This window comes from Emys orbicularis, chromosome 13, assembly GCF_028017835.1.
Source record: "Emys orbicularis isolate rEmyOrb1 chromosome 13, rEmyOrb1.hap1, whole genome shotgun sequence".
NCBI lineage: Eukaryota > Metazoa > Chordata > Testudines > Emydidae > Emys > Emys orbicularis.
This window is the reverse complement of record NC_088695.1, coordinates 4,893,737-4,962,890: the sequence shown is the minus strand read 5'-3', so window position 1 is coordinate 4,962,890 and position 69,154 is coordinate 4,893,737. Positions and strand designations below refer to the sequence as shown.

At 54.7% G+C, this 69,154-nt stretch overlaps 3 protein-coding genes across 3 annotated transcripts; 1 reads left to right on the top strand and 2 right to left on the bottom strand.

The window, feature by feature from the left end:
• Positions 1 to 3,257: 3,257 nt before the first annotated feature.
• Positions 3,258 to 11,932, bottom strand: LOC135888401 (E3 ubiquitin-protein ligase TRIM39-like). Its single transcript, XM_065416209.1, has 6 exons — positions 11,534 to 11,932; positions 10,990 to 11,085; positions 8,721 to 8,951; positions 8,376 to 8,398; positions 7,420 to 7,538; positions 3,258 to 4,253 (listed from the first exon to the last, which is right to left on the bottom strand). The coding sequence occupies exons 1-6, from the start codon at positions 11,930 to 11,932 to the stop codon at positions 3,742 to 3,744; spliced, it is 1,380 nt and encodes a 459-aa protein (XP_065272281.1). The 3' UTR covers positions 3,258 to 3,741.
• Positions 11,933 to 15,510: 3,578 nt separating this feature from the next.
• Positions 15,511 to 29,881, bottom strand: VARS2 (valyl-tRNA synthetase 2, mitochondrial). Its single transcript, XM_065416039.1, has 29 exons — positions 29,642 to 29,881; positions 29,218 to 29,299; positions 28,921 to 29,021; positions 28,567 to 28,688; positions 28,387 to 28,453; positions 27,836 to 27,933; positions 27,422 to 27,503; positions 27,010 to 27,129; positions 26,762 to 26,873; positions 26,183 to 26,271; positions 25,571 to 25,661; positions 25,316 to 25,443; positions 25,062 to 25,165; positions 24,791 to 24,872; positions 24,357 to 24,433; positions 23,854 to 23,941; positions 23,554 to 23,659; positions 22,968 to 23,038; positions 22,757 to 22,882; positions 22,520 to 22,624; positions 21,859 to 21,927; positions 21,683 to 21,761; positions 21,355 to 21,482; positions 20,858 to 21,010; positions 19,009 to 19,218; positions 18,042 to 18,153; positions 17,285 to 17,466; positions 16,476 to 16,625; positions 15,511 to 15,612 (listed from the first exon to the last, which is right to left on the bottom strand). Exons 1-29 carry the CDS (start codon positions 29,879 to 29,881, stop codon positions 15,511 to 15,513), a joined length of 3,276 nt encoding a protein of 1,091 aa, XP_065272111.1.
• On the top strand, positions 28,274 to 44,685 carry GTF2H4 (general transcription factor IIH subunit 4). Its single transcript, XM_065416040.1, has 14 exons — positions 28,274 to 28,303; positions 34,706 to 34,812; positions 35,939 to 36,043; positions 36,644 to 36,775; positions 37,539 to 37,635; positions 38,816 to 38,904; positions 39,177 to 39,288; positions 39,475 to 39,543; positions 40,323 to 40,406; positions 41,138 to 41,270; positions 41,887 to 42,017; positions 42,509 to 42,556; positions 42,970 to 43,048; positions 43,618 to 44,685. The coding sequence occupies exons 1-14, from the start codon at positions 28,274 to 28,276 to the stop codon at positions 43,788 to 43,790; spliced, it is 1,389 nt and encodes a 462-aa protein (XP_065272112.1). The 3' UTR covers positions 43,791 to 44,685.
• Positions 44,686 to 69,154: the final 24,469 nt, after the last annotated feature.

Genomic DNA, 69,154 nt, shown 5'->3' with positions numbered 1-69,154 from the left:
GCGCTGGGGGACATCTGCATCTTAAGGTGCCTAAATAGCTTTGGAAATCCGGCCCTTATTATATGCCTCTGGCTCAAGCAATAGAAGAGTGTGCTAAAGGTCGAAGGTTCGAATCCTGCTGGTGAACATACTGCATGTGTGCAGACATGGTCCCAAGTGCATTAACATAATGCTGTCGTGTCCTACCCTAGAAGCAGCTGCACTTTGTTACCAAGACTACAATCCATGCTGCTGTGTGGCCGTTATCCAGCTGCCACACCCCAGAGGTGGCTGCATCTCAGTGCTGGGTAAGTGATCCCCATGCAGTGTTGCTGTGTGGCTGTTGTCCGCCTGCCCCATTCCAGAGGTGGTTCCATATCAGGGCTGGCTGACTGCGCTGTGTTGCTGTGTGACTCTTTCCCCAGAGGTGGCTGCATTTCAGCCCTGCCTGAGCGATCCCTCAGCAGCATCGCTATGCGGCTGTTACCCAGGTAAGCCACCCCCAGGGGCGGCTGCATTTCATTGCCAGAACAGCGCGCTCTGTGCAGCTGTTACCCAGTTGCCCCAGCCCAGAGGTGGCTGCATCTCAGCGCTGGGCAAATGAGTCCTGTAAAGCTCTACTCAGCCCATCCCGCTCTGGGTCAGGGCCTCTTTGGCAACAAGCTGTAATACAGGAAAGCCGTGAGTTCCTTGCCACGGGATCTTCCCCTTGCCCAGGGATCATTTAACCCAGATCAAGCTGCCTTTGATATTAATGGACTTTGCAGCGTGGAATAACCGTTCCCAGTTCCCTGCTGCCACCCAGCAAACTGGCCCAGTCCCTGTCCATACATAAGGGGCTAAATTCCCTGTCATACGTCCATCTGCCCTCTAGAGGGCATTACCACCTCCTAATGCTGGCACCGCAGGATTTCCATTGACGTTCCAGCCCCAAGATAGTTGAAACACTTTGCTTAGTGCTGCCACCTGCAGGATAGAATGGGAAATGTACGCAGCTGTTTGTCATAGGCTCTATACTGCAAACAGCAGAGGTGGGGCTTCCCGCTTAATGCAAATGTCTTTGGAAAATGAAGGCTGGGAGACAGAATTCCTGGGTTCTGTTGTAGGCTCAGGAAGGGGAGGGGGGTCTCCAGGTTACAGCAGGGTGAGGAGGGGCTGGGAGTCAGGACTCCTGGGTTCTCTCCCCAGAGCTGGGTGTGGAGAGTTATCTCACAGCTCTAGGACTCAGGATCCCTGAAATCCAATCCCAAATTTGCCACAGACTCCCTCTGTGACCATGGGCAAGTCACTGGATCTCTCCGGGCCTCAGTTTCCCCACCTAAAAATGGTGGTGTTAATCCATCATTTGTCTATTTACACTGTGAGTAGTTTGGAGAAGGGACTGCCTCTCATTGTGTGTCTGTGCAGCGCCCGGCACAACGGGGCCCTGATCTCAGCTGGGGCAGGGACTGTCTCTCGCTGGGTGTCTGTGCAGCGCCCGGCACAACGGGGCCCTGATCTCAGCTGGGGCAGGGACTGTCTCTCGCTGTGTGTCTGTGCAGCGCCCGGCACAACGGGGCCCTGATCTCAGCTGGGGCAGGGACTGTCTCTCGCTGGGTGTCTGTGCAGCGCCCGGCACAACGGGGCCCTGATCTCAGCTGGGGCAGGGACTGTCTCTCGCTGTGTGTCTGTGCAGCGCCCGGCACAACGGGGCCCTGATCTCAGCTGGGGCAGGGACTGTCTCTCGCTGTGTGTCTGTGCAGCGCCCGGCACAACGGGGCCCTGAACTCAGCTGGGGCTGGGACTGTCTCTCCCTGTGTGTCTGTGCAGCGCCTGGCACAACGGGGCCCTGACCTCAGCTGGGGCTGGGACTGTCTCTCCCTGTGTGTCTGTGCAGCGCCCGGCCCAACGGGGCACTGATTACTGATAGGTCATCTAGGTGCCATGGTAACGTAAACAGTAATAATAAAGAGGTGATCAATTACTACAGTGACAGGCATCGAGGTGGAAGAACTAGGATATCTCTAGGGACTTGTTGACACACAGATTTCTGCGGCTGCACCACTGCAGTGCTTAGCGAAGACTCTACCTACCCCGATGGGAGGGCTTCTCCCGCCGCCACCGTGCGAGGCACCTCTCCCCAAGAGAAGCCCTTCCCTCAACATAGCGCTGTCTACACCAGGGGTTAGGTCCATAGAAGTGTTGAGCTTGGTCACAGTGGAAGCAAGGTGTATTGAAGACCGAGGGGAGGTTCGAAGGGGGAAATAGCGGACGGAAAGGGGTCCATATAAAACCAAGCCAGACCCCACCACCTGAAGCCTAGACTTCAACTGCGTTAGCCAGGAGGGTCTCTTGTGGGTCGTCTCCCCCCAAGTTCTCCCAGCGTTTAACAGCCAGGCCGGCTGGGACCCTCCCTTGGGCGGTGAGGACGCAGTGTGTCTCTCTGTCCCCCTTGCGTCTGTCTTTCTTCCCATCCGGTCCCTCTCGCTGGGAGCCACATGCAGTTTACACATAGACAGACCGACAGCCAAACCAATTTCTCTCAGGCGGGCGGCGTTTGTCAGCTTCTGGTGGCCACCCGCCCCACCTCATAGCCCTAGAGAATGGGGCGCATGAACCTCCTGTTTGGGGAGGCTAGCCCCCGGCCCCGCCCCTTCTGCCTGAGGCCTCCCCCCTCCCGGAGCCCCTCCCCACCCATTGCGGCCGGAGGAGCCTTGCGCCAGCCGCCCAGAGTCCCGGACGGCCCCAGCCACCAGCCTCCCCGCCCCAGCTGGGCCGCCCGACCACACCCAGCCCTGGAGCGCCGGGCGGCCTCAGCACTGGGCAGCCCAATCACTAGCCCCAGCCGCTCCAAGTCCCAGGCGGCTAGCCGGCCCACCCTAGCCCCAGCCCCCGCCTGCTTTGGGAAAGAGAAACACCCTGGGCTGGGGCGACAGGGGAAGAGCGGGAAGCAGGAGCGGGGCGGAGTGTGGGTAGGGCATCCCCTGGCCTGCGACACCCGCTGCCCATGGGGGATGTCCAGGTCGCACCCACTGCTCCTGCCGCGTCAGCCGTCCAGGCATCTCGCAGTGCTTACGAGGAGCAGTGTGACGCTGGCTTTCTGTAGAGACATAACACGGCCCCTTCTGGTGAGCTAGGATGCAGAGAACAGACCCACAGCGTCCCGGGAACTCCTACCCGCTCCTGCCCTCTGCCACACATGGGTCACAGATAGGGCTGGGGTTATGGGCTGTGTCCCTGTTACCGGGTGGGGTCAGGTATGGAGGGTTTGTAGCCCATTAGTTCCTTTTATTATCCATTTATTGTGCTGGGTGATGTTATGATTCATACACTGTTACATATAATTGATGTATGCTAAGTAGATTTAAGTTGTAGGGTCACAGAAATAAAAGTTTGATTCGGATTTAGGAGTGATAAATATGCATATGTACATCACAGAAGAATGAGGGGTCATCCCATGAAATGAACAGGCAGCAGCAGTTTTAAAAACAAACAAAAGGCAGTATTTCTTCACACAACGCCCAGTCAACCTGTGGAACTCTTTGTCAGAGGATGTTGTGAAGGCCAAGACTACCACAGGGTTCAATTAAGAACTAGATAAGTTCATGGAGGACAGGTCCATCGATGGCTATGAGCCAGGATGGGCAAGGATACAAAACCATGCTCTGAAGAGTCCCTAGCCCATCGCCTAGCAACCAGACTTGTGGGGCCGGGTGTATGGGATGCATCCCTGTTACCTAGCAATCAGGCCGTGGTCCTGGCAGGATGGGTTTTCTGTCTCCCTCAGGGGCACAGCGTGATGCGGGCGCTGGGGGCCCAGAGCCAGAAGAAAGGGAAGAGTGTCTCGGTGAAGGAGGCCGTGAAAGTGAACAGTGGGGTCAGGTTCTTGGCGTCGTAGAACGACACCCGTCCCCCTTCGTAGTCCAGACAAACCTGGATCCTGTGGGGCCTTCGGCTCGGGACTGCCGCTGGTAACCATCGGTACATGGAAAGGAGCTGGAACTGTCCCAGCTCCACAGCCCACACCCCGTGCTGGGGCTGCAGCTGCGTGGGGTCCCTCCTCCTCACGGACTCCCTCGCCACCCCCACCGCCCAGCCGTCCTTGTCCCCCACCTCCACCTCCCAGCGGTGCCGGCCCGAGGAGAAGCCCTCAGAGCCCAGGATGCAGGAGGCCGGGAAGAATCTGCGGTGGTCGCTGGGCGGGCAGCCCCCGCTGTTCCCATGCCACACGCTGTGCCGGTCTGGGGACACCACCAGGCCAGGGTGAGCAGAGGCGGCATCCAGGGTCAGGATCTCTGGAAGGGCAGGAGAGAATTGGAGTAAGTCCATATATAACACAACAGCTCCCTTTCCTTTCAGGGCCAGTCCATTCACAGCATAACAGCCCCCTTTCCTTTCGGAGCCAGTCTATACAGAACAGTCCCCTTCCCTTCAGAGCCAGTCCTTATACAGCATAACAGCCCCCTTTCCCTTCAGACCTAGTCCATATACAGCATAACAGCCCCTCCTCCTTCAGAGCTAGTCCATATAGAGCATAGCAGCCCTCGTGCCATTCAGAAACAGTCCATATACAACACAACACCCCCCCTTTCCTTTCAGGGCCAGTGCTGTTGTCATCATGAACAGGTCTGACTACCAGAAGGAGGCTGCCAGACAACTCTCCAATACCAAATTCTACAGGCCACTTTCCTCAGATCCCACTGAGGAATATACTAAGAAACTGCACCATCTACTCAGGACACTCCCTACACTAACACAGGAACAAATCAACATACCCTTAGAGCCCCGACCGGGGTTATTCTATCTACTACCCAATATCCACAAAACTGGAAATCCTGGACGCCTCATCATCTCTGGAATTGGCACACTCACTAAAGGACTATCCGGATACGTGGACTCTCTGCTCAGACCCTACGCCACCAGCACGCCCAGCTATCTCCGTGACACCACAGATTTCCTGAGAAAACTACAATGCATTGGTGACCTCCCAGAAAACACCATCCTAGCCACCATGGATGTAGAGGCTCTCTACACAAACATCCCACACACAGATGGAATACAAGCTGTCAGGAACAGTATCCCTGATGATGACACAGCACAACTTGTTGCTGAGCTCTGTGACTTTATCCTCACGCACAATTATTTCAAATTTGGTGACAATATATACCTCCAGACCAGTGGCACCGCCATGGGCACCCGCATGGCCCCACAATATGCCAACATTTTTATGGCTGACCTGGAACAACGCTTCTTCAGCTCTCGTCCACTCATGCCCCTTCTCTACTTACGCTACATTGATGACATCTTCATTATCTGGACCCATGGGAAGGAGACCCTGGAAGAATTCCACCATGATTTCAACAGCTTCCACCCCACCATCAACCTCAGCCTGGACCAATCTACATGGGAGGTCCACTTCCTAGACACCACAGTACAAATAAGCAACGGTCACGTTAACACCACCCTATACTGAAAACCCACCGACCACTACACCTACCTTCATGCCTCCAGCTTCCACCCCGGACACACCACACGATCCATCGTCTACAGCCAAGCGCTGAGGTACAACCGCATCTGCTCCAACCCCTCAGACAGAGACCAACACCTACAGGATCTTCACCAAGCATTCTCAAAACTACGATACCCACACAAGGAAATAAGGAAACAAATCAACAGAGCCAGACGTGTACCCAGAAACCTCCTGTTACAAGACAAGCCCAAGAAAGAAACCAACAGAACTCCACTGGCCATCACCTACAGTCCTCAGCTTAAACCAGATCAGCTACAACATCACCAGTTCATTCACCTGCACGTCCACCAATGTTATATATGCCATCATGTGCCGGCAATGCCCCTCTGCTATATACATTGGCCAAACTGGACAGTCACTACGTAAGAGGATAAATGGACAAGAGTCAGATATCAGGAATGGCAATATACAAAAACCTGTAGGAGAACACTTCAACCTCCCTGGCCACACAATAGCAGATGTAAAGGTAGCCATCTTACAGCAAAAAAACTTCAGGACCAGACTCCAAAGAGAAACAGCTGAGCTTCAGTTCATTTGCAAATTTGACAGCATCAGATCAGGATTAAACAAAGACTGTGAATGGCTAGCCAACTACAAAAGCAGTTTCTCCTCCCTTGGTGTTCACACCTCAACTGCTAGCAGAGGACCTCACCCTCCCTGATTGAACTAACCTCGTTATCTCCAGACTGATTCTTGCCTGCATATTTATACCTGCCTCTGGAAATTTCCATTACATGCGTCTGACGAAGTGGGCATTCACCCACGAAAGCTTATGCTCCAATACATCTGTTAGTCTTAAAGGTGCCACAGGACCCTCTGTTGCTTTTTAGTTTGAGTCAGTGGCTCTCAGCACCCCCCACTGTACAAATTGTTCCAGCACCCCTGGGCACAGAGACACGGGGGGGACAGGGACACATGGGGACAGGGGCAGATGTGCCTGACTCAATGGCAGAGGCTATGGGTCAGCCAGGGTTTGCTTGGGGGCAGCTCCCCAACAATCCCTCCCTGCCCCTCCCAAAAAACCTATTCCATACTTTTCCCACCCACACCTCCAAACTCTCCAAGTTCACACCCAGGCTCCTTCCCAGCAATTTACTTCCCTCTCCCTCAGCTCCTCCGTTACCCCTGACTCCCCCAAGCCTTTGCACTGGATCTGAGGGGTGCGGGAAATACGGTTCTCTATTGTAGTGTAAATGAATTATTACTCCGAGTTCTGTATTAATACGCCTAGTAAGGAATCTATTGGTCAAAAAAACATTTTCTGAATCTTTTTGTTCTCTGTATTGTTACAGACATACCTGCAGACTGGTATTTTGAAATAGATGAGCACAAATGATTGAAACTGGCATGATTATATTGTGTTATTTTGACAAACAAAATATGCAGAATTTTAAAATACTGTGCGCAGAATTTGTAATTTTTTGGCGCAGAGTTCCCCCAGGAGTACAATCAGCTGTTCAACATCTGGCCCTGCACCCCCATCAGCTCTTCAGCAGCTGCACCGCCAATCAGCTGTTGAGTGGGGCTGCCCCACCCCGTGCTCCTCTCTGCCTCTCCCCCCTTCACTGCCCTTAAGGCAGGAGGGAGCAGAAAGGAGCCAGCAGCGGGCATGAGGTGCTCAGGGGAAGGAGTCTGGGGGGAGGGGGTGGAGCAAGGGCAGGAAGAGGTGGAGTGGGGGCGGGGCCCTGTGTTGGAGTGGGGGCAGGGCCTTGGGGGAGGGGGCAGAGCTGGTGTGAGGCACCCACTGGCAGAACCAATGTGCCTATGACAGGAAGCTCCCCAAATCTCCTACCGCTCAGCAGAGACTCAATTACACTACAAATAATTAATCATTTAGATTGGAAGCACCTTGGGGCAGGGACTTCCTTACACGTCCTACCCCAGAGTGACCCTACATAAATAAAAGTAACAACAACAGTGCCACTGCTTACCCTGGCTCTCCCACATCTTGTCCTGGAGAGCTCTCCTCTTGCGGGAGTGATACCTGATGCTCTCCTCCAGTTCAGCCATGGGCACAGACGCCAATTCGGGCAGCGTCATCTTTTTATACCTAAGGGAAACAAACAGGCACGCGCCGGAGGGACTCTGTATTAAGGGCACCGTGTGCATGTTAAGTGTGCCAGGGGGAGCATCTCTCAGCAACGCTGGATCCAGCGGGCACAGCTGACTTGCAGTAGGACGCTGCGTCTATTTGCCAACCCCCAAAACTCCCCCTGAGATCTGAGAGTCAAGCTGGGTCCTTGGCATCTAGCCACTGACCAAGGAGAAAAGTTTGGCAGGGACAAACAGGCACCTGTGCAGCCCCTGTCCCTCCTCTCCCTGCCCCTCGGTTACACCTGTGCAGCTCCCCACGTGGCCCCCGTCCCCTCCCTGCTCTGCCCCTCGGTGACCCCCACGCAGCCACCCCCCATACCCCATGCAGCCCTCCCATCCCTTTCCTGCCCCTCGGTGACCCCCATGTGACCCTGTTCCCACTCTTCAGTGACCCCAGCACAGCTCCCCCCATTTCTGCCCCACACCTGGCAGCCCCCATATGCCCCCCATTCCCACTGTGGCCCCCTGTCCCCTTCCTGCTTTGCCCTGGGTGATCCCCGTGTGGCCCGCCCATCCCCTTCCTCCCCACCCCTCAATGCCTCCTTGCATGCCTCTCCTTTCCCTCGGTGAGCCCCCCAGGCACCCCAAACACAACCCCCATCCCCTTCCGCTACTGCCACCGGTGCAGCCCCCACCCATGCCCTTCTATAGGCGGGTGCACAAGCTAAAACCAAATGGGGCTTCTAGGCCACTCTGCTGCTGATGCAGAAGCAGGAATATTCTGCAGCTGGGATGGGGAGGCCTCTCCCCCAGCCCCCTCCCCGATAAGAGAGGGCACGAAGGAGGCTCCTACTTGTTCAAGGTGCTTTCGGCGTCCTAGGTGGGAGAGAAAGAAGAGACCATCAGCTCTCCAGCCACGAACTGGGGCTTGGTGGCCCAGGGGCTGGAAGGGAAGGCAGGGGGTGTATTTCTGGAGTGGGAGCAGGAGTATTGTGGACTATGGTTAGGAAGAAGTCAGTGATTCCCGGGCCACCCCCTGTCAGATGTAAACTGGCACTGCTCGGCCGCGTGTCAGAGTCCCTTCACTGCTGGGAGCAGAGGGCGATTCTCTGATAAGTCCAGCGAGCAAGGGGAGCGCTGGCAGCATGGGATGGTGGAGAGGGGTGGCAAGTTGGGGGCCTCTCTCTCTCCCCCTCACCTTGAGGAGCTCAGCATCTGGCAGCCGGCACTTCCCCTCTAGCTCGGCTACCAGTCCATGCAGCAGAGTCGCCCTCTGGTGGAGCCGGCTGATGTTCTCCTGCCGCAGCTGCTTCACACCCTGGGCCACGTTACCCAGCCCCTTCAGTAGGAAGCGCTCCTTTTCCTGCAGCCGCCGATACAGATGCTGGAAGGCGGACACCACTTGCTGCTTCTCAGCCTTGGTGTGAGCCTGTGGCGGGCAGGGAGAGAGGGGGGCAGGTTGGGACGTGGGACGCGCAGCTGCGGGCACCTCAGAGAGGGAGGGCGTGGTATTCCCATGTGAAGGGGCAGCATGGGATGTGTGGGAGCAGGACATGGAAATATACAAGGGAGGGAGGAGCAGATGGGCAGAGAGGTGCAAGCATCCAACGTGCTTTTTGATAGAAAACTGGGTTAACTGGCAGCAGTAGTAGAGCTGTTCTCCTCTACAAAGGACCAGCCACTAGAGGGTGGGACCCATTGAGATATCCAGTCTTTATAATGACCTATCTTCAAAACTGGGATCCCACTGCGCGGATCACATGAGCAAAGGGAGTAACTCCATTACCTAGCAGCAGTAGTAGAGCTGTTATCCTTTAGCAGGACCAGCCCCTAGAGTAGAGCTGCTCAGAAATTTTTCGACAACCCTGTTTTTCCATCAGAAAATACTGATTTGTCACACCCGAAATGTTCTGTGGGAACTTATCTGTTTTGACTAAACTTCCGCAGGTGCAGGAACTTCTGGTCCAAGTGAGAGCTCTACACTCCCAGAAGAACCAGTAGCCCAGATGTTAAATGGGACATTTCGTTAGGATGTGGAAGACAGAGGTTCAAATCCCCATGCGGCCTGATTGGATCCAAAACTTGAACCTAAGTCACCCACCTTTGAGGAAAGTGCTCTAACCAGGGAGCTCTGGGACACTCTTCTAAGGTCAGGCGCCCTCCATCTCTTCTGTTGAAGCTGCTCCACTTTGCATAAATCAGTGGTTCTCAAACTTTTTTTTTCATGGACCACTTGAAAGTTGCTGAGGGTCTTGGCAGACCACTTAATGATCTTTCCAAATGTTGTTTGTACCATTAGCTAACTATTGTAAAGCACTTTGGAGAAAAGCGCTATATATAAAAAACTTAATAATAAACTTTTTTTGTTCTACAAATAAAAGTACACAACTCATATTTTAATATCAGTAGTCTTAACCTTTCTAATGCGATGGATGTGCTCTCTCTCTCCCGCCATGGCAGTCCCTGAGCTGGGGCTGGGAAGGGGGGGTGGTGTCTCCCTCTCTCCCCCACTGCAGCAACCCCCAAGCTGGGGCTGGGAAGAAGGGGGTGTCTCTCCCTCTCTCCAGCAGCCCCCGAGCTGGGGCTGGGAAGAAGGGGGTGTCTCTCCCTCTCTCCCCCGCTGCAGCAACCCCCAAGCTGGGGCTGGGAAGAAGGGGGTGTCTCTCCCTCTCTCCCCCGCTGCAGCAGCCCCCGAGCTGGGGCTGGGAAGAAGGGGGAGGGTCTCTCCCTCTCTCCCACACTGCAGCAGCCCCTGAGCTGGGGCTGGGAAGAAGGGGGTGTCTCTCCCTCTCTCCCCCACTGCAGCAGCCCCTGAGCTGGGGCTGGGAAGAAGGGGGTGTCTCTCCCTCTCTCCCCCACTGCAGCAGCCCCCGAGCTGGGGCTGGGAAGAAGGGGGTGTCTCTCCCTCTCTCCCCCACTGCAGCAGCCCCCGAGCTGGGGCTGGGAAGGAGCGGGGTCTCTCCCCGGCAGCCGCAGCCCTGGAGCTGGGGAAAGTTGCCTCTTTCTCTAGCCGCCGCAGCCCAGCACGTCCCAAATTCCCCCCACCCCCTCTTCTCAACCCACTGTCCCCTCCAACCTATCCCCTATTCCGCCCAAGGAAACCACTTCACCTTACATGTACGTCTTCTCCAGGGTCCAGGCACCTAATTAGTGGAGCCACCACGCCTGCACGGCTATACTAATTAGGTGGGTGGCCCTTCATTCACTTGTGTGCGGCCGCCCAGGCACGCACCTTAGAGGGAACTATCTGCGGACCACCTGAATGGCGCTCGTGAACCACAGTTTGAGAACCTCTGTCATAAATAGTTATTGGGCCAGAGAGAGAGACTGACTCTGTAGCTCTGGCAGTAGTAGGCTATTGCCTTCTATGGGGACCAGCCACTAGAGGGGGACGTGAGACACACTCTGCAAGGGTGTTGCATTGGCAAAGTGCAGGGGAATCCCAAGGATGGGGAAAGAGAATTTACCAGCAGCGTCTCCAGCCTCCTCCCTTCGCTGACGGTGAAGGCCTCCTGGCTGGCGCTCTCCTTTTTCAGAATCTGCAGGTGCCTTTGAAATTGGCCCTGTCAACAAAGGTGGAAGGATGGCTTGTGGGGAAGGCTGAACTGGGAGTAGGAAATCAGGGTTTGGCTCATGGAGAGAGGATTCAGGACTCCTGGGTTCTGTGCCCAGCTCTGGGAGGGGAGGGGGATCTAGCGGGTTAGAGCAGGTGGGCTGGGAGTCAGGACTCCTGGGTTCTAACCCCAGCTCTGGGAGGGGAGTGGGGCCCAGTGGTTAGTGCAGGGGTGCTGGGAGTCAGGACTCCTGGGTTCTAGCCCCAGCTCCCGGACAGGAGGGTATGTGCTTAGAGAACGACTAGGACAGCTCCTTGGTTCTATTACTGGTTCCAGGCTGTGGGAGCCAGGACTCCTGGGTTCTACCCCCGCACTGCCCCTCCTTGCCATCCATGGAGGCCTCTCCCCTCCCAGCCCCACTGCTCTGCTCCAAGTGCCCTGCATTAGAGCCAGTTACCTTGTAATCCTGGGCTGCCTCCTCGATGGGAACCACCCTGTGAGCTCTGTGCTCTTTGGATCTGTCACACACCACGCAGATCAGGGCCTGATCCTCCTCGCAGAACAGCTTGAGCCTCTCCTTGTGCTTCTGGCACATGCTGCCCTCTGCCCCCCACCCCAGCTGCCTGGCTCTCTCCACCACCTTCCCCAGCAGGGGGTTTGGGTGCAAATGCCTCTCCCGGAATCTCTTCCCGCACTTGGGACAGGAAAAGTTTTCTTCCAGTCCGTCCCAGACCCGGGTGATGCAGGCCTGGCAGAAATTGTGCCCACAGTTCAGGAGGACGGGGTCTTGGAAGGAATCCAAGCAGATGGGACAGGCCAGGTCATCTTCCAGAGCTTTCCCATGAACAGCGGCCATGGCTGGCAAGAGAAACAGAAACTTACAAGAGGGCTGAGCTCCTTCAGGCCCACCCACTTCCTGGAATCTGGCAAAGGGAGGTGTCTGCAAATCAGCCTGTTTAGATTAATAGGGATAAACCAAGAGCAGGGTGGGGGGAGAGGTGTCCAGCTCTGGGAGGGGAGTGGTTAGAGCAACCCACAGCCCAATTAGCACACAGCTGCAGCCCAGCTGTGTGCTAAAGGCTGCCAGCCAGCCTGGTGGGGTCGGGGGTCTGGGGCTGCCCTGGGTCGGGGGTCAGGGCTGCTGCTCGGCCCCACACAGCAGGTTCCGGGATCCCTGCCGCCCAATCCCCCGCCCAGGGCTCTGCTCCTGGCCCCACGCTGTGGAGGGGTCTCTGGGCGGGAGGCGCTGGGCATAGGGGTCTGTGAGGGAGGTTGAGGGGGGCGCACTGTGGTTCTCAACCTGTGGCCCAGGTAACACATGCGGCCCACAATGATAAATAGGTTGAGAACCACTGGGTTAGAGCATCAGGTGTGTGTGTGTGTGGGTGGGGGGGGTATTCTAATGGTTGGATTAGTAGGAGTTTGAGCACTGTAATTATTCCAGTATAAAGCGATTTTTGTTCCAGATTACTGTTGATTCAGGGAGCTGCTCCACAATAGATATCCAGGTCAATTTCTCCAGTCTACTGATCAGAGTTTCAAACACGATCATTAGCAACTCTGCTTCCCGCCATGTCATAAGCCAGTGGCCGGATCTCATAGCCCTCAAATCCCCTGCCCTAACCCAGTAGATCCCCACTCCCCTCCCAGAGCGGAGCCCAGAACCCAGGAGTCCTGAATCCTCTCTCGTGAATCTGGCTGTTGCATTTCTAATTAACTCATTGCCTTTCTGTAAGTGCCAAGAGCCGACCCCCCAATGAGCACCCCCGAGTATATTCCCAGAGCTGAGTCAGCCTGGGCATTGCCCCCACAACACTCCCTGCCAAGGGGCCTTGGAGCTGGTCTGGAAAGACCATCGCCAGGAGGATATACTGTGTCGAAAGAGGGATCAGTTTCATCCAATATTCTTATGTGTATTACGGTAGCACCCAGAGGCCCCAGCTGAGATCAGGGCCCCATTGTGCCGGGCGCTGCACAGACACACAGCGAGAGACAGTCCCTGCCACAAAGAGGCAGGGTGGGAGGGGAAATTGAGGCCAGAGCAATGCAGTGACTTGCAGTGACAGACACACAGTGTCAGAGGTAGGAATTGAACCTAGATCTCCTGAATCCCACTCCAGTGCCTTAACGCCAAACCCATCCCTGTCCTATTAGCCCACTAACACTTAATATTACTTCTCCAGCTCACACCTATTTACCCAGTGCAATTCAATTCCCCTGCTAGGCTGAGACTCTAGAGATGCAGGTTCAAGCCCCAGCTCTTCCACCGACTCCCTGTGTGACCGTGGGCACATCCCTTAGCAGCTCTGTGCCTTACTTTCCCCATCTGTAACAACCTTGGACTGGGGAGCCAGGATTAGAATCCTGATTCTTCCAAGCCCGAACTCCCACGTCTCTGTTTGACCTAATGGGGATCCTCTCCTAGTGGTAGGTCTAGTATACTGTACACAGGGGCAGTTGCTAGGTGGCAACACATAAAGAGACACCCCCCCGTTCACACACTACAATAGTTATATCATGCTGTCTGAAGAGGTAGCCCCCCGCTCCATGCACACTGTAGCCTGCAGGTCTAGGCATAAGAACGTCCACAATGGGTCAGACCAAAGGTCCATCTAGCCCAGTGTCCTGTCTTCTGACAATGGTGCCCCAGAGGGAATGAACAGAACAGGGAATCATCAAGTGATCCATCGCCTGTCGTCCATTCCCAGCTTCTGGCAAACAAAGGCTAGGGACACCATCCCTGCCCATCCTGGCTAACAGCCATTGATGAACCTATCCTCTATGAATTTATCTAGTTCTTTTTTGAACCCTGTGATAGTCTTGGCCTTCACAACATCCTCTGCAAAGGAGTTCCACAGGTTGAGTGGGCGTTGTGTGAAGAAATACTGCCTTTTGTTTGTTTTAAACCTGCTGCCTATTAATTTCATTGGGTGACCCCTGGTTCCTGTGTTCTGTGAAGGAGTAAATAACACGTCCTTATTTACTTTCTCCACACCAGTCCTGATTTTATAGACCTCTATCATATCCCCCCTTAGTCGTCTCTTTTCCAAGCTGAAAAGTCCCAGTCTTATCAATTTCGCCTCATATGGAAGCTGTTCCATACCCCCAATCATTTTTGTTGCCCTTTTCTGAACCTTTTCCAATTCCAAGATACCTTTTTTGAAATGGGGCGACTACATGTGCCCGCAGTATTCAAGCTGTGGGAGCACCATGGATTTAGATAGGGGCAATATGATAGAGGCATTTGCTAGTCAGGCATCCGTGTAAGTTAAGGTAGAACAGCCATGAACCAATGCACCTCAAGGCCTGTCAGACAATAGCTTAGCTCAACTAATGAAGGCATAAGACCCAAAACACCTTATCATAAGCAGCGGGTGGGAGATGCCGGCATGATGACCGCTGATGATGATGATGATGAGGAAGATAATGACTAACATTTCAGGTTGTTCTGCCAGATTGGTGAGAGTAGATAGATGCTCAGCCGCACATTCTGTCTTATCTCTGTCGCCCTTGCTGGGCTGGAATGTTTGTAGCGTGTTAAAATGATTCCAAATAAAAAAGGGTTTTTTCTAAGCATGCGTGTTCCACCCCTGCACGGCAGGGTTCCCAAGTGAACAGCAATTCTACTGATCCAGGGCCCGATCTTGGGCCAAGAACCTACCAAACTTCAGAGTGTTAACTGGGAATTCTTAAGTCCTCAATACATACACAATCAAGAGCCCAGGCGACAACCACAACACACACACACAGGCTTGTCTTCAGGCGACGCTATAAAAGCAGCTCAGACGTCACAGAGCAGGTTAGTTCCCCATCAGTTTTAATGGGTGACCCACCTTCCCCACAGACCCACTGGCTCATTTTCCCAGAAGGCCACGGGGCCCCGCCTCATTTCCATAAAAGCCAGCACCATTAGAGATGAACGGGCTATAGGTCTGTGACATCTGCCCACCGGGATGCGCCTGGTTTGACAAACAGAAGCTGGTTCTGGGGTGGATCCTGCGGGAAATCCAAGTCCAGAGGCCGTTCAGTCTGAATTGCCCTCATGAGGGCGGGGCAGAGCCTGAGGGTCACGGCGCCCCCTAGAGGTAAGTGAGCCCTGCCCTGAGGTTAGAGGGGGACAAGGGGTGTGCCATGCACCCAGACAGGGCAGTTTCCTCTGCCCCTTAGACATTGGCTTGTTTGCGACATCCGTGGCACGAGTGTGACCCCTGGTGGCCAGGGCAGAGCAGTCTGCACCCGCGCTCTGGTGCTTTGCACCCACAGTCCCGCTCTGCAGCGCGAGTGACGCCCTGCAGCTGGCCCCCTACAGGCCTTCAAGACTCTTCGCATCTCAGTCACATCGATCCTCAGCATTAGAGCCCGGCCTCTGGCTGCCCGATCGCCTGGGTCCCTTCCACATCCAGCAGCGATGGATCCAGTTTGCCCAGAGGTGACTCATTCGTCGGCTGACGGAGGCGTTCCCAGCCCTGCTGACATGCGGCCGAAACTCTCCAGGGCCTGATTCAGCTGCTCCAGCTCAGTCCGGAGAGAGGAAATCTACCGGGGGGAGGGAGAGGGGAATCCAGATCTGATCAACGTAGTCACGTCCTCCATCGCCGACATGCCCCCCTCCCAACCCTGACATCCCCCCACCTCCAAATTCAACCATCACTGGGATCAATACACACACACCCCCATATCCACCCTACCTCCAAATTCACCTGTCATTTGTACATGGGCACATGGACACCCCTCCAAATTCTCTCTCAACGTCACTCCCAGTGGCTAAAATGGGCATCATACACTCCCCTCTAGTGCTGTAATGGAAAATACACTTACACATTCACACATACACATGGGAAAATATGTACACACACACACACACACACACACACACACACACACACACACCCTAGCAGCTGGACCAAGCCTCTCTCTCTCATACATACAAAAGAAAAACGTTTCCCCAAGAAATTTTGAAAAAAAATCAAAAAAGGTTTTTCTTGCCCTTGTTGCCTGGTTTAAAATCGAATGTGTTAGTTTCTCATTTCCTAAGAAATGTCTCAACTGGTTTCTTTTATTAATCTGAGTCAGTTGAAATCACAGGGTGGGGTTAAAAAAAATTCACTGGAAATATTTAAAAACAAATGGTTTTCAAAAAAAAGGTGACTTTTGAAACTCAGGGAAAATTGAAAAAAAAAAAAAAGAAAGTTTTGATTAAAAATAAGCAAAATTTTCAGGAAAAATGTTTTGCATTAAAAAATTCAACCCCCCCCCCCCAAATATTCACAAAATAATAAAATAATAATAAAAAAGGTGAAAATGTGAATGCAGGAAAAGGGCTTTTTTACCCCACTGAATAAATATTTTAAAAGCATTTCAACCAGACATAAACCCCACCAGCCACTACCGCCCATCACCTTCTGCTGACACTCTGCCTGGGCTCTCGGTGAGACCTTCTCCTGGTAGCCAGACGCCTGGGTCCGTGCTGTGAGCTCCAAGATCTGCCGCTCCAGCTTCTTCTTACGGGCCGCTAGCCGGGGTAGCGCCGCCTCGGGGTCAACCAGCCCCTGGGATTGTCAGGAAAGGATGGTATGAAACAGCCAGGTGTAGATTAATATAAGCGTTAAAGGTGTGCGATCTTGTCACCCTCTAGAGGTGACACTGGGTATAGCATTCTGCTGCCGACACCACAGCTTAGTGGTGTGGGGGGAGGAGTCCTTTAGCCGAAGGGCTCGAGGATGGGTTTTCAGGTCCCAGGTTCAATCCCGGAGTATGCCCCATTGTGGCAATACAGCCACAGTCCCGCTAGGGAAATAATTTCCTCGAGGGATGTGGTGCAACCTCAAGCCAAGAGCCTAGTTAACCCTCTAGGCAATGGGAACTGGAGCCTGAGTCGCCTCCCCATGAGGACATTCCTGACTGGCCCTGCGCCTTCTCCCCAATGGGCCCCTGATCTCTGAACACTGCTCCCCTGCCTCCGCTAACCCATCACCATACACAAGGTCCCAGGGACCCGTCTAGCCTGGGATCCTTCCCTGCACTCTGCCACCCCAGATCAGAGCCACGGGCCCATCTAGCCCAGGATCCCACCTGTTGCAGCGGCCAGAGGAAGCCATAACCTCTCCCACAATGCACCTCACTGAACAACACTATCCAGTGCTCTTCCTGACCCCCTGCCCTCCATCCCAACCTGCCCTGATGTCTGATGTTTGCATCTGGCTCTTACCTGCAGGTCCATATAGATCTCAGTGTGGTTGTTCACTCTCCCCCACACCCAGCCCACAGGAGGCTCCGCACCCTTGGAGGAGGGGCAAAGCTTCAGAGAGCCGGCCAGGGACAGGGTTTGCAGGGGCTCTCTGTACTCCTCATACACCCTGTGGGCAGCTGGCTCTGAGCACATCAGGTAGACTGTAGGGACAGAGAGAGAGAGCCCATAAGCCAATGGGGCAGGGCAGCCCTCCCAGGGCATGCTGGGAATTGTAGTGCTGATTGGCCATACCCGCCATGTTGGAGGGACAAAACAGGGCTAGAGCCAGGTTGGCAGCCAATGGGGTAAGGTTGCCCTCCCAGTGCATGCTGGGGAATTGCAGTCTCCCCCAGTGGGGCACAGCCACCATCTTACCCATATGGGGCACCCACACAAGATAAGGCTAGAACCAATGGAGCAAAGGCTCCCCTCCCAGTGCATTCTGGGAATTGTAGTCCCCCCCACAGGCCACACCTATCACATCAGGTGTACATGATGGTGCTAGAGCCAGGGTGGCAGCCAATGGGGTGAGGCTGCTCTCCCAGTGCGTGCTGGGAATTGCAGTCCCCAATGGGCTGCACCCTCCCATGTCCTGTAGGGACAAGGCAATTTAGCCGGGTTCCTAAACACCCAGCCCAAGTGGCACTATCCAGTGCCCGTCATTGACAAGCTCAGCACAGAGGCCATGGGGCATGAACTCCCTCCTGCCCCTATGGGCAGGGATCCCTCTGCTCACCGGGCGGCCGGGCTCTCGTCAGCCGGTAGGTCACCCTCAGGGCGCGCGCCACCCGCACCACTTCCTGCGCCAGCAGGAAGTCGTCCTCATCCGCGGGGCGACACCAATGGGCCTGCAGCGAAGGGAAGGGAATTCAGTGGTTTCTGACGTGCCCCACCAGGAAGCAGCGCTGCCTAAGGCTGCTTCCCCCAGGTCCTACTGGAGTCCAGGGCTGACTGTTCATGAGCAACCCTACAGTAACAAACCAGCACCGCTCACCCCCAAAGCGCTCTCTCCTGCTGTTAAAGTCTAAGAGTTTATGGTCAACCCTACAATAACAAACCAGCCTTGGCTTCTACTTCTGCGGATCTACACGTGCCTGGCAACTTTACAATAACCAACCAGGGCCAGCTCATACCTCTGTGGATCTACTGATAGTAAATATCAAGTGTTATAAGCAACCCTACAAAAACAAACCAGCGTTTCACCCCCACACCCAAACTCCCCAACCTCTTTGTACCTATTGCTAGCAAAGCCCAGGGTGTATGATCAACCCTACAGTAACAACCTCCCCACCCCCTACTACCATCTCTGTCAATCTACTGCTAGCAAAGACCATGGGTTTATAATCAAAGCTACAGTAACAAACCAGTGACCCCTCACTTGTGATGCTGTTGTTCATTATTGTGTTACAGTAACATAGAAAAGCCCCAGCTGAGATCAGGGCCCTGTTGTGCCGGGCGCTGCACAGACACACAGGGAGAGACAGTCCCTGCCCCACAGAGCTCACTGTCTACTAGACAAGGGGAGAGTTATTAATTATTATTATTCCTGTTTCACAGAGGCCCAGAAAGATTCAGTGACTTGCCCACGATGACACAGGCAGGCAGTGGCAGGGCTGGGAACTGAACTCAGATCCCGCAGGTCCCAGCCCAACCCCCTCTCCACTGAGCCACCCCTTCCCGTTCGGCGCCCAGAGCTCACCCACCAGCTGCCCAGCACTGGGGTATCCGGCCACGCAGACGCTGGGAGCGGAGTCTGCGTCCGGCTTGGGGAGCCGCTGCCACAGCTCCTCCGTCAGGTAGGGCATGAAGGGCGAGAGGAGGCGCAGGCCCAGGTCGGCGCAGCTGAGGAGCGTCTGGCGGGTCTGCAGGATCCGGGATTGATCCCTGCTCTGCAGCACGGGCTTCACCGACTCCTGCCAAGGGAGGGAGAGGCCGTATAGCAGGGTGATGACAGCTTAGGCGGATAGGTTGTGTTGGATGGATGGGTTGGGCTGGGTTGGACATGATGGCTGGCAGGGCTGGCTCTAGGCACCAGTACTCCAAGCACGTGCTTGGGGTGGCACTTAACAAGGGGCGGCACTTGGGCTCCTTTTTTTTTTTTCCTTGGGGCACAAAAAGCCGGGAGCCGGCCCTGAGTGGAGGTGAGCTGCGGCAGTGGGGAGCGCGGGGAGGGCCGCAGGAAGTAACCCGGGGGGGGGAGGGCCGCAGAGGAACCGCTCCCCCCCAGCTCACCTCCGCTCCACTGCCACCTGCTCCCCTGAGCGCGCCGCCGCTCCGCTTCTCCCCCCTCCCTCCCAGGCTTGCCACGCGAATCAGCTGTTTTGCGGCAAGCCTGGGAGGAAGAGGGGAGAAGTGGAGCGGTGGTGGCACACTCAGGGGAGCAGGCGGAGCAGAGGTGAGCTGTGGCGGTGGGGGGCGCGGGGAGGGCCGCAGGAAGTAACCCGGGGGGGGGCAGAGGAACCGCTCCCCCCCCGGCTCACCTCCGCTCCACTGCCGCCTGCTCCCCCGAGCGTGCCGCCACCGCTCTGCTTCTCCCCCCTCCCTCCCAGGCTTGCTTGGGACGGGAGGAAGGGGTAGGAGGGGAAATGCGGCGCGCCCAGGGGAGGAGGCGGGGCCGGGGATTTGGGGAAGGGGTTGGAATGGGGCAGGGAAGGGGTGGAGTTGGGGCAGGGCTGGGGGGCACGGGACATTTTTTTTTGCTTGGGGCGGCAAAAAACTTGGAGCTGGCCCTGGTGGTTGGACATGATGGGTTGAGCTATGTTGGATGGATACGTTGGGTTGGTCCGGGTTGGGTCGGATGGATACGCTGGGTTGGGCTCGGCTGGGCTGGACTGGTGGTTGGATGGCTACGTTGGGTTGGACGGACGGTTGGATGGCTATGTTGGGTTGGACGGATGGTTACGTTGGGCTGGGCTGGGCTGGACAGGTGGTTGGATGGATATGACGGGTTGGACAGATGGTTGGATGGCTACGTTGGGTTGGGCTAGGTTGGACGGGTGGTTGGATGGATATGACGGGTTGGACAGATGGTTGGATGGCTACGTTGGGTTGGGCTAGGTTGGACGGGTGGTTGGATGGATACGCTGGGTTGGACCGACGGTTGGATGGCTATGTTGGGTTGGGCGGCTACGTTGGGTTGGGCTGGGTTGGACGGCTGGACGGTTGGATGGCTACGTTGGGTTGGGCTGGGTTGGGTTGGATGGCTACGTTGGGTTGGGCTGGGTTGGGTGGCTACGTTGGGGTGGGTATGTTACAAAGTTGGGTGGAAGACTGGATGATGGGTTGGATAGGTAGGTTGGAAGGATAAACAAAGGAGGGTTGTAGATGGGACCAAGACACTGGGATATCTCATTTGGTATCCCCCCTCCCCCCAGGTCTACCTGTACCCCTCAATCCTGACCCGCAGGCCCCTCAATCCTGATCTGCTTCTTCTTGAGCATATATTTTTATAAACAGGCAGAAACAGGGGCTAGGGCGAGATTCAACAAAACTCCCCACACAGAGCCAGGAGGGCAGGATTCCCACCCAGGCCAGAGGAGAACTGACACTCACCAAGTAGACGTCGCAGAAGTTGTGCAGCCAGAAGTGGTGGATGGTGGATGTGACCAAATGCAGCTCATACTCCCCGAACCGCTGGCCGCAGTCCGCTGCAGTGTGGTAGAGACGACTAAGGATCCATCGGTCCATGGGGGAGCTGGGGCAGACCTGGGGGGGGGATGGAGGATTGACTCCAGCCCTAGTTACAGAAATCTCTGGGGCTCATTGCTGCCTCCCTGCAATACCACCCAAGCCCAGCAGAGGGCACCACATAGACCCAGTATTTCCCCACCTCCCTGCCATGCACCTTGTCCCCAACAGAGCATGTCAGATACATCCATGGTCACTCATTATACTACCCCCTGCAATACCACAGGCGCCCAGCAGAAGGAGCCATTGGTACCCAGTGCCCCCTCCTCCCCATTATACTGCCCCCTGCAGTTCCACCCACAGCCAGCAGAGGGAACCAATGCTGCTCATAACTCCTCCCCACCCCCGAAACACCCCATTACCTCCTCCGGGGTCTGTGGGGCAAACCCCTCTCCCAGGGCCCCCAGAGTGAATCGGACGGCGTTCCACACCTTGTTGCAGAAGTGCCGGGAGCTCAGCACCGTGGCCACATCCAGGTTAATGTCGTCCCCTGGGGGCAATGTAGAGAAGTGGGGAAAGGCCCCGATCCCAGCCCCCAAGCCAGCCAGTGCCCTGCCCTGGGGCTGGATCAGAGCCAGCGCCCCCTAGAGGGGAAAGGCCCCATGTCCCTTTCCCTGAGTGAGCCAGTCCCCCCACCCGAGGCAGGATCAGAGCTAGCACCCCCTAGAAGGGAAAGGCACCTGCTCTCACCTTGGACCCGATGGGAGCACAGCGCGAATCTCAGGGCGTCGGTGCCGCATTCGGGGATCCCCTGGGGGAAGTCTCGTCTCTGGAATGGAAGGGTGATGATATGAAGGGGAGGAGCTGACTGAAGGGAATGGGGGAAGGGGGTCAGTGGGGCAGGACAAGGGAGGGGAAGGACCCACCTGTCCCTCCATAGCGATGGCTGCCTCTTGGGGGTCCAGGTTCCCATCTCGCAGCCTCCCCTGCAAATCCTGCAACGAGGAGAGAGCCTCATCAGGGGCAGGCATGACGGGGAGGGATGTGTTTTTGTAGGGTCTCCGGTGAGTGCAGGCCAGTTTGTTATTGTAGGGTCTCCTGGAGGGGCTGGGCGAGCCAGTTTGTTATTATAGGGGTGCCTGGAGCACAGAGGTTGTGTTGTTTAGGGGTTTTTTTTGGAATGGTAGTGTTTCACTGGGGTGGCGAGGAGAGATATGCAGGGGCTAGTTATTGTAGGGTCTCTCTTGGCAGGGCGAGGGGGAAAGAGATGTGGGGGGAGTGCAAGACCCTGTTTGTCATTGCAGGGTCTCTCTGGGGGTGAGATGCAGGGTCCAGTTTGTTATAGTAGGGTGTCTCGGGGTGCGGGTGGGGGTGGGGGGAAGAGATGAAGGGCCTTGTTATTGTAGGGTCTCTCTTGAGGGTGAGGGGGAATGCAGGGTCCAGTTTGTTACTGAAGGGTCTCTCGGGGTGGGGGAAGAGACGCAGGGCCCAGTTTATTGTTGCAGGGTCTCTCTGGGGCTCTGTTGCAATGCTGCAAGGGCCAGTTTGTTGTCGTAGGGTCTCTCGGGGAGGGAGGGGGTGGGGTACCTGCAGCGAGGCCCCGTGAATGACGTCCAGTGGGTCTACGACATTCCCCAGAGATTTACTCATCTTCCGGCCGTGGGCATCACGTACCAGGGAATGCAGGAAAACCTGGAAAGAGAGAGAACCGCAGACCCCGTTATCTCAGCCCTGGGTCCCCCCACCACAGCTCTGCCGGCGCCCTCGATCCCAACCCACGGCCCCCCTGTTCTCTCAGCCCTGAGCTCCCCCTGCCTCGCACACCTGGGAGAATGGCAGCTCTCCAGTCAGCTGCTCCCCCAGCATCACCATCCGAGCCACCCAGAAGAAGAGCAGGTCGCTGCCCGTCTCCAAGAGGCTGTTGGGATAGAATTCCTGGAGGTCTCCAACCTGCGCGGGAGGAAGAGAAGGAGTGAGCAATGGGCCCATCCAGCCCGGCGTCCCACCTGTCCCCTTTGCTCTCTGTGTCGCTCACCTTACGGGGCCAGCCCAGCGCGGCGAAGGGGAAGAGAGCAGAAGAGAACCAGGTATCCAGGACATCAGCATCTGGAGACACAAACAGAGCATCGGCCGATGAGCTGCTTGGTAGGTTAGCAAAGGAGGCAGCACGCTGGGGACCCTACAATAATAAACGACTTCCACAGGATTGGGTATTTTCCTTTATCTCTGCATGGTCTCGTCTGCCTCCCTTAGAGTAGGGCACTACCCCAATTTCCCTGGTCTGAAACAAGTTGGGGTCACTACAGAAAACAACTCTGGGGTTATTTGCCCTCAGGAGCACCCCCAACATTACAGGGCATTCCCCCCCCCCCCCATTCCAGAATGGGGACACCAAGGCCTGCTCTGGCGTAAGCCAAGTATTCTGGGTAACAGCCTATGCAAATAGTTGAAATTTTGTGTATCCCACTGTAGACACCAAAAGTAGGTCCTGAAGCAGATAGGGGTGAAAAGTGAGTGCACGGGGGGAGTGAGAAGCTCTGGGGCTTTGCCCCATTTGTTACTTGAGGCTTTACCCCCTCCTTTCTTGCCAGAGTCACCCCCTAGAAACCCCTTCTCTTTACCTCTCACCAGCTCCATTTCCTCTTCCGGTTTCTTCAAAATCCCTGATGCTTTTCTGCGGGCTTCTGCCTCTGTCCTGCCCACAACCCACAATGCATCACTCCCATCCTGTTAATAAACGCGTGACAAGAGATGCAAGTTAGCTAGCTAAAGTGCCCCCTGCTGAGTAGCTAGGAGCTCCCCCAACAGCCAGGGTCCCTGCCCCACTCTCCTCAGCGACCCCTGCTGGGAGAGGCTGGGGCTGGCATAGCCAGGAGCTTCCCCCCACAGCCAATAACATTCCAGATAAGCAAATAGCTCACCTTGCCTAAGTCACATGACCCTGAGACAGAGACCTGATAGGCTGGAATCTGATGGCCCCACCACAGCTGTCGGGAAATGCACCAATCGCTACAATAAAGCAAATAATAAAGCCAATAAGATTATTTTGTTTAATGCCAGTTCCCCAGTTAGCCACAAGGGGCGATAAAGAGCCATTCCAGATTGAGCTAAGGAGCCAGCCTTCCCCACTGAATTGTTGACATGCCAGTTTGTTATTATTGGGTTGCTCACAAACTAAACAAAGATGGATCCTGGCTCCAGAGAGGAGAGGGGTGGAGCCTGGCAGTCAGGACTCCTGGGTTCTATCCCAGGTCGGGGGGTGGCTGAGATTCAGGATTCCTGGGTTCTATCCCCACTCTGGGAGAGAAATGGGGTCTAGTGGGTTACAGCAGGTAGGGCTGGACACCAGGACGCCTGAGTTCTATCTGCAGCTCTGGAGTGGGGAAGAGGGTCTAATGATAGAGTGGTGCAGAACTCCCCTCACCTGATGTTGGACAGCCACGTCCTCCAGTTCTTCTCATGAAATTTCGGGGTGAGTTTCAGACGCCCTGACTCCACAGCCTGAGGGGCGAGATAGAGACTGATAAGCAAACCTGGCTTGGACAGCAGAACCTCCAAGAGGGCAAACAGACCAAGCTGCACTACAGCCCCCAGAACTAGGAAAGTTATCAGGAGAGAATCCTGTATCCCACTACTGCCACCAAACACCATCAGGAGATTCTTATGTAAGACCCATCCAGAGCAAGATTAACTCTTACAGCCTATGCTTCAGGGATTTATGCAGTCCAATATGGAGGCACCATCACGGCTTAAATCAAAGTCAGGTGAACTAGTGGTTAAAGCAGGGGAAGGCTGGGAGTCAGGACTCCCTGTGCTGAGTGGTGACCATGCGGGAGCTGCCATTAGGGGACCCCTCACCTCCAGGGCTCTCTGGGCCATTTCCTCACACCGGAGAAACCACTGGCTCTTCAGCAGGTTCTCAACCACGTCTCCGGAGCGACTGTAGGATGAAAAGAGAAATAGATTTATTTGTAATATCCTGGAACTTCCTACCTGCTCCCAACAGCACAGCGCCCCCTAGCGCCACACTGGGGCATTGGGGCTAACACTGACAGCAAGGGGAGAGCGCCCCCTACTGAACCCCCTTCACTCCCCAGCTCCATCCTCCATCGGCAAGGGGGTGTACTACCTGCAGAGGGGCAGCGTCATGGCATGATCCTTCATACCCCGGTACAGGCCTCTCTCCTTCAAAGCAGACACCACTTTCTCACGAGCCACAAAGCGATTCAAGCCCTAGAAAGGAACAGAGCAGTAGACTAAAACAGACGGGCTGCGGGTTGGGACTGAGGGGCACAAGCAGAGCTGAGGGGGGGGGGTAGGGGGGAGGGAGTCCAGGGCTGGGACAGCAGGGGGCTGTGGGTCAGGACTGAGGGGTGTCATTACCTGGAGCCAGTCTCCACACACAGCTGTCATGGCCCCATCCTCCCCGATCACAGAGACCAGGGGCAGCCCATGGTGCTTGCCCAGTTCGTAGTCGGCATGGCTGTGCGCTGGCGTCACCTTCACGGCTCCTGCAGGGGGCACGGTGGAGAGGAAAGAACCTCTAAGACCTGGATCCCACTAGTGACACCAATACAGCCACTGTCCAGCCAGTGCCCGACTCAGAGACCTGATAAGGCTGAGGGGCCTGGTGCTTACCCGTGCCCAGGTCTCGCTCCACCAGGGGGTCCGTGATGATGGCCAGGAGGCGCCCAGTGAATGGGTGCTGGAGCCGCTTGCCGTGCAGGTGCTGTCAAAATAAAAAGGGAGAAGCAAAGCCAAGATCCATTATGCCCCGACACTTCCAGTGATCCCCCATTTTAAACTCCATGGATACCCCACCCCCCAACTCCATGGCAATGACCCTCCCTTCTCTTCCAGAGAGCCTGCCCCGACCCCAGAGATGACAGTCTCCATGACGATGAACTTCATCTCCATAGTGATGACTCTGCCTTCCTCCTCATGAGACCACACCCCCTTCTCCACAGCCATGAGCCCCCTTCTTCCCCCAAAGAGACCCTTCCCCTGTCTCGCAGGAGACACCAGTCTGTCTCCATGGAGATGACTTCACCCTTCTGCCCCATGAGACCCAATCCCTGTCATCATGGAGAGGACGCCGCCTTCCCCCAAAACCCAGCCCCCTTCTCCAAGGAGACAACTTATTCTCCTCTGCCTCAAAGTGGCTCCACCCTGTCTCCATGGAGATGACCTCTCACCTGCGAGACACCCTGTCCCCCTTCATCCCAGACACCCCTCCTCTCCGCCCCTTACCGTGAACCGTGGGTCGTCGGGATGGACGGCCACAGCCATGTCCCCCAGCATCGTCTCCGGGCGGGTGGTGGCCACGGGGAGCTCCTCGTCTTCCCCCGACACAGAGACAGGGCAAGGGAGAGACAGAAAGAGGGTGACTTTATGGGGCTGGATTATTACCATGAAAAAACAAACAAACAAACAAAAAACCAGCCACCTCTGGGGTGGGGCCGCTGGGGAAGAGTCACACAGCGACACAGCACAGGGATCGCTCACCCAGCACTGAAATGCAGCCACCTCTGGGGTGGGGCCGTTGGGGAAGAGTCACACAGCGACACAGCACAGGGATCGCTCACCCAGCACTGAAATGCAGCCACCTCTGGGGTGGGGCAGCTGGGGAAGAGTCACACAGCGACACAGCACAGGGATCGCTCACCCAGCGCTGAAATGCAGCCACCTCTGGGGTGGGGCAGCTGGGGAACAGCCCCACAGCAACATAGCATGTGGATTGCTCACCCAGCACTGAGATGCAGCCACCTCTAGGGTGGGGTAGCTGGGGAGCACCTGCTGTCCCCACCTGTACAGAGCTTGGGAACTCACCCTCCTGTCCATCCACTTTGTAGGCAAAGGTGAACATCACTCCAAAGGGCACCGGAGCCGGGCAGCCGGGCACAGGGAGCACAGTCCGACCCTGGAGCTGCCGGGTCTCCACCTGCCGGGGAGAGACTGTGTCACGAGACTCGGGGGGAGGGGAGGGGGAAGAACCACACTGCTTTCCTCCAACTACAGCCCTCCAAGATACAACCCACCCCCAATCCCCAGTGCTGCCCCCCAGACCACACACTCACCTCCACATCGGAGATGGCGGAGCGCAGGGCGCATGACCAGTTCACCAGGCGCTGGTCGCGGTACACCAGCCCGTCCTCGTGCAATCGCACGAACGCCTCTGCCACGGCCGCTGAGAACCCCTGTGTGGGCGAAGGGAATGGCATTCGCATGGGCATATCCCAGGACCAACCAGAGAGACCCCACCCCCCTCCCAGAGCTGGGGAGAGAACCCAGGAGTCCTGACCCCCAGCCATCCCTGTTCTAACCACTAGATCCCACTCCCCTCCCAGAGCTGAGGAGAGAACCCAGGAGTCCTGACCCCCCAGCCATCCCTGCTCTAACCACTAGATCCCACTCCCCTCCCAGAGCTGGGGAGAGAACCCAGGAGTCCTGGGTCACGAACAGTCACATGTTTGCATGTCAGACACTCACAGCGTCCATGGTGAAGCAAACTCGGTCCCAATCCAGAGATGCCCCCAGAGCCTTGAGCTGTCGGAAAATCTCGTCCCCTTTCCTGGTCAGAGAAAGAAACATTGATTTACGGCACTGACTGCCAGGGGACAGTACCAGCCCGGCTCCCTGCAGCACAGCGCCCCCTAGTGCTGCACTGGGGCATTGGGGTCAGCACTGACTGCCAGGGGAGAGCGCCCCCTACTGAGCCCCCAGCCCCACTCCCTGCAGCACTGCGCCCCCTAGCGCCACACAGGGGCACTGGAGCCAGCACTGACTGCCAGGGGCCAGCACCCCCCACTGAGCCGCTGTCTCGCTCTCTGAAGCCCAGCGCCCCCTATTGCCCCCACCAAGCCCAGCAGTGACTCAGGCCGGCGACGCCACAGCTGCACTCACTCCTCTTTCCATTTCCAGACCTCGGCCAGGAATTCCCCTCGCGTCAGGTCCTGCCGCAGGGCGCCCCGCTCCTTCCAGAGCTTGCGCTCCACCACCGCCTGCCGGGGGAGAAGGGAGAGTCACCAGAGGGAGGGAGACGCACACAGAGCAGGAACACACACATGCAGCACGAGACCCCCAGCTGCCCTACCCCAGAGGTGGCTGCATTTCAGTGCTACAAGAGCCATCCCTGCGCAGCGTTGCTGTTGGCTGTTCCCCCCTGCTGCCTCAGCCCAGAGGCAGCTGCAATTCAGCGCCACGCGCAGTGTTGATTCCCTCCAGCACACACCCACCATAGCCCGACCTACACTTAGAATTTCGGCTGACCTAGCTCCATCACTCAGGGGTGTGAAAAATCCCACGCCCCGGAGCGCTGTAGCTCTGCCGATCTGACCCCTCATGCAGACGCAGCCAAGCCAGCGGATTAATGCTTCCATCACCCTCTCTGCGGCTGCTCGGGGAGGTGCTGGAGCCCCAGCAGTGTAGACGCGCCCTTTCCCCTCTGGTCTCACCTGAGTGGCGATTCCGGCATGATCCGATCCCGGCACCCACAGCACCTGGAAGCCCTGCATCCTGTGCCTGCAACACAAGTCGGAGAGTCACCAGCCAGGCCCTGTGTGCCACAGCCCGCCCCGGGGCCAGAGGGGAAAGGCCCCATAGCCCATTCCCCACCCCTCCGAGCCCCTACTCACCATCGCACCAGCGAGTCCTCGATGGCTACCGTGAGGGCATGGCCCAGGTGCAAGGACCCCGTGACGTTGGGCGGGGGGATGCAGAGGGAGAAGATTTCTGGTTTCCCATGGGGCTGCCGGCTCTGAGACACAGAGAGGGTGTTTTAACCAGCACAGCGCCCCCTGCGGACCTCCCCGCCCCACTCCCTGCAGCACAGCACTCCCTAGGGGCACTGGGGTCAACATGGTAAGGGGAGAGTGCCCCCTGCTGAGCCCCCCGCCCTGCTCCCTGCAACACAGCACCCCCAGTGCAGCTTTGAGCCCTACCACCACCCATGTCAAAGGTAGGACTCTGATTCCATCGGATGTTTTTACCTGATATTCAGGTTTGAAGAATCCTTCCTTCTCCCACCACCCATACCACGCGGCTTCCACGTAGCGGGGGCTGTAAGAGGCCGGCAGGGGCACGGAAGTGTCTAGGGAGAGACCCAGCATACGGTTAACCACAAACAGAGAGGCCCCTAACAAAGTCTCTATAGGGGCGGGGGCAGTGCCTGGCCTAGGGGCTGGAGAGACACAGCGAGGCTTCGGACGGATGGACCCTGCACAGAACACTCTCACGCCAGCTATGGAGCAGAGGGATTCATGAGGGGTTACATTTTCCCATCATACCTTTCTTCTGACCGGCGGCCGTTGGGATGTTGTACAGAACCACGTCTTTCGGAGCCCACGCCTTAGCCTGCCCCTGAGGTACCTGGGGAAAAACCAAACACCCCAAGAAGATGCTGGTATGTGAACCAGGCTCCATACTGGGGACAATCGCATATTAGACCTGGCTTTGCTGTACTACAGAATAATAGATATTTAACCTGTATCATTTATCACAGAGGAGATTTATAGGGGAGGTCAGTCTGAACTGAAATGCAGCCACCTCTTGGGTGGGGCAGTTGCATAGATGGCACACAGCAACTCTGCAAAGCAGGGTCACAGAAAAGGAAAAATAATGTCCTCTCTTGGAGTTAAAAGGGGCTGTTTAGTTTCACTAGAGACAGGTCATTGGGGTCAGCACTGACTGCCAGGGGAGAGCGCCCCTTACCTCCTGCCTCCGGGCCACTCCGGCTTCAATGGACTCCAACCTCTCACGCTGCCTCCTCCGCTTCTCTGCCTTGTTCTTGAGCTGGGTCATTTTCCGCCCCAGCCCCTCGGGGTCGGATTTGCTAGCCTGGGAGGAGGTTCTCCGCCCGCAGGGGACGTGCCGGGGCCCAGCCTGGAGCAGCAGCTGGCGGAGGGAGCTCAGAGTCCGACCGGTGCCGGATCCAATCCAGTTTGGTGCCATGTCCAGGCGTGGGTGGTTCTGATTGCCAGCTGGATGATGGGGGAGTCCCCGTCTCCTGGCAGCTCACACCCCACACCGATGCTGGCACGGGCGTGGCATGGTGCTGGGGAGGGGACCTGCAGGGCAAAGATAAGGGGACAGGACTTGAGACACAGGGACAGGTGCCATCTGCCTCCAGTGGCCTGGATCCCCACTCCCCTTCCCGCGCTGGGGAGAGAACCCAGGAGTCCTGGCTCCCCGAGCTGGGGAGAACCCAGGAGTCCTGGCTCCCAGTACCTCCCCGAGCTGGGGAGAACCCAGGAGTCCTGGCTCCCAGCCCCTTCCCCTCCCCCTCCCCGAGCTGGGGAGAACCCAGGAGTCCTGGCTCCCGCCCCCCTGCTCTAACCCACCAGACCCCGGCCCCTCCCGCTCTCACCCCTCGTCCTCACGTTGCAACTTCGAGCCCCGCAACCCTCTACCCGGCAATTGTGACCTCACCCGCGCCCGCCAATCAGCGGAGAAAGGCGGGGCCCAGGCGCTTTGCTCATTTCCTCCCCATCCCCACATGATGGGGGGTGAGGTGCATGATGGGACGCTGGAGGGCTGGGCTGAGCTGAGCTGAGCTGATCTGGCGGGGGGTGGGTGGCTGCGCATGGAGCCACGGGCGGGGGACTCGAGGGAGCCCGCGGCCTTTTATCTCCGGGGCAGCTGCCCAGGCGTGAGAGAAGGTGGGTTCCCCTGGGCTGGGGGGATAGAGAGGGGAACCCCGAGGGGGAAGTTGGGGGGGGGGCAGGGAGGGAGTCCTTGTGGGGAGGGTGGGGGCAAAGAGGGGAGTCCAGTGGGGCGGGGGAGGTTGCGAGGGGGGGGCAGAGAGGGGACCCCTGGGGGGAGGGGGAGATTGAGGGCAGAGAGGGGAGGGAAGGGCAGACCCTAGGGGTATAGATGGGGGCAGAGAGGACTCCCCTCTAGTAGCAGGGTGGGGCAGTGGGGCGATTTCTAGGGAAGTGAGGGGGCAGAATGGGGAACCCCTGAGGTGGATGGGGGCATTGCTAGATAATGGGGGGGATGCCTGGGAGTGGATCAGCAGCAGCAGCCTCCCTCCCAGCTGTGGCGTTGGGTTGGGGGGTTTGGATGGCTTAGAAATTGGGGGGGCAGGGGTGAATTGGGGGGTTGGTAAAGTGTTTGTGGGGGGAAGAGGGGGCCACTTTGCTGTAGAAGGAGGGAATTGGGGGGAGGGATCCCTTATGCAGATCTCAAGGCCTTGTACAAATGAGGTCAGTGTCCTAGGGGGCTAGGCTGGATGACCTCTTGAAGTCCCTTCCAGCCCTAGATTTCTATGACAGGGTAGGCAACCTATGGCACGCGTGTCGAAGGTGGCACGCGAGCTGATTTTCAGTGGCACTCACACTGCCCAGGTCCTGGCCACCGGTCCGGGGGGCTCTGCATTTTAATTTAATTTTTAAATGAAGCTTCTTAAACATTTTAAAAACCTTATTTACATTACATACAACAATAGTTTAGTTATATATTATAGACTTATAGAAAGAGAGCTTCTAAAAATGTTAAAATGCATTACTGGCACACACAACCTTAAATCAGAGTGAATAAATGAAGACTCGGCACACCACTTCTGAAAGGTTGCCGACCCCTGCTCTACGACAATCCCCATTTTTCTGGTTGGGGGAAACTGAGGCACAAAGTGGTGACTTGCCCAAGGTCCCGTGACAGAGCCAGGACTAGAACTTAGTTCTCTGGAGTGTCTGTCCACTAGGCCTCGCTGCCTCACCTCCAATGCCATTCACAGCCTAGCTCCCGTTTCTCAAATGCGGCCCCCCTGGGGCTTTTCTTGCGGCCACAGCCTGCTGGCCAGTGACTAGCGGGTGCAAAGTGTTGGGCCTCCCCCAGGGCCACCAGCAGGGGTTGGGCCCTGCCCCTCTCTGGAGCCACAAACGGCAGGGGAGCAGGCAACTGGTGAGTTCCCCACCTGCCCAGGAGTGGTGAGGCTCAGGTTTTGGGCTCCAGCCCTGAGGTGGCGGGCAGCAGGCTCTGGTCATGGGGCTTCGGGCTCCAGCCCTGGACCCTGGCTGCGTGGCAGCAGGTGCCAACCTTTGGCTCACCCCCCTGCTGCCTTTCCAGCCCCCCATCCATCTCCCCTGGCCCCCGCTGTCTCCCTGCCCACCTCCCCATCCAGGGCTGGGTAAGTCTGCTGCGAGAATTGATATTTGTATGTTTGTTAATAGCGCTTTTCACAGCCTCCAGGCTCGCTAGTAAGTCTGCTGCTATGAAGAGGTATTAACAAACATACATCACTTTTCATAGGAACAGACTTACTAGCTAGCAAGTCTTTATTAAAAAAAAAAAAAAAAAAAAAAAGCAACCAAAAAAAAAAAAGGGGGGCAAAAGAAACAACAGCACAAAAAGACAAGAATGTGCAAAGCACCTTATTCGTGTTTCTGTTCTGTGTAGGTCCAGTAGAGAATAGAGCCAACTGTACGTTATTTTTATTATTCCATCTGCAAAAAAACCAAAACCCTACATAAATAAATTACCATGATTTGGATGTGTATCTGTGCATATGTATTTGTTTTTCCTAAAGTTAATTAAGTATTTTAGGAAAAATTGTCAGAGTGGCCACCAGCAAGAGTTGGTGGCCGCATTCTGAGGCCACCAAAAAATGTGTTGTGAGAACCCCGGCCTAGCCCCACCTAATCTCTTATTCCCCATGGAGATCTCAGCGCTCGCCTCCGGTCAGCCCTCAATCCGAGCCTCCATTGCTTGGTACATTTTCGGACCGGCCCCTTTGTGCTTTCTCCCCCACTGCCCCTTGCGCTGGGGAGGAGCGCCCCGTCCACGTCCACAGAGCTCCCCTGTCGTCCGCCTTCATAGCCCTTCTTCACGCTCTCCTCTGCCATGACCCCTGCTGCCGCAGATCCACCGTGTCAGTGCTACGCCCCCAGCTTTTAACCAGGCCCTTGGAGGAAGCCTGTCAGTGGGCCACACCCCCAAGGGGTCCAACTCTTCCTCCGAGACTGAACCTCTGCGCTCCAGCCCTCCTGCTTCACCCTGTGAGCTCTGCCCAGCTAGACTCCTGGTAGAGACTTGTACCCTCTCTAGGGACCAGTGCACTCCAGCCCGTGTTTGCAGGGATACCCGGCAGCCTTTTCGAACTGGAGCAGGGTTTAGTGATTGCACCAGTCCTAACCTAAGGACTTCTAGTCAATGAAGGTTAAGACATAATCCATCTGGCCAGACTGCTGTGAACTCCAATCCAGTCCTTCTCCTGGTCCCAGGTGAGAGCAGCCTGGCCTCTCCCGAAAGCCGGCTCCTCATCCCCCTCCCTGTTGCGGCTTCCATCATCATCTTGGGTTTTCCTCTGATCTGGGTCAGCCTTTAAACGACCCCTTCAGTCCGCCCCAGACAGCCAGACGACACACGTTCCTTGTGTGTCCTGTTCTGCCTCAAGAGCAGACGTAACCCTTTTGCCCCCATTCGGCAGCAGTGCAAAGTAGAGAGGGAAACTGAGGCACGGATGTTGGCTTAATCAAGACCATGGAATATGCCCACTTTGTCACACCTATAATCATTTGGCTGCTGGAGCGCTACAGCTGCTGAGCGACACTGTCTCATTGTTCCCATGTGCTCTCTCTTATGCTTAGATTGTCGGCTCCATGGGGCAAAGACCGGCTTTTTCTTCTGTGTTTGTGCAGCGCCTGGCACTGTAGGGTCTGGTTTATGTTTGGGCTCCTAGGTGCTACCGGACTACAGATAATAAATAATAACAAACCAGTGCCCCTAGATTGTCAGCTCTTTGGAGCTGCGACAGCCTTGTGTGTGTGTGTACAGCACCTAACGCAATTGGGCTCCGCCCGTCTGGGTGCTACCGTAATGCATATAACAACACTCCTTTTAGAAATCTGGCCTAGGAGCTTATCAGCTGAAGCTCCCAACATCAAGTGCCGGTGCTAAATATCCACTCATGCCTGGTGCTGATTAGCCTATAGTCACAAATCACAAGGGAGTGGAGCCAAGCTAATGTCACATCCCAGCTAGGGGGCAGATCCCAGACCACAGAGGTGCTGGGGGAGTCGGAAGCCTCTCTGGGGTTCTGCCACTAGAGGGAGACGGAGTACATGGCGGGTAACGGTGGGTTACCTGGCACAGACCCCCTTTGTCATGAACAAGGATCCTAGTTTTCTGTAATAAAAACACCAACGTTCTCCGATTTAAAAAACTCCCCTAAAAATCGGCGTTTTTCTGTGATTACAATGGAACATTGAACTTTAGTTTCCCGAGCCACAGTATATCTAGGTATGCGTTGAACACCGCGTTTTATAGATATATTTACAGTTGTAAAACCCTGGAATGATCCACTCACAGTGCAGTTTCCTTCCTGTTGTCGATGGCCCGGCTGGTTCAGCCTCGTTTTTGTTCCTTTTATGTTCAGCGCTTTCTGTGTGTTCTACAATTGTCTGCCTTCGAACGCCATCTGCAGCCTTGCAATTTCCATCACCATGAAATTTGTCCTTGCCGAGCTCAGTGGCACGGTCTTTAGGGGGATTTTTAATTTTTCAGCATCTTTTCATAACTTTAATTCCACACGTCAGGAGGCTGAAGTGGCATTTGAGCTGCATTAAAACCTGAACCCCTGTATGCCCTTGGGCAACCTCTCGACGCCGGAAGCAGTTTCTCAGAGTCTGTTCAGTTGTGTCCATTTAAAGCGCATTCAAAAATCAACCAAGGGGGTAGTTGTGCATTTTTCCCTGGCAAATGGGTTTCCAGGATCCCTGCTCATGCCTGATCTGCCCTGCTGCCTTCCAGGTGATGGACTCCGTGATGAAGCTGCAGAGGGTGCAGCTGAAATGCAAGAACCTGCACGAATTCCTGCGGGGGCTGAGCCCGGGAATCCTGGATCGGCTCTACAACCACCCTGCCACCTGCCTGGCTGTGTTCCGGTGTGTGGGCTCACACACACCCCCTCCCGGCCCCCCCGGCGGGATGGCTGGGTCTGAGGAGGCGAAGGGGCAGACTGGGAGGATTGTTCCAGCACTGTCCACTAGGGGGTGTCTTGGCCCTGAGAAAGGAGTTCGGGCTGGATGGGGTCTGTTGTAGCCTGGGGATCCCATTAGGGTGACCAGACAGCAAGTGTGAAAAATCGGGACGGGGGTGGGGGGGTAATAGGAGCCTATATAAGAAAAAGACCCAAAAATCGGGATTGTCCCTATAAAATCGGGACATCTGGTCACCCTAGTTCCCATACGGGGGGGATTGGGGACGTTTCTTACGTCAGATATCAATAATCATTGGCTAATTCTGAGAGATGGAGGAATTGTCGGCCTGGATCTAGCCTGGTATCCTGTCACCCTGCACCAAACCTGTGGGCCCATCTAGCCCGGTATTCCGCCAGCTCCCCTACCACTCCAGACCAGACCCCTGGGCCCATCTAGCCCGGTATCCCGCCGGCTCCCCTACCACTCCAGACCAGACCCCTGGGCCCATCTAGCCCAGTATCCCGCCGGCTCCCCTACCACTCCAGACCAGACCTCTGGGCCCATCTAGCACGGTATCCCGCCTGCTCCCCTACTATTCCAGATCAGACCCATGGGCCCATCTAGCCTGGTATCTCACCTGCTCCCCTACCACTCCAGACCAGATCCCTGGGCCCATCTAGCCCGGTATCCCGCCGGCTCCCTTACCACTCCAGACCAGACCCCTGGGCCCATCTAGCCCGGTATCCTGCCGGCTCCCCTACCACTCCAGACCAGACCCCAGGGCCCATCTAGCACGGTATCCCGCCGGCTCCCCTACCACTCCAGACCAGACCTCTGGGCCCATCTAGCACGGTATCCCGCCTGCTCCCCTACTATTCCAGATCAGACCCATGGGCCCATCTAGCCTGGTATCCCACCTGCTCCCTTACCACTCCAGACCAGACCCCTGGGCCCATCTAGCCCGGTATGCCGCCTCCCTGCCATGCCAGATGAGGTCAGACCCGTGGGCGTGTCTAGCCCAGGTGCACCCTAGTCAAGCTGTCCTGTCGAGCGCCCCTGGGGGCCTGTCCTTGTGCTTTGTATTTCGCAGTGAGCTGCCGGGATTGGCCAAGAACTATGTGATGCGGATGCTCTTCCTGGAGCAGCCCCTCCCCCAGGCTGCTGTGGCATTGTGGGTAAAGAAGGAATACGTCAAGTGAGTCCGGGGGCTGGAGGGCCATTGAGGTGGCCTGGGTGGTGTAGATGGAACTTTGAATACTGATCTGGGATCACCAGTCCCCCAAGCCAGCCAGTCCCCCTGGCCAGGGGCTGTATCAGGGCTGGCGCCACCTAGAGGGGAAAGGCCCATTCCCCACCTCCCTGAGCCAACCAGTCCCCCTGCCCTGGATTGGAGTCGACACCCCCTAGAGGGGAAAGGCCTGTGTCCTATTCCTTGCCCCCCAAGCCAGCCAGTTCCCTGCCCTGGGGCTAGAATGGAGCCAGCGCCCCCTAGAGGGGAAAGGCCCCGTATCCCATTCCCCACCTCCCTGAGCCAGCCAGTCCCCTGCCCTGGAGCAGGATTGGAGCCGCACCCCCTAAAGGAGAACGGCCCCATATCCCATGAGTCAGCCAGTTCCCCAATCGAGTGACCAGTGCCAGAGGAGGTCACAAACTTCCCATAATGCATCTCACTGTGCATGGTCACCCCATGCTGCCAGATCCCTTCCTGACCCCCCAGCTGGGCTCCCAGCCCCTGCCCTGCAGCCTGGAGGTGGCTGCAGGCTCTCGGCTCACTCGTGCTTTGGTCTCTCCGCAGGGAGCAGGAGGAGAGCTCCGACGTGCTGCTGGGGCTGCGGCTCTGGCACACCCAGCTGCTGCCGGGGGGCCTGCAGGGGCTGGTCCTGAACCCCATCTTCAAGGAGAACCTGCGCATCGCCTTGCTGGGCGGGTGAGAAGCTGGGGATGGGGGTGGGGAGGGGAGCAGCCTTATGGATGCCAAGGTGCCCTGCGCAGGGGGGCTGGGAGTTCCTAAGGGAGTTAGGTGCCTGCCTTCTATTGACTGACCCCTTGGACTGCCAGTGCTGGATACCTGATTCCCCCTGGAAACCCCAGCTGTGAGCAGCGCAGCGCCCCCAAAGGGCAGTCACTAGCTCGCTGCCTGGAGCGGGAAACTGAGGCACAGAGAGGGGACAGGATCCACTCATGACAATACAAATCATTGTCAGGACTGGGAATAGAACCCAGGAGTCCTGATGGATCACTGAGATCAGAATAGTTACTTAATTAGATTGATCTCTATGCCAATTAGAGTCATTTAGTGTAGTCCAGTAGGTAGAGTTGGGGGGAAGGGTTGGGGAACCAGGACTCCTGGGGTCTGTGCATACCTCAGGTTGGGGGTAGTGGGGTCTAGTGGGTTAGAGCAGGCGGGGCTGGGAGTCAGGACTCCTGGGTTCTATCCTCAGTTGTACCACTGCCTTGCTGTGTAACCTGGGGCGAGTTGCCATAGAAAAGTCACCTGCAGTTCACACCTGTGTCCGCTGAGTGGCGCTGCTGCTGAGTGAAGTCAGCAGAAGGCTTGTGTTCATGCCAGGCTGGGTAACTCCAGCAGCGCGGCGCGGGTTTAAAGAGCTGGTGCCTGTTTGATCACAGCTCCATCAGGTGGCCTGTTCTGACCCTGGCGAATCCATTTTATGTCTCACCCCCGGTTCTAGGGGCAAGGCCTGGTCCGATGACACCAGCCAGCTGGGGCCAGACAAGCATGCGCGGGACGTCCCGTCGCTGGATAAATACGCCGAGGAGAGGTGGGAGGTGAGTGCCGGTAAACCCCCTGCGCTGACCCCAAGAGAACCCAGGAGTCCAGGCTCCCAGCCACCACCCCACTCTAACCCACTAGACCCCACTCCCCTCCCGGGGCTGGGGATAGAACCCAGGAGTCCTGGCTCTTAGCCCCTCCCCGCTGTAACCACTAGACTCCAATTGACTCAACTGGGTGGGCACTTCTGTACTAAGATAATGCCATAAACATTTCCCTAACACCGCCAGTACAAAGTATCCCAAAGCACTTTGCGTGCTTCACATCCTTTCACCCACACACTGAGATGCAGCCACCTCTGGGGTGGGGCTGCTGGAGAACAGCTGCACAGCAGCACTGCACAGCAGCACTGCACAGGGATCGCTCACCCGGTGCTGAAATGCAGCCACTTCTGGGGTGGGGCGGCTGGGGAACAGCTGCACGGCGACGTGGCAGTGCGGGGTTCCAGGAGGGATTTTTGCCATTGACTGGTCCAGGGGTGGGCAAACTTTTTGGCCCGAGGGCCACATTTGGGTGGGGAAATTGCATGTAGGGTAGGGGGTTGGGGTATGGGAGGGGGTGTGGTGTGCAGGAAGGGGCTCAGGGCAAGGGGTTGGGGCAGAGGAGGGTGCGGGGTATATGAGGGGGTTCGGAGCAGGGGGTTGGGGTGCAGGAGGGGTGTGAGGTGCAGCAGGGGACTCAGGGCAGGGAGTTGGGGTGCAGGAGGGGTTCAGGCTCTGGCCCGGGGCGGCAGCGGCGTGCCCCAGGGCCAGGGCAGGCTCCCTAGCGCCGCTCTGGGAAGCAGCCGGCACCATGTCCCTACGGCCCCTGGGCGGAAAGGGGGGGCAGAGAGCTCCGTGCGCTGCTCTTAACTATGGGTATCTCCCCCGAAGCTCCCATTGGCCGCGGTTCCCCATTCCCAGCCAATGGGAGCTTCAGGGGAGGGAGGTGGTGCGGCCGCTTCTGGGAGCAGCGCGAGGCCAGCAGTGCCACAGGGGTGGCAATCCCGCAGGCCGAATCCAAAGCCCTGAGGGGCCGGATCCAGCCCACGGGCTGTAGTTTGCCCACCCCTGGCCTAGTAGAACAGGGTTGAGAGGCCCTCTGGTGGCAGAAAAGGGCAGCACCTGCAAATGGGGTGTGTGTCTGGAGCTTTCCTGGTTGCTGACCCGTCCTTGTGTCCATCTCCTGCTGGCCCAGGTGATCCTGCATTTCATGGTGGGCTCCCCCAGCGCCGCGGTCAGCCAGGATCTCGCCCAGCTCCTCAGCCAAGCCGGGCTGATGAAGAGGTGAGTGGGGACACGGGGCCTTTCCCCTCTAGGGGGCGCCGGCTCCAATCCAGCCCCAGGGCCGGGGACTGACTGGCTTGGCAGGGAGAATGGGACGCGGGGCCTTTCCCCTGCAACCAGCCCCCCTCTCCGGCCATTTAAGGAGGGAGGCCGAGAGCTGGACAGGCCAGGGACCCCTAGCTCCCCTCTGCCCCCTAGTGGCTGCTGTAGTGACCCAGCCTGCAGTTGCGGGGGGTGCTGAGTCCTGATCCCTGTCTCCCGCCCCCCCTCAGCAGCGAACCCGGAGAGCCCCCCTGCATCACCTCCGCCGGCTTCCAGTTCCTGCTGCTGGACACGTCCTCTCAGCTCTGGTACTTCATGCTCCAGTACCTGCAGTCCGCTGAGGTGAGATCTCCTGCCTGCCCCAGTGCCTGCCCCCTTTGTGTCTCCCCCCAGGCCCTAGAGCCCCCCACTGCCTCCCCCTGGAGTAATCCCCCTCCCCCCCAAACTACCTCCCCACTTCCCAGCAGCGCTGCCTCTTGCATCCGTGCCCCCCCAGGCTGTTTTAACCCCTTGTTGTCTCCCCTGCAGACCCGGGGCATGGACCTAGTGGAGATCCTGTCCTTCCTCTTCCAGCTCAGCTTCTCCACCCTTGGCAAGGTAGGCGGGGAAACCTCCTGCTCTAACCACTACACCCCACTCCCCTCCCAGAGCCGGGGATAGAACCCAGCAGTCCTGGCTCCCAGCCCCTCCCTGCTCTAACCCACTCCCCTCCCCTCCCAGAGCTGGGGATAGAACCCAGGAGTCCTGGCTCCCAGGCCCCTGCTCTTGAGCAAATTGATTTAACTGGGGTTTGGATCAGCTGAACAAGGCAGAAGGAAAACACAGTAGGTTCTATCATGAACCTCTCCATGGGAGACCTGCTGGCTGTTCGTTCCCTTTTACAATCATAGCGTCGGAGAGCCTCACAGGGAAAGGGTATTGCGCCCATTGCACAGCTGGGGAAACTGAGGCATGGAGCAATGAAGCAGCTTGCTCCAGGTCACGCAGGGAGTCAGGGAATTGAGACCAGATCTCCTGAGCTCCAGCGCAGTGCCCGAACCACTAGACCCTCCTTCCTTTTGCTCCTGCAACACATGGTAGAAAACATCTACAGGGACATTGCTGCTGCTGAGAGGAGAGGAAGGGAGTTAAGGGGCACTGCGTGAAAGTGACCCTACTGGTCAATTTCAGGCTGTGGGGGGAGAATCCGGATTGGTGTTGGGCTGTGAAATCGTCCCCCCAAGGGGGCAGGGCTGGGAGCCCCCTGGCTGGGAACATGTAGGATCAGACAGGGCAGAGCTGTGGGGAGCGATTCTCAGGGGATTGATAATATGGGAGCCTCACTGGGGCTTCCTTATGTCTGGAAACAAAGCGTCTTTGCTTTTGCTCCCTCCCAGGATTACTCGGTGGAGGGAATGAGCGACTCGCTGCTCAATTTTCTTCAACACCTTCGGGAATTTGGTCTGGTCTTCCAGAGGAAGGTATGTGGAGAAGGACTGAGGGGCACCGGCAGAGATGGGGTGGGGGGACCCCAGGGCTGGGCTAGCAGGGGGCTGTGGGTTGGAATTGGGGGGCACTGGCAGAGGTAGGGTTGGGGGAGGCGGGGGCTGGGCTAGTGGGGGGCTGTGGGTCATGATTTGGGGGCACCGGCAGAGCTGTGGGAGGAGCCCAGGGCTGGGCTAGCAGGGGGTTGTGGGTTGGGATTGAGTGGCACTAACAGAGCTGTGTGGAGTTGGCGGGAGGTGGGGGTTGGGCTAGTAGGGGCTCCGGGTCAGGGTTCAGGAGCACCAGCAGAGCTGTGGGGAGTTGGGGGGAATCTGGAGGCTGTGGGTCGGGGTTGAGGGGCACTAGGGGAAGCTGGGGGTTGGGCTAGCAGGGGCTGTGGGTCGGGGTTGAGGGGCACCAGCAGAGCTGTGGGGAGTTGGGGGGGGGGGATCTGGGGGCTGTGGGTTGGTGTTGAGGGGCACTGGGGGGAGCTGGGGGCTGCGGGTCAGAGTAGAGGGGCACCAGCAGAGCTGTGGGGAGGTGGGGGGAGGTTGGGGCTGGGATAGCAGGGGGCTGCGGGTCGGGGTTGAGGGGCACCAGCAGAGCTGTGGGGAATTGGGAGGGATCTGGGGGCTGTGGGTCGGGGTTGAAGGGCACTGGGGAGAGCTGGGGGCTGTGGGTCGGGGTTGAGGGTCTTTGCAAACACCCCGCGTTCCCCCCCTTGCAGAGGAAGTCGCGGCGCTATTATCCCACCCGCCTGGCCATTAACTTGTCCTCAGGAATCTCCGGCACCACCACGGACACCCACAACCAGGGCTTCGTCGTTGTAGAGACCAATTACAGGGTCTATGCGTACACAGGTCAGAGGTCAAGGGCCGGGGGTCACCCACCTGGCTAGTCTCCGACCCCCTATCCCCTCCTCACTGCAGCTTCCTTCGGAGCCCAAGGCCAGCACATGGGGAGTGTGGGAGTAAATGAGAACAGCAGCTGCTGCCTCACAGGCCAGAATCATGGTGGGAGGGGGGAAAGTCAGGACTCCTGGGTTCTATCCCCAGTTCTGGGAGGGGAGTGGGGTCTTATGGTTAGAGAAGGGGAGGCTGGAAGCCAGGACTCCTGGGTTCTATCTCCAGCTCTGAGGGGAGTGGGGTCTAATGAGTCAGAGCGGACAGGGGCTGGGAGTTAGGACTCCTGGGTTCCGTTCCCAGATCTCTGTGACCTTGAGGGGCACATGCCCTTTCCCGTGCCTCAGTTCCCCCCCCAACACAGGGTCAGTGATCCTGACCCCAGTGTGTAAATGCAGGGAGATCTATGGGTGGGATCCCCCATATGCTGCGAAGGGTGATGACTCCCTGAGGAGCACTGATTCCATGGGATGGTGCTGGCCATGCCTCCAAGGGGCGGGGCTTCAATAGATAAGGCCACAACCTGATTGATTGTCTCCTATCCGCTGCCACTCCCCTCCCCGCCCCACCCCAGACTCGGAGCTGCAGATCGCGCTCATCGCACTGTTCTCCGAGATGCAGTATCGCTTCCCCAACCTGGTGGTGGCCCACGTGACCCGCGAGAGCGTCCAGCAGGCCATCGCCAACGGCATCACGGCTGAGCAGGTGAGAGCCGGGGGCAGGGGCCATGGGATCACAGAGACCCGGTGAGGGCTCTCACCTGGGACAGGATTGCCCCGAACCCAAGCAACGGGGCTCCCAGCTTGCCCCTTGGGGGGAGAAACGGATCAAACATTTCCTGCTTTGGATAGCCCAGCCCCCTTCTCTGCACCCCCACTGGGAGGCAGGACTCCTGGGTTCTATTCCCAGCTCTGGGAGGGGAGTGGGTTCTAGTGGGTTAGAGCAGGGGGCGCTGGGAGCCAGGACTCCTGGGTTTTGTCCCCAGCTCTGGAAAGGGAGTGGTGTCTAGTGGTTAGAGAAGGGTGAAGGGTGTCTCTGAGGCATCATATGGACCCGCGCTCACCCCTCCGATGGGACAGTCTGGTTACGGAGAAGGATCATCCAAGACGGGGTTGTACCCCAGCCCTGGGGGGAGGGACAGGCTGTGGGTGGCTGCTAGGGGTGCCGGCTGGTTACAATGTCCCCTCTGCCTGCAGATCATCCACTTCCTACGGACCAGAGCGCACCCCGTGATGCTTAGACAGGTGAGGAGCCAGGGGGCTGGGAGTCAGGACTCCTGGGTTCTATCCCTAGCTCGGGGAACGGAGTGGAGTCTAGTGGGTTAGAGCGGGGTGGGGGTGGGAGGTGGGAGCCAGGACTCCTGGGTCCCCGCTGGTGACAATATTTCCCTAACTCCCAGGGGCTGGAGTGAACTAGCCAGGGCAGAGATGAAAGGGGCTGAGCTAGAAGAAAAGTTGATCATTGACGGAGCAGGGCAGGTGAAGGACGGGGGTTAGAGACAGGGGAGGGTCCAGAGACCCAGTGGGCAGAGGGGAGGGGGCAGATACCATAGAGATCAGGGCCCTATGGGTGCCTAGATGGTCTCTATCCTTGGGAGCTGGGGGTTGGTCGTGGGGCCAGTAGCTGCTGAGTGACTCCTCGCCTGCTCCCCCCGCAGACCCCAGTGCTGCCCCCGACCATCACGGATCAGATCCGGCTCTGGGAGCTGGAGCGCGACCGGCTGCGCTTCTCCGAGGGTGAGTGTCTTGGGGGAAGGGCTGGACACTGGGGGGGGGGGGGGGGGGGGCAGCAGGGGAGGGGATGGTGCCCTGATGGAGTCTGATGGGTTTTTTCCTCCCTCTCTGCCCCATTCTCCTCTCCTTTCCCTCCCTCCATTCCACTTACCCATCTGTTCTCTATCCACTTCTCTGCCCCATTCCCCCTTTCATCTCCCTCCTCCATCCCACTTATCCATCATTCATCTCCCCCGCCTCATTCTCCCTCCATCCTTCCCTCCCTCCCTTTCCCCCTCCTACTTATCCATCTGTCTGTCCTCATCCCCTTCTCGGCCTCCTCTTCCTCCTCCATCCATCTCTCCTCCTCTCCATCCTCATCCCCCACTCCACCCCTTTCCCTCCTTTATCCATCCATCATTCCTCTTTTCTGCCCCATTCCCTCTCTCGTCTCCCCCTCTTCATCCATGTCTCCCACTATTCCTTCCTTCCATCCATCCTCCCTTCCCCCTTGGCCCCATTCCCTCTCCTTCCGTCTCTCCATGTCTCCCACTTTTCCTTCCATCCCTTCCTCTCTTTTCCCCCCCGTACAGGGGTGCTGTACAACCAGTTCCTGTCCCAGGTGGACTTTGAGCTGCTGCGGAACCACGCCCGGGACCTGGGCGTGCTGGTCTTCGAGAACCCGGCCAAGCGCCTCATGGTGGTGACACCCGCCGGCCACTCCGACGTCAAGCGCTTCTGGAAGAGGCAGAAGCAGAGCTCCTGAGGGGACCACGCGCCCGGCCCCGAGGAGTGGGCTGCCGCTCCCCGACATCTGGTGCAGAGGGGGATCCTGCTGCACTGAGTGTCCAGCGGTTACCTCAGGAAGCTCAGTGGATCTCTAGCAGGGAAGGGGTTAAATTTCAGCGCCTCCCCCTCACCCCTGCACACCCTTTCCCCCAAACAGGATCTCCTTTGGCAGATCTCTTTCCAGCAGCGAAGGGGTTACATGATGACATGCCCCCCTTCCCCCCTGTGGGGGCTAACTGGTCCCATCCCTCTGCATCAGTTTTTGAGGGGCTACTTCGCTGATCACCCCAGAACCCCTGGCTGGGGGTGGAGTTGGATGCACCTTCCAAGATGTGTGGGTCTTCTGCACCTTGACGTCTGTGGGGGGATCCAGGGCTGGGTTATGCTCCTCATGCCCCCCACCCTCCAACCCTTGATGCTTTCCAGCAGCCAGAGGAGGTTCCTCTGGGGCTTTTCTCCCCTAGGGGGTGTTAGCTCCCATCCTGCCCTAGGCCAGGGGCCAGAGACAAAGCGACTGACCCTGCTTTTGCCGATGGGTGTAAATGAATAACTCCACTGGCGTTAGTGAGGCTGATTCCCCTCTCAGCTGGTGTAAATCTGGAGTAACTAAATTGAAGTCACACCTGATTTGCATCAGTGGCAACTCCATGCACGGAACTGGAGTGACCTGATTCACACTGGCCGACCGGATCAGAATCCAGCCCTGACTCTACTGCCATCGATGGGCTGCTCTGGACTGACACCGCGCTCAGCATCCAGCCCTGGCTCCATGGGGTCCCTCTGGATTTACATGAGGGGAACAGGAGAATCCAGCCCAACACCTGTAAATAGTTTTTTGTAACTGTTGAGAGAGGACTGAATAAAGCTCCCATTTGAAAGTTTTGTATTTGCTGGCTGGCTGGCAGGGTGTCATCATTCCTGGCTGACACAGGGTGCCCCCTACAGGCAGGCGTGGTGTAGCAGGGGAGCCCTGACTTGAATTTCCCTGCACCCAGGGGGATATTAACAAGTCCAGGCTGTTAGACGCTGAAAGGCACCCCCTGGTGGAGGGGCTCGGGCCACAGAAAAGCCAACGCAGGATCTAAAACTATCACCCCAACAAACATCTCGGCTGGGGGAGCCTGTTCTTAGTGCCTCTGTCCCCCACCGGAGGCCAGCGCTTGCCTCGACTCAGGTCTAAAGAGGGACTTTTGTGGCCGGGGAAAAAGGAGAAAGTTTGGTGAGAGGGGATGGGAATGCTGACAAGGCCACTGTCTGCCCCCCTTAGCAGGGAAGGGAGGTGTGGGGTGAAGGCACAGGACTCTGGTGTTCTACTCCCTCCTCGGCCACAGATCCGTACTGTCCCTTTGCCTCTCTGTACCTCTGTTTAGCCAGTTAACCAGCAATATCATTGATCGCAAGGGTGGAGGAGTGAAATTCCTTACTACTTGTGAAGTGCTCAGCTGAAGGCCGTAGAAACGTCTAGGACTAACTACCATGTGAAAAACTAGAGGGGCTGGAGGTTCAGGAAACCAGCAGATGCGGCTAAGAGCCCATCAGGGCCCCTTCTTTGTAAAATAGATAACTTGTCTTTGGGGCTCCTGTTGATGTCGGGATGGTGTGCTAAAGATGTCTAGAAATGGAAGGTGTACCAACAATGGAACCCACCAACCGACGGAGTCTACTGCAGGAGACGCTAATTGTGTAAAGTCTATGGCCAGTTCCCGTGAAATGTTAGGATGTCCGTATTTCCTTGACCCGTCATGCTGACCGAGACAGCTGTACGTAGAGGCCTTGGTTGAACTTGTTTTTGGAAAGCAGGCCTTCGATTGATGGGTACTTGGACTAGTTACATACATATTGTGTCTAGACTGCACAAAACTTTTTCAGACAAGTCAAGGCCCTGGTGATTGGGGGGACTTCCAGGCACGGACTCCTGGAATCCTGCCATCAGCTGTTAGGGCAAGGATGGCAAAACATGGATGAAGGAAAGGTTACACCCCCTAAAGGGATGCAAGGGAGCGATCGTTTTCTATTAATCCATGTCTGTCGCTTACCTTTTGCTTTTCTTACGATCTAACTTGTGGGCCTAACAGTGTCAATGGGGACTGGTGAGAAACTTTCACCCTAAAAAATTTTTGATTGGAAAATTAGGTTGTCAGTAAAATGAATTTTATCTTCAGCCATTGACTTTCTGTGGGAAATTTTGATTTGGTCAAAAAACCCAGATGCCTGAAAAACAAAGTATTGCAGTTTTAAAGCTTATGTGAATTCTTTAAGCTTAATATGCTTTAGTTTTCAGCAGCATCCCCACAAAAGCCACACAGGCCTGGTGTAGCTTAGAAAGATTTGCCAGTTTATACTGGTGCAGACACAGTTCTACCCATTTAAAAGTGCCTGTGCTGGTGTCTCTGTTCTTCACACTGGAAGGGAAATAAGTTTGAGGCACCTTTATCCTGGTACAGCTTCATCCACATTGGGGCTGTGGTGTATAACTATATTGGTGGGGGGAAATCACACCCCTAACCCCCATAGCTATAACAGTGTAACTAGTGTAAATCAGACCCTAACTGGGGTCTATAGACATTCGTATGCAAATATCTCTAATGGCAAAAGGAGCCTTGGTAGCCACACAGAGTAGGTTAATCCCTTAAAAATAATTGTGCTTTAGCATCGGAGTCAGAGCTTCAGGCTGCAAGAGTCAGGCTGTTGGTATAATCTGGTTTCTTTGTGTTGATTTCAATCAAACCTTGGGCACTGAAAAATGCAACTGATACTGAAGTACAGGAACTCATGAATATTAGCGACTGAGGATGTCTATAGCCTGTGGTCCATATTGTGGAAGTGTGATACTGTGAACAGAATTGATCTGGATTGGAATTACGTGCCCCCCCCCCCCTTTTTTTTTTTTTTACTGTGGTAGAGGAATAGAATTTGCTTTGACACCAAGGCACACGAGTAACTTTTTTGTTAAAAATAAAAAAATCTTTATTAGCTTTGTTAGAGAAAAGGACACTTATTTATAAAGGGTGTCCTTCATTCTGATATGTCTGAACAAAAATACTTTAGCACAGAGAAAATGTTAGGAAAATAATGTATCCAATTAGAAATAAACATTGCAGTAGAAAAATAATGTACGTAAGGAAGTAACTAAGCTGTATGGGGCAGAGCGCTCTTTGTGGTCTGTGTTTGCACAGTGGCCATGACTTGGGGCTCTTGGGTACTAATATAATACACACAATTAAGAAAGAATTGAAGAGATACGTCCAGATCTCCCCACAGACTCACCATGTGACATAAGCCCCCTGAGGAACTGACTCAGGCCAACTGTTTCCAAAAGCGAAAGTAACTGCAGTTTGAAATGGGAGGGAAACGGAGTCTCAAAATTATGGAGCTTTTGTAATCAATATTCAATAGATTGAAGAGGGACCAAATATAAGGGGATTTTATATCAACATTATAGAATCAGAGGGGGAAAGAGCAAAATCTCAGAAAATTTGACATCAATATTTCAATAATTAGAAAATGGGCCAAATTTGATGGGATTTTATATCAATATTTGAGAATTGAAGGGGGAAAGGGACAAAGTCCAAAGCAATTTTACATCAATATTCAATGAAGCAAAAGAAAAGGTCACCTGGTGGAACTCATTGTCAGGGGATGCTGTGAAGGCCAAAAGTATAACCGGGTTCAAAATCGAACTAGATATGTTCATGGAGGATAGGTTCATCCATGGCTATTAGCCAAGACGGTCAGGGATGCAAGCCCATGAAGCTGGGGATTGGCCGACAGGGGATGAATCACTTGATAATTGCCCTGCTCTGTTCATGCCCTCTGAAGTATCTGGACTGGCCTCTGTCAGAAGACAGGATACTGGGTTAGATGGACCATTGGTCTGACCCAGTATGGCCGTTCTTATGCTCTTAAAATCTGAAGGAGTTTGCAACCCGTATTTGAAAATCAGAGGCAAAAGAGACCAAATCTGAATGGATATTTTATCAATAATTGACCATTGGAGAGAAAAGGCATTTAATCTGAAGTGACAGTTATTCATAGGGGGTTTAACCCCCACCACATCGTCTGTCCATGATGTGGGGCAATAGTTCAGGCCAACTGTTTTCCTCCAAAAACAGAAGAGCCTGCTGTTTAATATGGGGGGAGACGTGTCAACATCTGAGGAGCTTTTTGACGGAATCTGAGGGATTTCAGGTCAATATCTGAAAATATGACAGAAGTGTCAACAGCTGAGGGGATTTTGGAGCAATATTTGCTCATTAGAGAGAACAGCTGAATCGGAGGGATTTTAGATCAATATTCAATAGCTTGGGGGAAGGGGTTTATCTGAGAGCACTTTCCACCCATAATTGATAATTAGAGGCTAAAAAGACCAATATGTTGGGAGGCTTTTCAGTTGATATTATGATGTCCCTATGAGAGGGTCCACTCGCCAGGGGCACAATCTGTGACTGGTTGGTGAGTCTAACTTCAGTGTTAACCACCAGTTTTGGGAGGATCTGCTCTTCTTTCTGCAGCCGGCCCTGACCTTGGCATTTCCAGTGAGGGCTGCTGGATCACAGCCTGTACATTTACTTCCACAAACTGTTCTAATAGTTCAGGCCAACTGTTTTTCTCCAAAACCAGAACTGCCTGCAGTTTAATATGGGGGGAGACCCCCAGACTGAGGGGATATTTTCATCTGTATTTGAGAATTAGAGGGGAAAGGAGGCAAAATTTGAATGGATTTGAGATCAACATTCAAAAATAGATGAGTGTCAACAGCTGAAGGGATTTTAGAGAAATGTTTGAAAATTTGAGATGTGTCAACATCTGAGCAGCCTTTTGATCAATATTTGATCATTAGACAAAACAGTGATGGAATCTGAGGGATTTCAGGTCAATATCTGAACATATGACAGAAGGGTCAGCAGCGGAGGGGATTTTGGAGCAATATTTGATCACTAGAGAGAACAGCTGAATCACAGTGATTTTAGATCCATATTCAATAACTTGGGGGAAGGGGTTAAATCTGAGAGCACTTTCCACCCATAATCGATAATTAGAAGGTAAAGAGACCAGCATGTTGGGGGGGGGGGGGGGGTTTCGCCACTCACCAGACCGGCTCCAGGCACCAGCAAAGGGCGGCCAATGGAAAGGGTCCCTCAGTCCCTTTCCGAGTAGGGTGACCAGATGTCCCGATTTTATAGGGACAGTCCTGATTTTTGGGTCTTTTTCTTATATAGACTCCTATTACCCCCCAACCCCATTCCGATTTTTCACATTTGCTGTCTGGTCACCCTACTTCCGAGCGAAGGACCCGCCGCCGACCTGCGGCAAAACAGCTGGAGCCGGGCCCGCCACTCACCAAAGCCACACTCTGTGATTGGTTCCTGTTCAGTGTTAAACTCTTCTAACCTGACAGGGCTATTTCCAGTGCTAATAGCCACCCTGGTTCTCACGCAGGGCCGGCTCTAGGATTTTTGCCGCCCTAAGCAAAAACAATTTTGGCCGCCCCCCCCCCCGGTTTTTTAATTACCCCACCCCCGGCCCCGCCTCAACTCCGCCCCTTCCCCAAATCCCCAGCCCTGCCTCCTCCCCCCAGGCTCTCAAGCCTAGGAGGGGGGGGGGGGAGAAGCGGCGGGCGAAACAGCAGCTCGGGATCTCCCCCTCCCTCCCAGGTTTGAGAGCCTGGGAGGGAGGGGGAGACTCCGAGTGGGCGCGGCGCGGACGCCGCTTTTCCCCCTCCCTCCCTGGCTCTCAAGTCTGGGTGGGTGGGAGGGAGGGGGAGCAGCGGCGCGCAAAACAGCCGCTCGGGATCTCCGCCTCCCTACCAGGCAGCAGCAGCGGAGGTGAGCTAGGGCGTCCGGGGCACATTTTTAGGGGCGGCATTCTGGCGCCGGCCATGCCGCCCCTAAAAATGTGCCGCCCCAAGCACCAGCTTGTTTTGCTGGTGCCTAGAGCCGGCCCTCTTCTCAGGGCCACAAACCGCAATTTCTTCTGAGTCATTTATTAGAAACCACAGAAATAAAACCTGTCACTGTAGCTGCCCCATCCCCAGCCCCGCAGGGCCTGTCATCCAATCCCAGGCCGGACTGAACGGAATTGGCATGTTGTGGCCCCGCCCCGAGCTCTATCGCAGACATATGTGGTTTGTCCCTCTTCTCCCATCTCTTCCCCCCGCGCCGCCGGCAGAGCAGAAGCAGGCGCAGGACGGTGAGTGTCTGTTCCCCCCGGGCCGGGGCAAGGGGTGCGCGGCTCTGAGGGGGGAGACCCGGCCCCAGAGACACGGGGGTATTTGGGGGCGGGAGAAGGGGGCTGGCGGAGACCCAGCCGGGCTGCGGGGGAAATGGGGTGGAGGGAGCTGGGGGAGAGACACATGGGGGAGTTGGTCCAGGGAAACTGACTCACTCCCAGAGCCAGGACATGCCGGGGCGGGGGGGGGGGGCAGATGCAGAGCGAGAGAGAGAGAGAGTGTCAGGCGGGGGAGCTGGAACTGGCGGTGCTGCAGCAGCCCCTGGCTTGAAGAGCTTTCTATTATATACAGGATTTACAACTGGCTCTTGCAATGGCTCTCAGCCCCCCCCCCCCCCCCCCCCACTGTAGAAATTGTTCTAGCACCACTGTCCTGAGGCCAACTTTTAATGCACTTTGCAGCCCCACTCAGGGCCTGCCTGGCTCTCCTAGAGCAGGCGAGTGCCCAGGTCTGGTGAAAGCTCGGTACAGATACTAACAGCGCCAGGGAGCCCGTACGACTATTAGTTGGAGAGAGGAGCCTGGGGCAGTTTTATCAGAGAGCAGGAAGTGAATACAGAACACAGCCCTGGAGCTGCAGTGCTCGGGGTGTCGGCTTGGGTCTCCTGTACAGTCTCCCTGCACCCCCTCGTGGCATAACAAGTTCCCTGCATAGAAGCATAGTTGTGGGAACTGGGGGTGCAGAGGGTGAAAAGTTCCAGGTGCTGTGAGAACGAAGCTGGCAGTATGTCATAATTCTTGAGAATCCTGAGCTGTGCTGCACCCGTGTGGTGTGAGCAGGAATTGCGCTTTTTAACATTGAACACACATGGTTACAGTTTCATTAGCATGCTTTCAGTACCCCCACTATAAAAAGGGATTGGGCACCACTGCACGGACGTGCCTGCTGCAGACACTGCCTGGCCTCTGGCCTGCTGCCCTTTCTGTATCATAAACCCAGTATAGGGGGGCAAAGAGAAGGATCAGAGCGTAGAATTCAGGGCTTGCCTACAGGGGGACACTCAGCAAAATTAATTTTGATTAGCAAAAGGTGTGACTTTAAAGTGGAGTAGTTAAATGGCATTGAACCCCAAACTAACCCCATAAAAGACTTGATTTTACATAGAGAATTAGAGCACATTTAGAAATATTATAATAAATTAGAGCAGTGATAACTCAGACTGAGGCACAAGCTGCAAGTGGCTCTTTAATGTGTCTCCTGTGACTCTTTGCAGCACATATTAAAACACTGATTTAATTATTAACCAGTCAGGATGCTTGTATTATGTTATTAACCAATTAAGTTAACTTATTTGCTGTGAGAATAATTATAAACTAAACCGCCATTCACACGTCTGTGGCTCTTTTGGGTGATGCTGGTGGCTAATTGGGCTCCGGAACCACTGAGCTCTGAGTATCACTGAGTTAGAGAATCACAACAAGCCGAGTTCTGTACAAGCAGACACAGAGATGGGGGCTGCTGAGCTATTAGCATCGCGTCTTAGATGCTCTTCATTGATTTATTTGGATTCAGTAGCCCAGCAGCGTCCAGCTGAGGTTAAAGGGGCTCAACACCAATGTTTGTTTTTAAGCTCTTTTTATTGTTATTGATGTAAATGTTCCCCGCTGCAGGGATTTTAAGGAGGGGGCTCCACAGTGAGAGGGGTTTAAATGAGCCTGTTGCGGGGGGGGGGGGGAAGGAGATACTCTGGAAGGGGTGGGGGGATGATCCAGGGGTTGTCACAGTAAGGGAGTTCCTGGGTTTCTGCTAGGGAGGGAGCGTTGTTGGGAAGGGGGGGAGCAGGGTTGTTGCGGGGGGGGGGTGGCTAGTGAGGGGAGGATGCTGGGTGCAGGCCTGTGCTGGGGGCTATATGGACTGGGGCTTGGTGGTACTGGGCTCAGGGCTGTTGCAAGGGGATGCTGGGTGGCCATGGGGGCACAGGAACAGCAGGAGGGCTGTCGTAAAACAATAGTTTATGATAAAGTTTGTCCTCACCCCCCCCCCCCCCGCACCAGCTCCCTTTTGCCGCAGGGCCTCACGGGAGTTGTAGTTCTCTGGTGACCACCTGCTCTGGGCCTGGGGTGCCCTGCTCAGACAGCCTCTCCCACTCGCAGGCGGAGGGGCTGCCTGGTGGAGTTGGCGTCCAGCGAGGGAGCGCGGCTCATAGGAAAGACCGAGGAGGAGTGTGAGGAACAAACTACAGTAACTCCTCACCTAACGTTGTAGTTCTGTTCCTGAAGAATGCGACTTTAAGCGAAATGTTAAGCAAATCCAATTTCCCCATAAGAATTAATGTAAATCGCGGGGGGGGGGGGGGGGGTAGGTTCCAGGGAATTTTTTTTTTGCCAGATAAGACTCTTTTATACACACACACACATCCATCTAGATCTCTATATATCTATATATCTATATATATATATACACACACACACACACAGTAGAAGTTTTAAACAAACAATTAAATGATGAACTAGCACTGGGGTGACCCCTCAAGGATTAACACGTTGAATGTAACCTCACACTCTACAAGGCAGCACGAATAGAGGGAGGAGACACAGCATGGCGGAGACAGACACAGAGAGTGTATATGTATAGAGAGATGCACATTGCCCCTTTAAGTACGCTGACTCCACTCTTAAGTATGCAGCAGGCTGAAGGCTCCTGGGAGCAGCTCCCAGGCAGTGGGGGGAGGGACACCTGAACTGCCAGGCACTTGATGATAGCCTGCTGGGCGGCTGCCGCACAGGGAACTTAGGGGAGTTGATGTGGGGGCTGCCGGCCCACCCTGGTTCCAAGCCCCCACCACTAGCTCCAACGGGCTGCTCTTCCTGCAAGCAGTGGACAAAGCAGGCAGCTGCCAGACAGTCATAAGGGAGCATTGTGCAATTTTAAACGAGCATGTTCTCTAATTGATCAGCAACATAACGAAACCACGTTAACACGGATGACGTTAAATGAGGAGTAACTGTACCAGGCATGAAGGGAGACAGGGGCCGTCGGAAGCAGCGTTCGCCCTCGTTCTGTGCTTGCTGGTGGTGGCCCCCCTGGAGACCCAGGCCGAGGCTGGTAAGTTGGGGAGAAGGTGGGAGCTTGTTGCTACCCCCAGGGATTGGAGGGGGCGGTGTCTGAAGCACTGGAAATGGCTCCGGCTCCCCTCCCTGTCTGGTTCTGACACAGGGGAGGCTGTGGACAGAAGGCCGGGCCTTTGGGGGCGGGGGCAATGCTCAAGGGGCATGCAGGGGGGGGCGCGAGATGAGGGGACACCCCGGGGGTGTGTGACGAGGGAGGAACTGGGGGAGGGGAGACTGGAGGTTGGGGGGGCTGTAGTGAAGGGGTGCATGTAGGAAGGAGAACAGTGGGGGGACACTGGGGCCATTTGGGGGGGAATGGGAGCCCCAAGCCTGACTAAGTGAGATGATGAGGCTGTAGGAGTGGGGGCCTGGTGGGTCTCAGACTTGTCTGTTGGGCTTTTTTTTGGGGGGGGGGGGTGGGCTCTATAGCAAGCGGGGCCCCGGGGTGCCACAGCCAGTTTCCAGGGTGGCCACTGCGAGGTTGCACCAGGGTGATAGTGACTGGCAGAGGGCTGGACAGCAGCACCACAGCCCCTGAGGAGGGGCTGTGAATGGTGACACTGAAGGCTATGTGGGGGACTGGATGGCACCATGGCCATTGCAAGGGAGAGGTTTTTTTGGGGGGGGGGTGCATGGCATTGGAGAGTCTGAGGGGTTGTTGCTTAGGGAGGTGCTGTGGGTGAGGGGTTGCCAAGAGGGACCCCCCACCTTCTACAGCCATTGCAGGGGAGCTTGTGGTGGGGACCGTAGGGAGCAGGCTTGTGCTGAGGTGACTGTAGCCAAAGTGGGAGGATTGGAGCAAGGGGGGCTGGGGCAGTGTTGTGGGGAGGGCACTACAGCCATTGTAGGGAGGAGGGACCTGGAGGATGCTGGGTCCATAGGGACGGTGATAAAGGGGTGTAGAGGCTGTAGCAAGTGTGGGACAGGGGTTCCTTAGATCAGTAGTGAGGACTGGGGGTGGGTGTGAGACTTGTGCCATCCCCAGTGAGAGGACATGTAGGAGAGGTAGGGAGGCAGGAGCAGCCACCCCAGGGGAGGTATCAGAGTTTGGGTGGAGGGGCAGCCTGGAGGTGAGGATGGCTCTGGTGAAAACTAGTGTGTTGGGAGGAAGGGGAGCATGTGTAATTTAAATCCACTTTTAAACAAGTACAACTTTATCCTGCAGATGCCCTAGGGGCCTCAGTGATAAGAAAAATATTTACAAATAGGAAAGTGAGATTGAAACTTCAAAGATTAGCAGGGGGATGGTGAGCATAAGATCTGAAATTTATCAGTGTGATTCCCAGGATCACCTTTAGATCCCCTAGTAGAAATATCAGTAAATGCTTTTACAGTCTACAACCAAAGAACACCCATCTGAAGCTCTGGGAAGCCCTTCTCAATCTGTTTTTAAAAATACTTCAACAGAAACTCTAGACTAGAGTCTATCACCTGATCAGAACAGCAACAAAACTGTTCATTTACCCCACTCAGCAGAATCCCCACTAGTAGTCAGCCTGACCCAGCCCCCACAGGCAAGAGAGAACAGATGCACCCTACAGCATGCCCTAATCAACGACTAACAGACTTGGGCTGTTAGAGACCAGGATGTGGGGGGGAAAGAGAATTCTCAAGGCTTGCGGCTAACAAAACACTGCGGACAGTCCCCTGATTTATGCTCAAGAGACTCCAGCTCAGGTGCCCCCACTGACCATATTACAGCAATACAGCAGAGAGACAGTTTCTTAGGCAGGTCACAGGCCATTTAGGTCTTTATAAGTCAAAACCAACACCTTAATCAACCAGGAAGCTGATAGGCAGCTAGCACAGATTGTAGAGCAGGAGTTTTAATGTGTTCCCCATCCCCCAAACAAAACAAAACAAAAGCTTGCCAAGTGGGCTGCTAAATTCTGCACCACCTTAAATTTCCAAGTGGTTTTAAGGCTCCAAGCAGAGAGTGTTGGGACAGTCTAGTCTCTAGGTGACAAAGGCATGGAGGATAACAAAGAAACAGTTGTAAAATCCTGTCTGTACATCAGCAATAGAGCCAACCTTACCCTTCCTGCCACCTGATCTTCAGCAAGAACTGGGAGTCTGACAAGATGTCCCCTGCCTCAGATGGCAAACTTAAGCATCAAATGCACACTGACCTGGACACCCTCACTACCTCCATATTTTCCAGAGGCTTTTCCCAACCAACATCACCTCAGTCTCATCCAGTTTAAGTCACAGCCAGTCAGCTCTCTGTCTCCAGTCTTGTCCAAACAATGACCAGTACAATTCTGGTTGGATATAAGATATAAGGCTATGGGTGATCGACTGAAACCATAACCCATGTCTCTTTGCTAGTCTGCTCAACAGCCTCAAACACTCACAAGAAGAAAAGTGACATGGGGTCCATATTGAGAGCTGCCTCCAAGGGACAGAAAGGCCCAGGGTGGTAGAGCTTGAGGGCGAGGGAGGAAGGCAGAAGGAATAGCTATGTCCAAGAACACTGTGTGTGGTCTGGGGTTCCCTGAACACTACCTGCTGCCTCCCCTTTTTAGTGTCTGACATGAACAGGCCTCCCTGAGCCAAACTAAATCTATTCTGGTCTTCTCTAGATCTCAAAGACTGTCACAATATCTCCAGGGCAGTGTCTGAAGGAGACACTGTGGTTATTCCATTGAACACATCAAAGATGATGGACGTGCACAAATGGAACTCCTCCAGTTCCACCTGGGAATTAGTTCTTGTCTATAATGGAAAGTCTCATTCTTGGAAACGCACCTTCACAGATCAGCTCACTGTATCCCAGGAGCAGTTCACAGTGATGAACGTGAGCAGAGAGTTACAAGGAGTTTATACGGTTACCTTATTCCTGTCTGAGAAATGTGTGGCTCTCATCAACCTGACAGTGAGGGGTAAGTTCCACATTGATCCCCCAGATGACCCCAAGTGTCTCTAGGGTCACTGGCCATGGATGGGTGGGTGCTATTTGTGCACCAGCACATGAGCTGATTTCCTGGGGAGGTGGTTTCTCATTTTTCAGTTCTCCACACTGCTAGAGCCCTAACTTCATGTGGCAGGTTAGTGATTGTGAGGCACTTTGCACACAAAGAGCAGTGAATGCCACAGATTAGCAGTGGGTATGAAGGCTTTGATGGAGCATGTGCTAGCAAATGACACATCACCAGCTGCACCAAACTCCCACCCCTGGGATGGGGCAGAATGTCGTGCATTTCCAAGGCCTCCTGCGGGTGTGTGGCTAAGAGCAGTGATCAGTTGAGGGGCTCCACTGTATTGAGAATAGCTGCCTGCTGTATGGACACTCCTGGAAGAAGCCTTGTGGCAATTGGGAGAGTCTGCAGCACTTCCCTTTCCTGCAAGGTGCTTTAAATCCTCACCCCGATCTTCTCTGTCTTCCAGCTCCTATGGCACCTCCATCGGTTATGCCCGGGAACCAAGCTCCTGCAGCCCGTAAGCACTTATTCTTTCCTAGAGCTCTCCTAAAACTCATCTCTAGCACTGTCCACATCGGTGATTCAGTCGGTGACACTTAGGTCAGTCTGGGAGGGGCAGGGGTCAGGTCACAACCCCGACAAAAGTGTAGACATAGCCTTAATTACCACTGGTATAGTGGCCCCGTCAGGGCATTTTGGTGACAGAGGTTTGGGGCTGCAGCCAGGGGACGGTAGGGAAAGAGAGGGGTTGGGGAGATCACGTTAGGGCTAATGGAAGTGGACTGACATTGGGAAGAGGAACCTGGTGGCTTGTTCCGGGGGGCCTGTCAGCCCAACGTTCTTCCCTGCTGCGTGTGCACATTAGATCTGGGGGAGTGGGGGGGCCTCTCCTCCCTTGCGAGCTCTGTTCACTTTGTACTCTGGTGGTGTAATTGAAATCAATATATTTGAAAATGTAGAAAACAGCCAAAAATATTTAAATAAATGGTATTCTCATTGTTTTAACAGTGCGATTAAAACTGCAATTAATCGCAATTAGATTTTTTTAATCTCATAATTAATTTTTTTAATCGCTCGACAGCCCTACTTTCTAGGGAGTGGTCTGCAGTTTACTCTGCAGTGAACTCCATTTGGCTTTTGCTTGCACTGAGAGCTGTCTCAGGTAAGGAAGTTGACAACTCCTCCCCCTCTCCTGGAGAGACATTGCTATTTTCTGCTGATAAGGGAGCAGAGGACTCCTTTCCCCCTTCCCTTGCCTCCTGCTCCTCAGAGCTCACCTCTGGTTACCTAGCGACATGCTCCCTCTGGCTACAGGTTACAGTATTAACAGCTTTGGGCAGTGATGTGTCATTTCCAATCATCATATTAGCTGGCAAATGCTTAAGTACCCCAATCTTCAAAGTATGCTTTAATCCTTCCCACTCTAATTCAGTGAGTGCTAAGGGGACTTTGACTCCCTCATACCTCCAATTCCTCTCCTTAGGAGTCTTTCATTAGTGCTGTCATATTGGACCACCAGGTCTACTATGATAAAGTTAAGACTAGCTTTCTATTTAAAGCTTTTTTATAATCTGTTGCATTTGTTCCTCTTTCTGTAGGAACAGTCGCCTTTGTTCATTTTCCTGTCATTCCACCGCTAAAGCTTCCTCCAGCTCCTCTTGCTCCCGAGTCAGTTTTATCTTGTTTTTCTGAATGACTTCTTTGTTATCCTTCTGCTACATATCCATTTTCTTTACAGAACTACTAACATATTTGCTGTTCGAAAAATACTTGTCTCTGCTGTTCTCATTGTTTGTGTGTGTCAGAGAGAATCTGGAAATCCATGTTGTGTCAATAAGAACACATTCTCAAACAATGAGAACAGCAGAGACAAGTATTTTTCGAACCGCAAATATGTTAGTAGTTCTGTAAAGAAAATGGATATGTAGCAGAAGGATAACAAAGAAGTCATTCAGAAAAACAAGATAAAACTGACTCGGGAGCAAGAGGAGCTGGAGGAAGCTTTAGCGGTGGAACGACAGGAAAATATTTAAAGCTTGACTCTTAAGTGCTCTAAAATCAGCATGGTTACTCAGATTGCCTTGAACTTTGGTGTGCCTCTTGGCAGGTGCTGGCTAGGGTTAGTGATACAAGTTTGGGGTTGACGAAAGGGTTCTTGAAATAAAGCCCCCTGAAAAAAACCCCCCAGCTTTTCTTAAATGTTGGTAGAATCTGTTAACCTTACTGATTGAGTGCCAAGACCTGGGGATCAAACCATGGTTCTGAATGTGGCCCAAATGGTCTTCATCTATCAACATTTACCCCAGCCAGTGTATGGCACGTGTACCTCTTTGGGGGAGCAACATTGAAAATGAAATGCAAGAAAGAGTTTAGCTCTCTAGATAGGCAAAGGCCCAATGTTCTTAAGGCACACAAACTAAACAGATTACATTGAGGATGTGGAGAGAGACATCTACAGAGTTTGTAGTCTTGAAACCTTCACTGTAGCTGGATAAGCAGTAGTTCTTTGAACTTGACCCACCCAACCAGTGTCAGTTCAAGTCTCATCTCAGGCTGATTGCATTTCCCAAAATACCTCCCCCCAGAGTATATTTTTAGAAAAAAATAGACATGTGAATGCTTGCTGGGAGGGGGAACTGTGGGTGGAGAAGTGGAGGTGAGAGAGGTTTGGGTTTGCAGTGGGGGGAGGAAGATGGATGAATGTAGGGGAAGAGAAGGGCTGGGGAGCTCAGGTGAGGAGAAGGGGTTAGAGGGAGTGGAAGAGGAACTTGGCACTAGGTAGGTGGAGAACCTATCAGCCCAATCCTGCTATGCATGCTGGGGGGGGAGGGAAGGGGAAGAGGAGGTTGAGCTCTTCTCCCTATCTTCAGGTGAGCTGGGATCTGGGGGTTTCGTACCCAGCTATGGAGCCTGGCCCTCATCCCTGCCCTCCTCATGCGAGCCAGGATCTGGGGGAAACCCTGCTTCTGTGGGTGTGGCGCTGAGAACATGCATTCTGGGAGCATGCACCAAGAACACACTGCTGACACACACTGAGGTGTACAGAACTGACATTCCCGATGCAGATCACAGCCTCTCCAACCCTGGGGAGGTGGGATGGGAATATCCCTGGGAGCAGGGCACGTCTCAGAACTATTGTTTCAGGCTGTGTTTATCTCCATAGCGTGTTCTCATTCCACTGAGAACAGCTCATTGAGATGAATGAACCACTTCACACCTGAGCCGCCAGTGCTGCACATGGACATGTAGAGCTTCTTCCCTCTATCCTTCCTAAGATGTCCCCCGTTTTCAGCATTATCCTGTGCTGGAGAGCTGGATATAGCAAAATAGTTGCTGATGATTAATCTAATACAGGATTATAGCGGAGCACCAGCCCAGCTATAATGAGGATTGAGAAAAACTTTGTTGTTTAAAGGACGATTCTAAGTGCTCTAAAATCTGCATGCAAACCTGGGTTGTGTTGAAATTTGGTGGGCCTCAGTTTCCCCACTTGTGCAATGGGGATAATTTTCTCTTCAAGATCTACTGATGAAAAGTAAGAGCTAGGTATGATCATTTTCTGGGTGCAGGAGCATCTGAACTGCACATCTACATGGTAACTACAGCTGCCTCAATGACCACTAACTCCTACCAACGTTTCTCTGTTCAAAACACTAAAAACTTAAATGGCAAAAAAACTTAATTGACATAGTTAAGGTTGCCCAGTGATCACTTGTGGTGTTCCAGAACACTCAGTTCAGCAGAACTCAAATGCCTGAGACCCAGGAAATGCAGAGTTATGGGTTAGGCTCACCCTGCTCTCTGAGCGATGCCCCATATGGCCATAACGCGTACTCGCCCTCTGTCTTTGCTCAGTACTGAACAGGAGCGACCTACATCTGCCTGACACTCACTCAGCCTGCTGCACAAAAAGAACATCTGCTAAGTTTTACAACCACTTCAGTCCCATTTGCAAACCACTCACCCCAAAGCTCATGTTATCACTTCTCACTGTACTTTCATTTACCCTTCATTAAACTCCAACCACACTCATCTCCCACCCAACTGACAACCTCCATAGCAAGACGACCCCTAGGCCCTGCTACTGACAGTCTCCACACAGCGCTGAAGTAAGGCACACACGCACATCTTTCCATTCATCACACCTGTGGGTCAGGAAAAGGGGCTCCCAGCCTCCCAGATCACAACTCTGCCCATCATTCAGTGCAGCTACCCCAACACAGTGACTGTAGCTGATGTGCATGCAGATAATTCCCTGTGGCTATTGCCAGCTCCAAGAGGCAGAGTTAAGGTTGCACGAGCATTTACTTTAACTCTGTATTTCCAGTTTTTCATGAGTTTGAGGCCTGGTCTACACTGCAGAGTTAGGTTGACGTAAGGCAGCTTACATTGACCTAACTGTGTGAGCATCTACACTACAATGTTCCTCCTGCCAACTTAACTTGCCTGCTACGCAGACCTAATAACTCCACCTCTGCGAGAGGCATAGCGCTTAGGTCAATGCAGCTAGGCTGTTGCTTCCATCTCCTGTTGCTGCCTTTGACAGCCCTAGCCGACAGCCCTGCCCTGGCAGCAGGGCTCCAGCGGTCAGTGCCAGCGACAGAAGGAGGGTAGTGTGGACATAAACAGCTGATTTAATAACTGTGATGGCTGTAGTGTAGTGTAGACAAACCCTGAGTTTTGCCGAACTCTGTTATCTAGAAGGGCTGAGCTAGGGTTACCATACGTCCGTTTTTTCCCGGACATGTCCGGCTTTTTGGTACTCAAATCCCCGTCCGGGGGGAATTGCCAAAAAGCCGAACATGTCCAGGAAAGTGTTCTTGGGGGGAGAGCAGAGAGAGCAGCCGGCTCCGGGAGCTCGGGACAGAGCTGGGTGCGGCGCGGGGCTGGCGGGCTCTGTGCCTGGCCATTGTGCACAGGCTGAGAGCAGCCCGCTGGGAAGGTGCTTAATCAGCCTGGCTGCAGCAGCCTCTGGGCAGCTGAGCACAGCCACAGCCTGCAAACGAGACCCCCCTGCCGGCCCCCGGGCTTACCTCCCGCTGCCTCCATCCCCCCCCCGCCCCCTCTCCGAGGGCAGCTCGGAGACACGGTGGACGGGGCACAATTTTGCAAAGCTCAACAAAGTGCTGGGATGAGCCGGTGGTAACCCTTTGGCTGCCAGCACGGGCTGCACTGAGCAAACCCAGCTGCACAGACCTATCGGCAGCTCGTGGCACTTTCGAAAAGTGTTGGGAGCTATTAAACCAAGCCACAGCTCTGCCCTTTGCGTTTTCTTGTCATTTACCTGGGACACTGGCCAGCAGCACATGGGATCCTTGTTACTTAAGGCAAGGCTGACCCATGTGCTTAACTTTACACGTGTGAGTGGGCCCCCAATCTGAAGTTGAGCGGCTGTGCCAGGGTTTGCAGGATGAGGGTTTAAAGCAGGAGGCTGGAGAGGTGATTGCTGAGGGTTGTAGTTTTGCTGGGGTGCTCAGTTCACATGCATGCACTAAAATGACTAATAATCTAGCTTGTATTTGTTCATTTGGATTCAATCATAAAAAAGTGCTAGAAACCAGCCCTGGGCCCCCTGAGAACAATTAAATACACATCCCTATCAGATAGCACCCTGCCGCACCACAGCATGTAGGATCATCCCCGCCAATCAGTGTAGCAGCAAAATCATCCCTCATTTCACTCTGCCCTGACCTCACTTCTGCAGCTCCCCCCAGACACCTCAGCTCTGTGCAGCTGAAGAGCGGAGCTGCCCGAGCGCTACCGGCTTCACGGTTTGCCGGGCAGCCCTCAGATCTCCAGACCCTGCGCCCCCAGCCGGGCGCTTCCCCTCCCGGGCTCCGGCTGCGCTGGGGAAGCACCCGGCCGGGGGCACAGGGTCTGGAGATCTGGGAGCTGCCCGGCAAACCGTGAATCCGATAGCGCTCGGGCAACTTCGCGTGGCTGGGAGGGAGGAGGGGGAATGTGGGGCGCTCAGGGGAAGGGGCGGAGTTGGGGCGGAGAAGGGGCGGGGCCAGGGCCCTGTGGAGTGTCCTCCTTTTTTAAGGTTTAAATATGGTAACCCTAGCTGAGCTATCAGCAGGGAATGTTAACTCTGCACCCTCCCCCACCCCCATTAAATTATCTGTATTATAGCAGTGGCTAGAGGCCCCAGCTGAAATCAGGACCCCTTGTGCTTGGCAGTGAACAAACACATCCGAAGAGCGAGCTCCCCGAAGAGCTCACAAGTGTAAGAGACCAAAGAAGGGGCAGAGGAAAGGGAGGATTGTCCCCATTGTGCAGATGGGGAACTAAGGTCCAGAGAGATTGAGTGACTGGCCTGAATTGCCACAGGGAGGCTGTGGCAGAGCCAGGAATTGAACCTTGGTCTCTCAAGTTTTAGACCAGAAGCTTAATCCCAAAACTTCCTTCCTTCTTCCCACCTTGACCTTCTGATCCCTCGATCTCTGCAGGCTGCCCTCAGCTTTCAATGGCTAGTCACAGGCAATCTTGCAAAGACATTAAGGAGACTTTTTTTAAATCCCTCCAGATATGCTCACTGCTCTCACTTTTGCACAGCACCTGTCTCCTGTCAGCAAGTCCCTCATGGCCCCCACTTCCTCAGATATTGACTCCAGGGGTAGATATTGATCTGCTCTGATCTCAGACTGCCAATTTTACAGTGTACTTTTTAAAAAAAAGCAACCTGTGGAACTTCTCTGCTGCAGGATGTTACAAGCAACTACCTTGGATTCGAAGAAGGTCTTCTCTGAAGTGCAGTGACATCAGCTAAATTTAAGTGCTGTTCATCCTCTGACTCCAAAGCCAAGGCTGATTACTAGCTAACTGAAAATCCAGCAGGAACTCCTCCCTGTCCCCATAATATTGCACAATAAGATTCGTTATGGAGCCATGTTAATCCACATGAATCCTGGCATTTTGCAGCCTTCCAACCAAATGAAGGCAGAGGTGGCTGTGTGTGTATACCTGTTCTCCAAATGGTTTAACCTGACTTCTGTTCTGTTTGGCTTGATTTCAGATCCAGCTTTATGGGCTCTATTCCCCATTCTGATTATTGCTGCAATAGTCATTTGCTTGGCTGTAAAGATTTTGTCCAAGAAGAGATAGATCAAGAGCCAGTGTATTCTATACTGTCTTCAGGAGAAGAGGAAGGAATCCAAATCAGAACAGAAGAATATAAAAATCAGGGGTAAAGTTGGACCGCAGGCCAAAGCCAGACTGCCAGATGCAATATTGTAAACTGCAGAATTATGTAGCTCTGGTCCTGTTGCTGCTGCCCCATTCTGTTGCCCTTGGTCCCATTTTTACTCTTTTCTTGTTGCCCTTGGTCCCATTTTTACTCTTTTCTTGTTAACTCCATTGGATTAGTCTGTAGGATGAGCTCATGGGCTGGAGGATTCTCTGCACCTTGAGGTCTTTAAACCACGATTTGAGGACTTCAGTAACTCAGGCATAGGTTAGGAGTTTGTTACAGGAGTAGGTGGGTGAGATTCCGTGGCCTGCGTTGTGCAGGAGGATCAGACTAGATGATCATAACGGTCCCTTCTGACCTTAAAGTCTATAATACTGAGCCAACTGGGTTTGCCTGAAGAACAGCTGGAGCTCTGCAAGGTATCTGCAACCCTAGCTCCACTCACAGGGCCTACAGCTGGCCAGTACAGCCCATTGACTACACTGGAGGTTTGCTCTTCTGGCTTATTTCCTCTCCAGTTAGCTTTTCTTGATGGCAGGATACCAATGTAATGCAATGAGTGACATCTGGGCTGTACTGCCTCGGCCCTCATCATTCTGCTGCAATTCTGTAAAGCTCCACTAGGTGTCAGCATTACATTCCCTCTTGTTAATCAAGGCCAGAATTAGCTTGTTTTATATAGACCTTCATCTGAGGCGTTCAATGGTTTTACAACACTAATGGATTATCCTGACTTTCACATAAACAGAACCATGTTGAGATGTCTGGATAACGCGAGCATGCTTACATCCATTTCCCAGAGGATGAAATTAGGGTAGAAGCAGTAACAAACCCCCTGCCAACTTCACATAATGAATGCAGTAACAGACATTGGACTAGAACTGGATATCCTGACTCATCTTTTACTTTAACCATTGTACCCCAAACCTGAGCTGGGCATAAAGTCTGTGCTCCAACCACTAGACCTCACGCCCATCCCAGGAACCAGAACAGAGCCCAAGTCCTCACTCTCACTGTGGAGACCCATGTGTCATTTAAATCACCTGAAGGGAAACAGCAACTCTTCCACACTGACAATCAAGCAACCACTTAAGCAGAAGTCAAATCATTTTAATTTGCTCCCCCCTATCTTTCCCCAGGGGAAAAGGAAGATATAAATACTGCTCCTTCCGACTTATCTTCCCCATGTCATCTCATGGAAAATTAAATTTGAGTGATTCCCCCTCCAGAAAGTTAAATGTAGTGGAAAAAATGGATTGAGTGGGGATATCTTGGCCACTAATAAGACAGAAAGAGGTACAGCTCCAGAAGTCCTCCCCCTCCTCCAAAAAACCCGCAAATCCCTGGTTTTAAGGCCTCCCTTCAAGTCTTTGAGATCTGGACACATCTTCCACTAAAATTAAAGGAAGATAAGTGCACACAAGGGCCCTGATCTCAGCTGGATCATCTAGGCCAGTGATTCTCAACTGCTGCCACCAGACTTCACATGCAGACACCACAACTTTGGGACGTCAGAGCCCCTTCCCTAGTGAGCCTGGGGGTGTTTCATTGAGCGTAGCAAGGCTGCGGGGGCTTCTGGATGTGGGACGGAATGAGCCCTCTCTCCATGTCCACCTTATCTTGATTCATAAGGGGCACTAGCAGCAGGGCCCTGATTAGCCAGACTGCCCTGCTTCCCTGCTCACCTCCATTGGAGGAGGGCAGTGTCACTCACCACGGGGCCCCATGGCTCTAAGCTAATCAGTTTGCAGGGGGCGGAGCCAGCCAGAAGCAGGTGGCTGTTACACAGTGGACAATTCTGCTCTGTTGTTGCTTCATCTCACAGCATGAGAGGAGGAAGCCGAAGCAGGAAGCTGCTGGCAGGGAGAGGCTACAGCTCTCCGCTGAGCCCCACAAGCAGCTCCAGGGCTGGCTGGCACAGCAGTGACTGTAGGGGTCCAACAGGGAGAGTACACAGGCTGTCACTGCTGCAGCACAACGCACAGAGCATCCTGGTGTACGGCCACCAGCAGTCTCCCCAAAGGGTCCAGTCGGGAGGAACCCACTGGCAAGGGCAGCCCCCACCACAAGAGTTGCTTCATATTTTGTCAGGTTTCAGAGTAGCAGCCGTGTTAGTCTGTGTGCGCTACAATAGAACTTTTTTGCTAAAAAAGAAGCACGGAAAGTGACCAGCTTACACCAGACTCAGTAAGAGTGACCCAAGTAACTCTGGCTTGTCAGCACTACCTTTTGCAAAGTGCAGCAGCGACTTACACGCTAAAGAGGGTAAGTTAGTGTGTGGGAAGAAAAGTACTTAGTTTTGTTGGCACCAATTTTAACAGAAACCATTGCAATTTATGCAAATCGTAAGAGATGCTTTACATTGAAATGATTGTATTTGCATGACACTTCCAAATAACCATGTCACTAAACTATCAGTGTAATATTTTAACTGTTCAAACTGTGGCCACTGTGAGCTTGCTACGACTGTATGTGCAGATAGAGCAAAAATTCATTTGAGAACTGCTAATCTAGGCATTTCTTCAATTCATATAATTACATATCTAAATTCCCATGACTGCTCTGAAAGTCTCAGCCTCTGCATTGCCACCATGTGATTTTATCACGGGTCTCATGGTATTTGGGGTTTCCAAGAGCCCAGCTCCTGGCATCCAATGGCTATTGAGAACTTCAGCTTTCATTTAAAAAAATAAAATTGAGTTTCTAGCCCTAGTACTGTAAAGAAATAGCTTTGTGCTCTACTGCTCTAAGGTAGGTCAATTATTCTATGGGGTTAGTTTGGGGTTCAATGCCATTTAACTACTCCACTTTAAAGTCACACCTTTTGCTAATCAAAATTAATTTTGCTGAGTGTCCCCCTGTAGGCAAGCCCTGAATTCTACGCTCTGATCCTTCTCTTCGCCCCCCTACACTGGCTTTATGATACAGAAAGGGCAGGAGGCCAGGCAGTGTCTGCAGCAGGCCCGTCCGTGCAGTGGTGCCCAACCCCTTTTTATAGTGGGGGTACTGAAAGCATGCTAATGAAACTGTAACCATGTGTGTTCAAAAGTAATGTTAAAAAGCGCAATTCCTGCTCACACCACACGGGTGCAGCACAGCTCAGGATTCTCAAGAATTATGACATACTGCCAGCTTCGTTCTCACAGCACCTGGCACTTTTCACCCTCTGCACCCCCAGTTCCCACAACTATGCTTCTATGCAGGGAACTTGTTATGCCACGAGGGGGTGCAGGGAGATGGTACAGGAGACCCAAGCCCACACCCCTAGCACTGCAGCTCCAGGGCTGTGTTCTGTATTCACTTCCTGCTCTCTGATAAAACTGCCCCAGGCTCCTCTCTCCAACTAATAGTCGTACGGGCTCCCTGGCGCTGTTAGTATCTGTACCGAGCTTTCACCAGACCTGCCACAGGAGAGCTGGGCACTCGCCTGCTCTAGGAGAGCCAGGCAGGCCCTGAGTGGGGCTGCAAAGTGCATTAAAAGTTGGCCTCAGGACAGTGGTGCTAGAACAATTTCTACGGGGGGGGGGGGGGGCTGAGAGCCATTGCAAGAGCCAATTGTAAATCCTGTATATAACAGAAACCTCTTCAAGCCAGGGGCTGCTGCAGCACCCCCAGTTCCAGCTCCCCCGCCTGACACACACACAGCCCCTGCATCTGCCCCACCCCAGGTCTCCTCAGCCCAGAACTGAGCCCATCGGTAGCTCAGTCCCCAGCCGAGTGGGGGGAATCAGCACCCCCAGAAATTACCCTGGAACCAGCGTGATCTGCCTCCACCCCACCCCCATGTACTCGGAGTGAGTCAGTTTCCCCGTCACCAACGTGTCACCCCCCCGCCCCATGTGTCTCTTCTCCTCCCAGTTCCCTCCAACCCACCCCATTTCCCCTGCACCCCGGGCTGGGTCACTGCTAGCCCCATCTTCTCTCCTCCTCACCCCATCACCCTGTCCCTTACGGGTCTATGGGGCTGGATCTCTCCCTGCCCCCTTCTCCCCTCATCCCCTCCCCCCTATATCCCCTGCCTCGGGGGGTCTGTGGGGCTGGGACTCTCCCTGCCCCCCGGCATGTCCTGGCTCTGGGAGTGAGTCAGTTTCCCTGGACCAACTCCCCCATGTGTCTCTTCTCTCCCCCAGCTCCCTCCACCCCATTTCCCCCGCAGCCCGGCTGGGTCTCCGCCAGCCCCCTTCTCCCGCCCCCAAATACCCCCCGTGTCTCTGGGGCCGGGTCTCCCCCCTCAGACCCGCGCACCCCTTGCCCCGGCCCGGGGGGAACAGACACTCACCGTCCTGCGCCTGCTGCTCTGCCGGCGGCGCGGGGGGACGAGATGGGAGAAGAGGGACAAACTAAAATGTCTGAGATAGAATGTCTGAGAAATGAGATAGAGCTCCGGGGCGGGGCCGCAACATGAAAATTCCGTTCAGTCGCGGCCTGGGATTGGATGACAGGCGCTGCGGGGGGCCTGGCCGGGCCAGAGTGGGGTTGAGGGCAGGTACCGCCTCTTCTGCGGTTTCCGCTCAGCGGTGAATGACTCAGAAGTGGAGGTTTGTGAGGTTGGAGAATATAGAAACTGAAACCCCCGTTTAGCTAGAGCCGCCCTCGCTGGCAATGGGACTTTCCAGTTAGAGCACTTACCGCTGAACCAATCACAGTGTGGGGACCCTGCTGAGGGGCGGGCCCGGCTCCAGCTGTTTTGCCGCAGGTCGGCGGCGGGTCCTTCGCTCGGAAAGGGACTGAGGGACGTGCCGCCCCTTTCCATTGGCCGCCCTTCGCTGGTGCCTGGAGCCGGCCTGGTGAGCGGCGTCTATCACAGGGACATAATATTATCAACCGACCCCCCCCCCCCCATGCTGGTCTCTTTACCTTCTAATGATCGGTTATGGGTGGAAAGTGCTCTCAGCTTGAACCCCTTCCCCCAAGTTATTGAGTATGGAGCTAAAATCCCTGCGAGTCAGCTGTCCTCTCTAGTGATCAAACATTGCTCCAAAATCCCCTCCGCTGTTCTCTCTAGTGATCAAACATTGCTCCAAAATCCCCTCCGCTGTTCTCTCTAGTGATCAAACATTGCTCCAAAATCCCCTCCGCTGTTCTCTCTAGTGATCAAACATTGCTCCAAAATCCCCTCCGCTGTTCTCTCTAGTGATCAAACATTGCTCCAAAATCCCCTCCGCTGTTCTCTCTAGTGATCAAACATTGCTCCAAAATCCCCTCCGCTGCTGACCCTTCTGTCATATGTTCAGATACTGACCTGAGATCCCTCAGATTCTGTCAAAAGGCTGCTCAGATGTTGACACGTCTCAAATTGTCAAACATTTCTCTAAAATCCCTTCAGCTGTTGACACTCATCTATTTTTGAATGTTGATCTCAAATCCTTTCTATTTTTGCCTCCTTTCCCCTCTAATTCTCAAATACAGATGAAAATATCCCCTCGGTCTGGGGGTCTCCCCCCATATTAAACAGCAGGCTCTTCTGTTTTTGGAGGAAAACAGTTGGCCTGAACTATTGCCCCACATCATGGACAGACGATGTGGTGGGGCTTAAACCCCCTATGAATAACTGTCACTTCAGATTAAATGCCTTTTCTCTCCAATGGTCAATTATTGATCAAATATCCATTCAGATTTGGTCTCTTTTCCCTCTGATTTTCAAATACGGGTTGCAAACTCCTTCAGATTTTAAGAGCATAAGAACGGCCATACTGGGTCAGACCAATGGTCCATCTAACCCAGTATCCTGTCTTCTGACAGAGGCCAGTCCAGATACTTCAGAGGGAATGAACAGAGCAGGGCAATTATCAAGTGATCCATCCCCTGTCGGCCAACCCCCAGCTTCATGGGCTTGCATCACTGACCGTCTTGGCTAATAGCCATGGATGAACCTATCCTCCATGAACATATCTAGTTCATTTTTGAACCCGGTTATATTTTTGGCCTTCACAGCATTCCCTGGTAATGAGT

Bases quoted from the DNA above. Each gene is read 5' to 3' on its own strand.
- LOC135888401 (XM_065416209.1), bottom strand. From the start codon at position 11,932: ATGGCCGCTGTTCATGGGAAAGCTCTGGAAGATGACCTGGCCTGTCCC. The intron at 7,539-8,375 runs GTAGGAGCCTCC...TGTTTCCCTTAG, and splicing joins GCCGAAAGCACCTTGAACAA to GTATAAAAAGATGACGCTGC. The intron at 4,254-7,419 runs GTAAGCAGTGGC...CTGCCCTTCCAG, and splicing joins CAAGATGTGGGAGAGCCAGG to AGATCCTGACCCTGGATGCC.
- GTF2H4 (XM_065416040.1), top strand. From the start codon at position 28,274: ATGCAGACGCAGCCAAGCCAGCGGATTAAT. The intron at 39,544-40,322 runs GTAGGCGGGGAA...GCTCCCTCCCAG, and splicing joins GCTTCTCCACCCTTGGCAAG to GATTACTCGGTGGAGGGAAT. The intron at 41,271-41,886 runs GTCAGAGGTCAA...GCCCCACCCCAG, and splicing joins CAGGGTCTATGCGTACACAG to ACTCGGAGCTGCAGATCGCG.
- VARS2 (XM_065416039.1), bottom strand. From the start codon at position 29,881: ATGGCACCAAACTGGATTGGATCCGGCACCGGTCGGACTCTGAGCTCC. The intron at 27,130-27,421 runs GTGAGTGTCTGA...TCGCCCACACAG, and splicing joins TTTGCTTCACCATGGACGCT to GGGTTCTCAGCGGCCGTGGC. The intron at 25,166-25,315 runs GTAATGACACCC...GTTCCTTTCTAG, and splicing joins TGTGTGGAGACTGGCTCCAG to GGCTTGAATCGCTTTGTGGC.